This window comes from Blennius ocellaris (genome assembly GCF_963422515.1).
Source record: "Blennius ocellaris genome assembly, chromosome: 18".
Taxonomy (NCBI): Eukaryota; Metazoa; Chordata; class Actinopteri; order Blenniiformes; family Blenniidae; genus Blennius; species Blennius ocellaris.
The window spans coordinates 6,799,734-6,871,084 of NC_137667.1; the positions used below are offsets into that span (position 1 = coordinate 6,799,734).

Sequence of the window (71,351 nt, forward strand, 5' to 3'; positions counted from 1 at the left end):
CAGAAATACCGACCTTCTGGAGAAATAATTCCTCTGTCATTTATAAAACTTTTAAGGACTTTGGATGTTTGTAAGACTCCGTATGATGAAACTCAATTTAACCACACCAACGTTTTGCATAGAGAGAAATACACATTAAAGCACTTAAAAATAGTAAATAATTTATTTCAAATCCTATGTGGTGGTCTATTAAGACAAAATCCTGAAAACTGTCAATGCCTGAATATTTATGGACCTGACGAGGGTCTTCGGCACATTACCGAGCTGCATCTCAGTTAACCCTCTGACCTTGCTTCTGCTTTATGTATTTAGTCTGTTACCTGTGATTGTTCTGTACATACTCAGGATGCCTGCTGGTCCATGTGGTATGCTCAGCTGTTACGACAGACTAGACTGCCTCCTAATCCTAAACTTGCATTAAACACTGTTATATGCCAATCCCGTCACTTCCATTAATCTCTTGCTTGAGGCCTCTTATAAGGAGTTTACAACTTTTGAGTTCAGTTGTATGTTTTTGAAGGATGAATAACACAAAAATCAGCACGCCAAGCAAATGTTTGCTCTAAACTTTTACATCTCAATAATGAAGTTACGTTCACATTCAGTACCTGATTGAGGGCCTCTTTGCTGTAGTGTCGTATCCCCTCTTCATACTCCCACCACCAGTCATCGCCTTTAAGAGAGGAATGAAGTCTATAGGGAGCTTTTCAAATGACCTTACAGCACGAACATTCATGTTCAATTAGCACACACACACACACACACACACACATACATAGTTTGCATGTGTTTCTGTTAGTAGTTAATAATGCGACACATACTTTAGAGTTAGTTTCTGAAAAGGCCCTATTTCAGAGGGTGCTGAAACAATAAATATACACTCACTTGCGCTCTGCCCCCCTGCTTGTTCTAGCACTTACCTTTGACAGAGCAGGACACCAGCACACATGTTGACACTGCGATCCAAAGCCACTCCATAGTACTGCGTATGGACCAGTCAATGGGTCACCCCTACACACTGCACAATGTGTAGTCACTCGCGCTGCCGCTGCTTTGTACCGCCCCCTCCATGGAAAGCTGAGTGACAACCTGCAGCTCCAATAAAAGCTGATCTGACAGGTGATCAGGGAGACCAATGTGGGAAAAGGACTATTTATTTTTAAGCAGTTTGAGTGATTCACGTGCCATGGTATGTGTTTCTGTGGATTCCTGTAAATTGATTCTGGGAACAGGATGCTGAGGACGGAGCACTTCCGCAGCCCTGAATATGAAAATAGTGGGAACTGGAATCAATAGGTTGGATTTCCTTCTACCAATCACTTCTTGCCCGGCGATAACTTGATTTTACTCCTACATTCCCACCACTTTGATTCCATAGCCGTGACGAACATAAACACAACACACCTAAAGCAAGCTGTAAATATCCATATATCATTTATTAATTTCTTTATAAACTCGTATTTGCGATGGTAAAAACGTGAATCCTCCCGATGGTGACGACCATTGTTTGTCCAATTGTGTGAGTATCAACATGTGAATGCAAGAAACACTTCGAATCATCCTGCAAACGACATTTCACTCTCTTTTCTTTTTTTTTTCTGAGATCCTACTCATGCAGATGTATTGGCAGATACATTCCTAATAATTCTTACAACAAGCACATATTGTGGAACTGAACAAACTGACTAGAAAAAAAAAATTGCAGGTGGCAAAAAAAAAAGGGGGGGGGGGATTTAAAGTAGTATTTGGGTGAACACTGTACGGCCGAACTATGGCTTCATTTGTTTCCAGTTTCAGGCTCAGATTTATGGCCATCTTGAGCTGAACAGTGCGGGCAAACCTCCAACTCAGACTTTGGTGAGGGGGTGGATATTCTCACAACAGCTGAAGTTGGAAAAAAATAAGACAAAAGAAAATTCGTCTTCCTCTGATGTTGTACGAACAAAGCAGTGTGAGGTGTTGCTATCTTTGTGGCTGCTCCCATGCCTGCTTCAGCTCACAGTTGGCATTATACACCCCAAAAAAAAAAAAAACTAAACAAAGATGAATTGTACTTTCAAAAAAAAAAAAAAAAAACAACCGGGATCAAATCCAAGCATGTTTCTGGAAAAAAAACATTACATTTTACAACATACAGTAGAGATTAAAAAAAGAAAAAAAAGGTTTTCTTCCCAATTGAATTGTATCGTTCCCGTCTGTTTTTTTTTTTTATCCCTTGCTTGCTCGCTTCTTAAAATAAAATCTCAAAAAGCCTGTGCACTTTGCTTTCACTGTCCTGGAGGGGTGAACGATGCTTTGACGTGCTTTCAGACGGGATCTGCATGAGGGATTCGGGTGACAGCTCAAACTCCACACACATATTTATTCAGGCGGTCCAACTTCTGTCGACTAAAAGAAACTTTACCAACAGTCTCCTTGTTTGTTCACCAACAAGATCACATGGCTTCAGTATATTTTAGCACTGCAGAAGGTACTGACCAGACACCTCGTAAACAAAAGTCATCAAGAAAACGTGGAGGCAACAATTACTTGCTCACTCGCTAAAAGGTCTGAAACGAAGATGAGCGAATACGCTAAATCTGAACTCTTACATTTAGACGAGGGCTGAGAACTTAAAACATATTTAGTTCACATTCCCCAATATGACTCCTGTTTCCTATATACTGTACAAAAACTAGGATTGAATTGAAGCTGTTCAACTAAGTGTAATTTTCTCAGGAGGGAAAAAAAAAAAAGAAAGGAAAAAGGCAGAGAGACAGGAAATGAATGAGTGAATGAATGCATCAGATCCCATCTTGCTAATCAGCAGAGTTCATAAAGCCTTTGATCTGGCAAATGCAAGACTATTTCCACAGTGAGGACATGGGGGTCTTCTGGTAGTGTCCTGAGTCACAGACTAACAAGTCTCAGGTCTGTGTTGTCCTCCCAACACTCTGTAGCTTCGTCTAAAAACACCCCCAAGTGCCTCGGCTCCAGCAGAGGACCAGCATATATTAAAAGGAAGAAGGAAGAGTTGTGAGACTGAACACTTCAGCAGGCTTCGAGTGTTCTTTTTTTTTTTTTTCTTTTTTCTTTTTTTGAAATCATGTGGTGGGGGGAAGCAGGCAGAGTGGGAGACGTGCTTGAAGTCGCAGGTTTTTCAGCTCCTAGCCACCAACTGCTCCACGCAGCGGGCTGGCAGCGTCTGTGGTCTGTCTTTCACTGCCGTCTCCCGTCTCCGTCTGGCTTCCTCTCACTGCTGCTCCTCGTCCTCCTGGTCCGGCCCTCGGGCCTGCATTTCGTCCGGAGGCTGGGGCTCAGCGGCGGTCGGAGGCTGTCTGGGAGGAGGCGCGGGGGTCGCGCCGGCGAGCAGCTCGGCGGCAGCCGGAGGCTGTTCCGGAGGCGGCCTGGGAGGAGGCGCAGGGGTCGTGGCGGGGAGCAGCTCGGCGGCGGCAGGAGGCTGTTCCTGAGGCGGTGTGGGAGGAGGCGCGGGGGCCGGGGCAGGCGGGCGAGGCGGCGCAATGATTTGGTGCTGGCGCTGTCTGTAGGCGATGACTGTGCCAAGCAGCAGTGCGATGACAGTCATGAGGTAGAGGTCCCACTCCGGACCCAGGAGCTGGTCCAGGTCCACCTGAGACATCAACTCCTTCAGCTGCTGGACGGATGCCAGAGAAACGAACAATCAATATTAGCTTCACGTCAAAACGAAGAAGCTTTCAAGTCAGTTGGTTCACAGCCATATTGTCAGTGTTCCAACACAAACATCAAGAAAGAATTTACTTACATTAAGATCCTGCAGGTACTGCAGAGTGTAAATCAGACCCAGCTTGCAGAGAGCCAGGAACACTGGGACCTGAGCATCAGGACTGGCTTCAGCTGCCATGTCGTAGAAACGCTTGGCTAGGTGAATGTCCTGCACAAGACAGAGAGACTCAGCCACAGTCTCTTTTTTTTTTTTTTTTTAAATAAACTGAGCTGTTCTGAGACCACATCTCAAATAATCGGAACAATTAACAGGATGTCAAAATTGTCACAATCTAAGGTCAGAAGAATGCTTTAAAAACATTTGAAATCATCTCATGAGTGTAGAGATAACTGACAAAACAATGAACTTTTCAGATGTTAAAAGATATAGATGTGAGATGTAGTCATGTAGAGACGCCTCTGAACATCATCGCTCACCTGTTTGATACCCAGGCCTTTCTCGTGCATGTACCCGAGATTAAACATGGCCTGAGCACTGTGCTGCTGCTCTGAAGCCAGTCTGTAGTGAATGACTGCCGTCTCGTAGTCCACATCGGTTCCGTAGCCATAGAAATGATAGTCTCCGAGTTTAATCCGTGCCACGGTGTAACCTGAATCAAGAGAACACGCGTTGCATTTAATTATGAGCTGAGGGACATACACCAGAATTCTAGAACTCACATGTGGAGTAATAAAACTGCTTATCACCATTAAAGGACATCTAATTTGTTCCTGTTTCATGAGATGTTGAAGGAACCGTTTTGAGAAAGACTACACCTTTTTATCCAATATATTGATGAACTACATAAAGGGCAAGTACATGATCGATACAGATATTCTGTGATCTGTGAATCATTAACATGTACTCTACTAAAAGCTTTTTTGTCGGTCTCGGAAAATAAATAAAACGGCTATATTAATGCAAAAGTGCACATTGTCAACAACATCTTTTTTTTTTTTTTTTGATGAATCTCAATCTCCAGCCAGGCAGGCCAGCTGTGCTCACAGCCAGAGGCTACCAGCTGTGAGGAGACCCAGGGAAAAAATTCTAATGAGCAGTAAAAGCAGCATGGTAAATGTCACATTATGTCACCTTTGCAGGGGGATTGCAGACTATTTCATAAACTGTGAGTGGCCTGGAACAGAAAACTATCTGCACACATGGATATGGATGGTGCAAAAAAAAAAGAAGAAGAAGAAGAAAAACCCTGTTATATTTGTGTAAAAATGGGCGTAAACCTGAGAGCTCATACGGACTTACCTTGAGCAGCTGCTCTTGTCCAATGAAGTAACGCACGAGGGTACGTCTCATTCTCAGTGAAGATTCTGGCCCCCCCTGCTATTAAGTCCAGAGAACGACAAAACTATTTAAGAATCAATCACTACAAGTGATGTTTTTAAAAACAGCTCGAAACATACTGAAGTTAAAGTGCAATTTAAATGCAGCTTTTCTTACTCTGGTCGAGGATGAAGGCCACGTTGCTCTGAGCCACCTCGTAGCCCTGCTCAGCCAGCAGCAGATACTGCACCAGCGCAGCGTCCGTCTCGCCGTCCTTAAAGCTTCCGTAGGCCGTCATCAGACGCTCCGACCAGCGGCCGCGCTCACACACATTTTTGAAAAGCTGCAAATACGGCAGACACGATAAAAACCTGGATGCGTTACCGAACTGAGCACAATTATTTAATTGTGACGACTTCGGTGCGTTTCAAGTTCTTGGTTTCTTTGATCTCCTCAGATGAGATACAGTTAAAGGAAGCAGTAGTTTGAGGTTGGCTCACCTCCACAGCGGTGTGACAGGAGCGCATCACACCAGTCCCAGTGGCATGCATCTGGGCCAAGTTGTAAAAGGCCAGGATGTGGCCCGCTTGCGAGGCCAGGTTGAAGAATTTCAACGCCTGTTTGTAATCGCGCTTCACGCCAATGCCATCTGGAGAACGAGAAATACAGCCACTTGGAAACAAGGACACACATGAATGTGAAAATGAAAAGAAAATGTGGAACTCTAGAAGCCGAAGCAGATGATGATGAGATATTAAAGAAAAGTATGAGTAGATATTTATCACAGCTGTGCAGACACACTAAAGCCGCTGAAAACTCACTGTAATACATGGTGCCCAGCTGGAGCTGTCCGTCCACCCAGCCCTGCTCCGCTGCCTTCTGGAAGTACTTCAGAGCCAACTCATAGTTCTAAAGACAAGAAAAGATCAGAACATTTTAACAGCTGATCCGATTTTAACATATTATTGCAGGGTGCCTCTCTTTGTCGAGTCTGAATGTTGAGTGCTTGTGTGCTTTTGCCCGAGGACTCCAGTTTCCCCCCCCACTGTTCAAAAATGTGTGTTTGAGGTTGATTTGAGAGCCAATGGGTGCAGGCTGCACGTCTTCACCCATAATTAGTCTCTCTCACCTGAAAGTTAAATATAGAGCAAGGGAAGATAATTTCAATAAGTGTGAAATAAAATGTTCCTCACCACTGGAACACCCCTTCCATATAGATATGCCATGCCCAGGCCGCTCTGTCCCACTGGATTGCCCTGAAAACAACGTACAAAGTGTCAGCGAGTGCATTGACGCGAGTTAACAAAAAGCAAAAGTATAATGAATTCTGTTCCGAATTTGTTATATAACCCGGATCAGAGTTATCTGAAGGTTTTAATACATACGAGGTCTGAAGCCTTCTTGAAGTATTGAAGAGCTGTCTCGTTGTCCTGGGCGAGAAACTCGCTGCCTTCTGAATACATCTGATAAATAGAGACAACCGTAATCTTGAAGCGACTCGATACATACAAAACACAAAGTCATTGGTTTCAGTCAGTGTGGATTCAGTTTAAATTATGTGCTGAGTAACAACAACACAGCGGTCATGATGTTTAACCATCTTTCAGCTAGTTTTTTTTTTTTTTGGAGTCCTCGACAGAAAAAGTTGACTTGAAGCACACCATGTTAAAACAGAGTCAAACTTCCCATACGACGGCTGTTTGCACTCTTGTGTTATCAGAGAAGCTGCTACATTATTGTTATTCCAGTAACAAGCCGGCCACCAGAGGCCCCATTGAATAACTAAAATAAAGTAAGGAGAACAAATAGTGTTTACTAAAAATGTATAAAAAAAAAACAAAAAAAATGTGTCGGAAAAAAGTAGAACTTCATCTCACTCACCTTGCCAAGAAATGCCATAGCATGTGTATTTCCTGCATTCGCAGCCTGGGTAAAATAGTCATACGCCCTCTGTAGGTGAAAAATTAGCACAGCTGCCATTACAACAACAAAAAAAAAAAAACAAGCTCAGAGGTATTTTAATTCAATGTCAAAAGGTTACCTGGTGATTTTGCTCGACTCCCCGTCCTCCGTGCAAATGCAACTGACCGAGCCCCACCTTGAAATTAAAACAAAACACTTAAATAATCCAAGCATCACAATTTATAATTGTAAAGCTTCCAAATTGACAATACCAATCCAAACAACGTTCCTTGTTAGAGTGAAACTGAAATAAAAAAGGACAATATAATTCGAAGACTCTTGATTTTTTACCAAAACTGAGTAATGACCAATCATTATCAAGGAGTGAGATTGATTACTTCCATGTTTGTAGTATTATTTGACGTGACCACATTTCTTTTGATAGTAATAATCTTATTTAAAAAACAAAAACAAAACCAACACTTAATACCTTTATTACATACATTACAAAAAAAATAATTTATGCATCTTCATACATTTGTTTCTGTCAGAAAGTCATATCAGCTCGTAATACTCATAGGGACGTGTTAAAAGCATGCGTCTTTTACCTGAGCCTGGACGTCTCCTTTCTCAGCTAGAAACTGGTAGTACTGGATCAGGTCCTCCTCTAACATCCCACTGGTGGACCCTGGACTCTCCACCTCGTCCAGCAGCCGGACCCTCTGCACCGCTGAGCCGCCGGTCAGAGAGACGTCGTTGGCCACTGGAGACAGCGAAGGAAGAAACGTACCGAGTTAAATACCAAAAATTTCATATTGATTAAGTATTACAAAACTATAGTGAAAGGCTTACCCTGATTTGCCACCAGCCTGTAATGCGTTAGAGCCGACTCACAGCTTTGAGGAACTCCAACACCTCCCCAGTATCGATATCCCTAATAAAGCAGGAGGAAGTGTCAGTTTTTCATTAAAGCCATATGGTCGTGTTTTCTTTGGAACATGAAATAGTGACTCACCAGAATCATGTGAGCCACCAAATTTCCACCGAGAGCACCAAAGGTGTAGTAAACCAAGGCCTGTAAAAACAGAGTGTGTGCATTACATGACCAAGAGAAATATTGTATAAGTACTAAGAAAACACATTCAAGACAAGAGAGAAAAGTACCTTAGCTTGACTCGAGTTAACACCAAGTCCTGCTGCGTACAAAAAACCAAGAGCCTGTAGAAAGTAAACAGAGGGGCAGAGCTTATTCTTCCAACATGAACCTAGTATATAATAAAATAGCGGGTAAAAATATCTTCATAAGTGACATATGAAGCTTTTAGCTACTGTTTTACCATTTGAGCTTTCGGGGAGCCATCTATGGCGAGCTTCTCAAACATTTCTTTGGCCTTGGTGACATTTTGGTTCATGTAGTCTCCGAACAGCATGGCGTACGCCACCTTCTCCAAGGCTTTCTGGTGGCCTTTCTCTGCCACTTTCAGCAGCTTCTCATACAACCTGAGATAGAAGGCACATTTGAGCAACACCCAAAGCAAACAAGGACATGCTGAGCGGAGTCACGAGCGGGAGCTGACGAAGCACGAATCACAGCAACATCAAACAGCATCTGTGAGCTAAAAAGTGGATTTAGGTGACCTAATAAAGAAAATAACTGGAGGCATTTTGGAAAGTGGAACGTCAGCCTTGGAGAACATAGCAGTGGTTCAAAAGTGCAGGGTTGGAAAATCAACAAGAAGAAACTCACTCTTTCTTCTGAGTCTTCCTGGTGGTGGCATTGAGCATGCGCAGGATAGTCTGATACTGCTCCTCGGCCTCCTCGGCCTGAAGCCTCTGCTGAGCCTGCTCCTCCGCTGAGGGAGAGAGGGAAGGAAGCGGAAAGCAACATTTAGAGGGAATAAAAAGGTTTGGAAAAATGGGGAGATTATGGAATAAATCCAGGCATATTTGTTGCGTTTGCTTTAGTAACCTGGCAATAAACAAAAGCTTTTACGATCAATGTGTCTTTTAAGAACAAAATTAATGTTTACTTTTTTGTTTGAAACTGTGACTTAGTTATCAGTTAATAAACTACTGTAGTATAGCTGCTACACCTTGTCGGATTTCTGTATCAATGTCAATTATTGTACAAGTTTATATGCCACTACGACGTGCAACAGGGATTTTATAAACATCGGTACGACAGTAACTTTGACTGCACAATATTCTTTCCATTAAACTATTAGTGACACCTGCTATGATGTTCTAAACAAATTCATTGTAATGTTATCCTTGACATAATCTACGTATGCCATTGATGCCCTCAGGAAATAAACAAAGCGGGCCAAGAAACTGTTTTTCTGGTCCGGTGAGGGATGTTGACATGTGCCAGCATTTATTTGCATACAGTTGTGGCGCAGCACAGAACTTCTATCGGCTGGTAGTAGCTGTCGCTAGTAGCAGCAGCAGTAACGCTGTGCAATGTAGTGAGACAGTCCACTAATTTCAATCCACAACAAAATAAACCATTTTGATTGATTCACTGCACGTCGGCTGTAATGTAATGTAATAACAAAAGGTTGGAAAACGTACTCTCACAAAAGCCCCACTTCTTGTCATTGTCATAGTCGAAGGTTGTTGCACACCACAGCCGTCCGTCCCCCCGTCCATCAGTGGTACAGTCCGAGTACTCCCTCTTCTGGAAGCGGAAGGGAAAGATGCAGGGCTCTCCATGGGCTGTGCCGCCATTCACCACAGGAACTGAAATGAAAAAATAAAGAGAAACATAACAGAGAAATTGAGAGAAAATAATGTCACAGTTTTTTTTATTTTTTATTTAATAGATCAGCACTGGTGGATTCAAAAGATGATCAGTCAAATTAAACTCCAACATCACAAAATGGCATGATTAAAATGGTGCGGACAGCCGGCTGAAACAATACTAAAAATCCCCACATTGAATGATGTAACCGACTGCAAGAGGAGCCACAGGTGCAAAGTGCCGTTAATTTCTCATGGGGTTTCACTGCAGATCCAATCTGTGGCTGCCCTGAAACCACACGCACTTCTTCTAGACGTTAACAAACCAAATACTGGTCTACATTCAGAGACGCCACACAGCTTTCAAAATAAGAAAAAAAAAAGGGGGGGAGAAAACCTCAGGCAAAGCTGCTGACAAATTATTTTTGCTCCAGGGCAGGGCACTGCTGCTCAATGTTTAGAAAAGAGTTTCAGCAAGGAACACTCTAAGTCATTTCAACAAATCAGAACAAGATAATAAACTTTCTGGATTTTCTGAATATCAAAGCATCTTTAAAGTCAGTGACCACATATATACGATGTTGGAAAGTCCGATTTTTTCACTTTCGCCAAAGTTAGAATCAAGTTGAGTTCATTGAGCCTTATTAGCACGGGTATAATCAATGAGCATAGTTATGACGGGAATATTTAGGTGCCACATTTCCTAATGTAAACATGAGATCCAACTCTCCTCTCTCAATTACTGTCTTCAACTACAAGAACAAAAACTCAAAGCCAATCTGCTACCAATGACAGAAAGAGAACCACAGGGCTCAAGAAAGTTTAAAGTCAATTCTTAATATTGATTTTGATGCCTTTTCAGAATTTCAAGCACCTCAATAGACTGAGAAAGACTCCCAAGGTAAGCCAATCTAATCATAATAATGTCTCCATTGCATTAAAATGTAAATGTTGGTGGTTACCTTCTTTTGGTTTCTCCAAAACTGGAGGAGGTTGTTCAGGTAGGTCTTCCTTCTCTTCTCCTTCAAGTCCATCTAAAGACAACTGTTTCTCTTCTTCTGACTGAGACACGTCGGGATCGAGTATCACCGAGGAGCCTGCTGCAAGTTCTGAGGTAGGACGCACATCTTCCTCTTCAGTTTCCGAGTCATGGTATGACTGTAGACAAAAAGATAAGATTAATGCAAAGATATGCCTGAGATGTTCAAAAGGCATATCAAAGAATGTTGAAAATACTTCCTCACTGCCTTGTAATGACATGAACAATGACATTGATAATAATGGTTTATACCGCTCAAGTAGTATCTCCCTTCCATGCAAGAAACACAGTATTTGGTTGGAAGCAGACGAAAGCCACATAAGATCAATCAGGTTTCTACACCACTGTGATTTAAACCAACCGTCATGTAATACATGGGTCCAACAGATCTGTTTCAAAGGGATATTCAGTTTAGAAGATTTATGCTCCTCTTCTTTTGGTTCTCTTTCTAACATTGTTTGTGACACAGCTGGGTGTTCTTCTCTTTTGTAGGTCTGTATTGTAATAATAATACAAATTCTCTCTCTCGCTCTCTCTCTCTCTCTCAACACATTTGTAACTTCTTTACTCTGAACCTGAGTCATGTGTAAAATGTTTGGTTTACTTCGTTAAAAAAAGAAGACATTCCAGAATAAGTGAGCGAATCATGAAAACAAAACGTAATCTTCTAATGTTTGGAGAAAATGTCTTAACATCTTACATGTTACTTGAATACATGTGTGCAAAAAACAAAATCGGTTTATGGTCACTCTATGGAAGCCGATTAGGGTAAATAGCTTAATAGTCTTATATTCTGTCTTCATTGCTGCTGTTTCAGCCTGTAGTGTTGGCAAAGCTCAACATGTGTCAGGCCGACCTGACAGAGGACAGGACACGGGAAACTGACCTCTTTCGTACATAAACTATTCAAACAACACGCTCACCTTCAACTCTGCCCCGTCGTTCTCATGTAGTTCTTCATCTGGGAAGCAGTCACAAGCAGTTGGGACAAAATTACCTTGAGATTGACTTGGACACAAACAGCTGCTTTGCAATACAGCCCCAACAAGCTATTCCTAAGAAACACTGACATACTCACCAGCCGCGAATCCCTGGATGAGCACTATGAGGAGAAGTGCCAAACAATAACGCGTCCTCGCAGTCTTCAAACACCTCATGAAGCCCATTGTTGTTGTTGACAAACTAACAGTCTGCTAGCTGTAGCTGCTACTAGCTCTAACGCCACACATTCAGTAACACTGGAGCCACACTATAATAAGCAATTAATAAACTAACGCACGCCGACAAGCCGAAAGCAATCCTATTCGCTCTGGGTCGCAACTTGGTTAATTTTAGCTGTCAAAACAAGCCGACAAATTTAAATGCAAAAGCTAAGCTAGCAGAGTAATTCCTGCTTAAGTGACGTGAAGCTAACAGGCTAGTTCCATACAAATACAGCCACGACGCAGCGTAATAGTCCTCCAACACTCAGCCCTTCGAACCAACAATGAGATGCCGGGCTGGTGCTTCAAAACATTCGAGTTTCGCGGAGGATATTCGTCAGCTTGATTTCTATTTCAACACATTATTACTTTCCGAAGCTACCCATGTTAAGCCTTTACTACTCCACGACACTTCCTGTTCCCGCGGCTGGACCAATCAGAGCGCGTGTAGTTCACCGACAGCCAATCAGCTGTGGTCAAAGATGTGTCAGCCAATGAGCTGGGTACACAGTTATATTTCCAGCTGGTGGGCGTGAGACCCATAGATATAAAACACTATGGTGACTATGGTGAGACCTGAGAGGTTGAGGGACGTGTGTGTGTGTGTGTGTGTGTTATTAATATTACCTTATAATAGATGATGGGTTATGGCTGTAGTATACCATCTTCAACATTTATTGTTTTTTTGTTTTTTTTATCAAACTCAAAATCTCAATTCATCTTCTAAACCACTATATTCAATCCAATGGGTCTGTCCTGGAGCAGATCCCAGCAAACAAGGTGAATGAGACCCTCACAGAGCAAAAACAATCACAACTTGGCATCAGCTTTATGTTTTTGGACTTATAGAGTAGTGAAAAGCCACACACACACGCACGCACGCACGCACGCACGCACGCACGCACACACACACACACACACACACACACACACACACACACACACACACACACACACACACACACACACAAAGGAGAACATACAAACACCATATAATCAGTTGAAAGTGCATACCACTACATTACCACGTGGCCCATATACCATTTCACTCTGTATTTAATTGAAAAGCAAGGGGAAACACTAACTACTGAGTGTGCAGTCCACCACCACCACCACCACCTGTTTCATTGTATCTTACCTTATTTATTAATTTCTTTATTGCTGCATTTTGATTTCAGATTTTTGAATTCTCCCTCTTTAATGTCTCACCCTTGTATTATAGCATTTACTCAGTTCCATGTTTGTCCTCATACTGTTTTGTATTCTAGTCTATACTACATTGTGCTGCATGCTGTTATATGAGAAAAATATATAAATACAGTTTCATTATTGGAAACTATGGAAATGTAAAACTTGACAAAGAAAGGCAGCTACTATATTCAACATGGTAGGAAGCAAAGTTTGAATGACATATATGAACAGGAGGAGATTTTAAACATCATAAGGCCTAATGCCAAAATGAGCCAACTATGCCAGATCATTTCCAGACAAAGATTACAACCAGCATATTTTAATTAGTAACCGCATGTTTATTTATAGTCTGAGTGGTCATTCCAGAGGCAACAAGGCCTCATCTGAACCAAAAAAAAAGGCATTCACAGTTAGTACAAGACATAACAAAAAAAATCTGAACACTTAAAATATTTCAACAGCATCATTTCAAATCATGAGTACTCCACAGCTTTCCATAAAACAGACATAGTCCAGATATTGTGGTACTCAGGCTGCAGAAACTGAAAAGCCACACAGACTCAGATTAGGGATTTGTTGAAAGCTGAATAAGATACAGACAGAAAACAAAAATTGTATATATTTTTTTTAAATATGTGGGTGGAGAGTGGTGATTCAAATGGAAATATTATACCAGGCTGCAGAGCCAGAAACCAAAACAAGCATTGTTAATTGTTATAATGTTCAGACGCATTAAAAAAAAAACATTTTGTGCAAATGCATCATGTCAAAATGTGTATACAGTCATCCTTTCACTCTATAATGGTGCACTTCAGAGTGATGATCAAGTGTTTGTGAGAATAACCTGACTTTACATAAGCTGGGTGAAGTCGCACACACACATCCAGTATGTATATATAAACAAAAAAGGTATAATTCTGTTTGTTCACATTTGCACACTGACATCCAGCAGTTTTTCAAGATGGATTAACACATTAACACACTCAAACATCTGCAGTTTGAAAGGGCCTAATGCATACAACAATGTACCACATCAACAGTGCCGTCATAGTGTGTCCTGAAAAGTCAGCAACAACATGATTTACACAACAAGTAGTAAAGACATTTTGATCAGCTTTTGCTGGTGCATATCATACTTTACTTATTTTACTTTTCCACCTCCATTCACTGAGTTATGGACGAATAAAAGTGCTCCTCCCAGTGAAGCATTGCAATATATACTGTACAAAATACTATTATTGCCATGTAATGTATTAAAATGTGTAGTTTTAATGGGATATGAAACATATAACTCAAAATAGCAAACAAAAAAGGAGCTTAATTTGCTTACGTGCCTAATTTGTGTTGTTAAAAATGCTTGTTTCTATATTAACACAGTGGAGTGATTAGAAAAATATTACAGTTTATAAACCAAGGAACTGTTTCCACCAGTGCACAAGAACAAAATAAAAAGTGGTATTCCTTTACCTGGACTTCAGACTAGTGGTATTTTCGGCCTATATTTTCAATAACTAGCAGGTCCAAGGCTGATTGTGCTACTTTTGATAGTGTATGACAATGTAGAAAAACTGAGATAATTAACTAAAAAGAAAAAAATCTGTTGTATCTCTCGTTCTTAAAATGACCATTATATTGCGTTTTGTGGAAGATTTCAGGATGAACTAAATTCATGTTTACTGCTACATATGAACGATCCGAGTGAATCCGGAATAAGCAGAAACCAGTGAGCTGGATGTTAACGCGGCGAAGTTCAGAGTATCCAGCCGGGCAACATGGAGGAAAATAGCTTATCGTTGCACAGGTTTGATGACCCACTCTGCTGTTGGGTTCAACTGGGAGAGGTCTTTCATATACGTCTCCCCATCCAGGCATCTCTCCTCTAAGAAGACAAAGCACAGATAGACATTTTACTGCTTGGCACAAGCTGGATTTAGCCTTTTACTCCTATCCTGCTACTGCTGACAAGATTTAGCATGTGTATTTCTCAGAACTTTGGAAAAATCCAAAAGAAATAGAAAGCAGTGAAACAGAGCTTTTGTACAGAACTACAATTGTTTAATCACAGACAAACATGTCACACATTTATAAATAAGCTCTCAGTTTTGTAAAAAAAAATACACAATAATATTCCTTATATTGAACGATTTATGATAATTCTATGGCCCAAAAAGTTCTAAAGTAGTTCTATAAATCTATTTATAAAAAGGGTTAATTACGAGAACTGAAAATGTAAATTGTTTTTCGAAATGGCAGCAGGACTTACTGATGTTTCCACCAATTTCATACAGACACACGTCTTCTTTTTTCATTTCCACTGAACTGAGAGCATTAAGAAAGAGAAGAGAGGGGGGAAAAGTAAAAAAAAAGCATCATGAACATGAAGTCTTGTAGAGGAATGAGAAGTAGTATACATGTGCTTGTCATGCTTAAAGTTTACACATTACCCGTCTTGGCTGAGGAAGCGTGTTAATACATCAGCAGCTTGCAGCTCTTCAGTCAGCTGCAGCGCCATAGAAACTTTACTAAACTGAGGGGCTTGGACTCGAATGAATCCCTGGGAACTCTCCTGGTTGTAAACAGACATGCACATAGTCAGAGAAGAGAAACTTCACAAATCACAAAGCCGTCAACACTTCAGGAGAAATGCGGTGTCCACCTAAAACATGCTCACATATAAAACCTGGATTGAAGACAACTGGAGAATGCCGAACGACATTACTGCTCCTCTGTTTAATAAACTCATGTCAATGTCGACACTCGCGCCTCTCAGTGTAAACGTTCCTTTGGTTACTCATTTACTAATATTTTGTTAAAGAGGAACTAAAGCATCTTTACATGTGCTCTGGGTTAACTGTTCCTTACTGCTATTTAAATAAAAGCTAAATATTAACTCACAATGGGTTCGGGTTACAAAGATTCTATAAGAATTCAGTCAATGTAATTATCAGATATCAGCAAATAGAAGTGAAGCTCATCAGTCAAAAGATGCCCACAATTCACGTGTGAACTGCACAATATCTACCAAGGATGTGTATAATGTTTATTATGACGAAGAACAAATCCCCTCACATATCCACAGATGCAATCTAATAAATCACCACCAGACGTCTCTGTTAATTTATATACGATAACATACAACTGGCAACTTGGAGCTTGTATTCAGTCTGACCGATCACATTTTACCGTTATGTATTTTAAGCTATATTCCTCCTTAAGTTAAAGCTCCTACCTCATGGAGAGCTTTATCGGATGATTTGTCAATGGTAATCTTCTTTAGCAGCTTCCGTACAGCTCTCTCTTTATGTTGTTTGCGCTGACTTTCCATGTTCTGCTGTCTGACTTGGTTCACGATGAACTTGGGTATCTGGAGTGAAGCACAAAAAATAAATGTGACATCATGAGACTCGCACAAGCTAGACAATCCCTCCTGCTTCCTGAATAAAAGGATGACACAGATGCACAATTTCTTTGTGATCATGTTTCCCAAGCCAGTCATTGTGGCCTTACTGTCCATAGAAGATTCTGGTATCTGATCAGCAGCCGGACGATGTTGGCCGTGCTGGTTGCCATGGAGAATTCCTGTTGCTCTGTGACCTTGGATCGAAAGCCTTTGAACATGAAGATGTTGGGAGCCATGACAACAGACACATTGTTCAGAGTCATTTTATTCTTGGCCTGATGGTCAATCACACGCTGGAAAAACTCCACCAGGGCCTGCGAAGAGACGATTGACACACCATGAAAGCAAGTTGAGAGAATAATCGAAAGAGGTGAACATTTCAAAATGAATGCACAACTACCTTCAGAGTGTCCCGACTGGCCTCAGGTAATAAAAGGACCAACAGGTTCAAAGCTTGTAGCTGTTGCTTCTTTGTGGGGAGGTCTGTCAGCACACATAAATAAGACTGCGTCAAGTACTGCCACATAATCAGAGCTGTGATTTGGCATGGAGACGGGGGTAATGCAACACCCCTCTCTAGCCTGTGTAGCACTCCTCTGGCTAAAACATTTTTTATCACACAATGATAAAGGCAAAAAAGGTGAAAATCAGCATTGAAAATTCAAAATGAATCAGATCAACTGGACTTGGTCATAAAAAGACACATGACCAAGTCCAGTTGACCTGATTTAATTTGCATCGAGCTAATGACAAGTGGTCATTTCTCATTGAAGCTGGACGTTCTTAAGTGCTATACAATGAGAACTATCACCACTATTTGGACCCATGGAGAAGGAATACAACCTGCTGTCATGTTCTTAACATACAGCCTGCTCGTACTGCACCCGTTTCACTAATGGCTTCCCAATATAGCTTCAATTATAAAAGTTATGTTTTAATAGACTGAGCATCATAGAAATAGCTATACCTTCGGTTCTATTTGTAGAAAATCTCTGCTGGGAAATATTGAGCCTCCCTTTCAGTTCCTTCACAGATTGAACACCTACCCAAAATGCATCTGTGAAGCTCCTGGAAGAAACAATGCATTTCCTGGAGAGATGGTATACGTACTGTTGACAGCAATAAATGCATTGAGGTACTCCACGGTCAGTAAAGGATGGGGGAGCTCCCTTATAAACAGCTTCAAAAGGCTGGCAGCATCGTGCTGTTTCAACTGTTTCCATGGAAACATCCCATCATAGAAAGAGGACTCGAGTTCCTGGCACAGGGACTGGATTTGAAACGGACACATAAGTAAGCTCATCAACTCCAAAACTGAAAAACAAAGCGAGGCTATAATCATGAGATGAACATGATCACTTCAACCCACCTTCACTCTTGTAGCTGCTCCAGGGATCCGCAGAAGACCCTCTGTGTCTAATCCCTCCTCCTCAATGTGATTAACAAGCTGGAGGATAAGACAGACACTCCACCATTACAAAAAACAACTCAAGTACAGAGTTTAACGTGGACAAACTTGCTGTGAATGGTAGTCTCATGGGCTGGTTGCAGCGTAACAGTGAGGTATAGGAAGTATGGTCCTCTGAGAATCACTTTGATTTTAAAAAGCTGCAGGTTGTCAAGGTGGCTTGTTGGTCTTCTCACCCTTTGCAGTATGAATGGCACTTTGGTCAGAGGAATCCGTCTCTGGTCCTGTTCCAGTAACATGGGCAGCGGAACACCAAAAAGACCACTCTCTGGATACAGGAGCAAAAATAATGAGATACACAGGAAATAGGGAGTGGGACGGGTTGGGGCAAATCAGCTGGCTTGGAAGTAAATGGTGCTTTCTTGTTTATAGTAAAGCCATAGTAAATAATCTATCTATATGATATAGCAATGCAGAGACATATTTCTTTTTCCTTGACTGTGAGTCAACACATAAACTCTAATTACTCGTATTTGTTGTATTTACTTGTATTAACTTTGTGGGCTGATTGGGAATCAATCAGACTGTAACTTTTGTATGTCTGATAAGATTCTGTTTGCGCTTATCCAAGATATTCTGCCTGTGTTCAGATAGCGTTTTTTTACTTTCTAAGTAACAATATGTGCACTTCTAGGGTGTGGCTTGCCTTTGGCGGCCCCACATGCAGGGTCAACCAGCGTGTAAAATGTGTTTGAGGTTCAGGACAGGGCTCCAGGGTGTGGTCTGTTAGAGGTCAAGGTCAGAGGCAATGGACTGCGTTGAATCAGTAGGGACCGCCACAAAGAGATAACGCCACAAGTATGCCTGTGTGTGTGTGGGGGGGGATTATACCTTTAGCTTTAACTCTGACAGCTTTGTGTGCCTTGAGGTCGATCCCAGCCGTGTCAAACAGAGCAGTCATCTCCACGAGCACCAACCTACGCACCTGACAGGGGGAAATTCAAAAAACAGAGACAATATAGACATAAAAATAGATTTGATACTTGATTACCATTGCTACATAGATTTGAATTCAAATTCTTACAAACACATTACCTTTTTCATATCCAGAGGAGACAGATCTCCAACTCTGGTCTGACCTGTTTTATCTCGGAGCAGCTTGAAATTCTACAGAAGGGTACAAAATAACATCCATTACTGTGAGATAAAAGCACAAAATTATAGATTGTTTTGTCTCTTTTTTTCTCTATTTTTACATTCACCTTGACATGAGGAAGCACAGAAATAGCTAAATTATCACTGTTTACTGTTGTTGAACACATGCGGAATTCGAATCAACCTGCAATGCCAAACTAAACCACCAGATGTCCCTACAGCTCTGCACTGAGCCTCCATCATATTAACAACGACTGCTTCAGAAAGCAATGCTGGACAGTGCAGTGGTGAAGCTCTAATTTCACTGTACAGTCACAATGTCTATAACTAACCTAACAATACTATAGAATAAATAACAAGCACTAAACCACAGAAAGCAAACATTGCATGATGATATTCTATTAATTTGCTCCTTTTTAAATTTTTCTTACGTCTTGTCATTGCAACTTGATCTATAGACTTGGCTAGTTTCTATGCTTAATGCCCCTTTATGCTGCAACCACTTAATCTAATGTGCCAAAGGAAAAAAAATCACCTCATCTAATAACTTAATATATTTGATCAAAATATCTAATGTCCACAATCAAAAATGCATAGAAAAAAAAAAGGGAAATAAAAAAGCAGGTGAATAAAATAATCTGCAGTCTCGCATTTATGTGATTACATTCATGCGCACGGTAATTCCAGAGATTTTTGACCCACATAAACTTACAAGCCATATGTTTTAATGAGTTGATTGAGCGACAGTACAGATGAGCTACTCACTGGTAGCTTGTCGTCCGGTGAGTTGGGGCTGGTGGTGACTCTCAACCTTTGATGGTGGTCCTTGTAGGAAAGCGCCTGCTCTGAAAACGCCACTTCCACATCTAGTTCTGTCTCTGTCTCTGCTGAGAAGCACGCGCGCACAAAAAAGGAACGTAAGATAAGGCCACACAAGTAGTGTGAGACACGTGTTTATGCTGGTAAAGTGCGACCGTACAAACAGATGGAGACAGAGAATTAAATGTGTTTTACTGTGGTTTATTCTAGTGAGTGCATTAGTCACTGCGGCGTGTGTGTGTGTGTGTGTGTGTGTGTGTGTGTGTGTGTGTGTGTGTGTGTGTGTGTGTGTGTGTGTGTGTGTGTGTGTGTGTGTGTGTGTGTGTGTGTGTGTGTGTGTGTGTGTGTGTGCATGTTGCCTATACCGGCTGGAGACGTATCCTTTTGTCCATTCTCACTTCCTGGTTTGATTTTGTTGGGCTTCTCACCCTGCTAAGAGAAACATGACAGTATGTTACACACACAGACCTCCATGTGCTTAATAAGTCACAAATTGATGGAACACTTTGTTACACATTATTTGCTCTGTCACTTAGTAGACAAAACGAAGTTATCAGTAAAAAAAAAAAAAAAGTAATAGTAACAAATCCAGTCATGTAACATAACAAGATTGGTCATTGGTTACAGAATATGCTCACACTCTAGCGACAACCACGTCCTTGTGGTTTCATTCAAAAAGGAAATGCTGAATTTCAGTAACTTTGTGAGATGGTAACTGAGTCAATATCAAATCAAGTGTTTATGAAAGTGAGAAGTGTCTAAAGTCTGTGTCCAGGAACAAGGTCCAATTTCATTTGGCCTGTTTTCTAAATTTCTGACATGAGCAGAATGAATAAATGCAACATGACAATCTATTTTTAACTCACGTTGGCCTCGTAAACAAAATAAAATTATGTAATTGGGCGGAGGTGGACCGCGCTTTACTGTCTGGTTCACATTCAATTCTTTGTGATGTACACAGTATAATACATCTGCCCCAAGAGGAAGACAGTGAGTTAGTTAGTTTTTAAAGATGCAACAAGAAAAAACTAACACATTGATTGAGACAATTTGTACTGTTTAAAATAATACTAACAATTGCGCGTGATACAATCTAGCTCTCATTGACAAATGTGTGGCCACATTTATGTAAAATGAAAGCTGGGTTTAGATTCAGAAACTTTTGAGTAAAACAGTTTTCAAAGGGAAAATGAGTATCAACAGAATGATGAGAAATGTTCCATAAATAGATAAATCAATCCCACTCTAACACTACATTCAGTTATTTTTTGACTTTATTTCTTTTTGTATAAACAGGTATGACACAATGTGTTAATAAGTAAGCTTCAGAATTAATGACTGTGGCCTTTGGAAAGAACCACACGACTCACTTCCTGCTCTTGAAGCCGAATGCTGAACAAAACTGATCCAAGTTCTGACTATGGCATTCGTTTCAAATGAGAGTATGAGTAAGTATTTACGAGGAACACGTATCTACGGTGTGATTTCAGGTTTGTGTTTATTTCCAAACCTCTTCGGGAGGTCTGAATATATCCCGAACATCAGGAAGGTGCTGCCGGTTGCGTCGCCGTAGCGTCTGTTGCAGTGACGTTACCCGACGCTCCACAGCTGCTGCCTGAGTTCTGGTCAGCGTGGACAGAAACGCTGCACTGTCTTCTTCCTGTCAGTCAACCAGACATGAGTCAAAATACATGAGTCAAAGTACATGAGTACGTTCATATACGGATCTGACATGAGAACATAAATCTAATCTCGTATACACGAATGATTGACACCTGCTCCTGGTCAGCTGCCAGTGAGTCATTGAAGAGTCGTGCTAGCCCCGCCTCTTTTAGCCACGCCTCTTCATGCTCGCCTTCTGAAAGAGAAACACAGTGACAAAATATCATATGATTGATGAATTTAACTGCAGCATTCAGTTTTGATTGTGAGATTATATACAATCAATAATAAAGAAAATAAAAACCTCAACAAGATTTAAATCTTTTTTTTTTTTTTCATGGAAGACACCTGAATTTGTATTTACAGGAAAGAGAAGGTGTCACCGTGGACAGAACTGAACGCACATGTTTTACAGGAAAACTGTATTTACGCCAGAGAACAATAGCCTCCACAAACAAGTAGAAGGTGACTAAACAACAGCTGCATTCCTTGTTTGACGGGAAACAAAGCGAGTAACTACACGTCAGAGCTGGCAGAGATTTTTGATGGGCGGCTATCAAATTTACTTGTCATAATAATCAAGCACTGATCTCCACAACCCATCTATATTGTAAGAAACTGGAGCCAACACTGGATAGTTAAGAGTAGAGGCAGCATACACCCTGGACAGGTCACCAGTCTTTTACAGGTCAAACACATACGTATAGAGACAGACAACTAATTGAAGGACATCAGTTTTCACATGTTCTTTGTAACATGGTTTTTGTCACAACACCGGTGTTGTAGTCTTTTCTTGTCTGGACCTGAACATGCACATAACCAAACTGGCCTGTGATCAAACTGTATCCTGACTCTAAGTAGATGGCTCTGAATCAAAACAATACAGAAATAAGTTTGTTACATGGTACGTAAGTGAACTGAATAAATGCTGATTAAAATGGCATCATGTAAACACTCCTTTTGGATTAGAATGGCCCTATATGATGTAAATTGCGATCTGATGTGACTTTGTTTATGATCAATTGGTTACTTGTCCCTGTTGGAACTTTAAGTGTCTGTCTGTGACATATCGCATCATATATGAAATGTGATGCCTGACACAAAGCTTTTTGAGATGCAGTTGATGCAAGTGCTTCTAAACATTTTTTGGATGTAGTTTTAAAAAATTGCGTTTAAAAAAAAACCCAAAAAACCACCAGCTTGTTCAATTGAGTGAACAAATCCATCTTCAACAGACGCGTGCTCTATAATTGATGACGTTGTCACCGTTGCTACAGAGTCTCAGATCCAATTAGATTTTCATATTTTAAAAGAACGGGTCAATGAGCAACGCAGACGGGCAGTAAGCAGCAGCTATCTTATTATATAGCAGCTAATGAATCATGCATTATGTGGCTGGAATCAACTTATTGTATTCATTATGAAGGAGTTACCAAATATGGTCACAGGCTTGATGAGCAAACAGAAATGTGAATAGAGTGATTTGTTGCATACAGACGATGGTGAACATGAGGATAAAACAGAAAAGCAATTCAGTTATGCCCTTTTATGGCTGCCCATCGAGACCATGAATCTTACCCTCAGACACTTTCTGATGCTCCTCCTCTTGAACCTCTCCTTCACCGCTTTCTCCCCTGCCTGCAGCTTCTCCTGAGCTGGTGATGTGCTCCACCTCCTTCCAGTAATCGTCCATCTCGAGCTCGTCCAGAGAGTCCTACAAGTTCAGTGGACGCACATAAATGAGACTTTATACTTCACGAGTTGAGGTGGTCTCATTTCAGTGCAGGTCAGCAATTTGGGTAGATTAAATAGTTGGTAAAAAAAAAAAGGTTTTGCATGGGAACTACTTCCGCAGCCTGGATTAAAAAATCTGCATGTCCTGTGTTTAATTGGTGTGGTAACATTTATGTTTGAAGGAATGACAATGGAGAAAGAAAAAAAAGACATATGCTACTTACTAACAATAGCTTATTCAAATTAATGACATGATTTGATAAGTCAAAAAGACCAAAAATAAAAGACTTAATATGCATCATCGTCTTACCTGAGAGGCACAGCGCTGATATTGTGGTCTGGACCTGGATTTTGGGCTGTGTCTGGGGCTGGAGCCAGATTTGGGGCTGTGTCTGGGGCTGGAGCCAGATTTGGGGCTGTGCCTGGGGCTGGAGCCAGATTTGGGGCTGGAGGAGAGTTTAAGCTTGGGCATGGTGGCAGGGCTTGGATAGGTGAGCTGTGAAAGGTCATCGTTGCCGACTTTTGTAGTACTGGCGAGTCCATGTCTGTCTCTATCTGCCGTGCTCTGCTGAATAGTGTAGTGGCCGGTTCTGCTGTTACAAAAAAGACACATAAGGACAGACATTTAAATCTGTAGGGAAGGAAATGATCAAATCTGGTGATCAGCTGGCTTTTCAACAGTATATCTGCTTAAATGCTAAACGCCTACCGGAAACCGGAGCAACCAAATAACAAGATTGATATATAGAAAGTTTAACATTAGCTCTTTGCACTGTGATGTTTTGGGCCCCATCTAACGCAGCTGATTGGTGTTCTCAGTAAGCACCCACTCCTAGTTCCTGGCATGACAAATGCAGTGGCAGATAGCTTATGACACAAGCCTGAGAGTGAGTCAGATGGACACAAGTCGGCCAAAGGCTCCATCTGAAGACGAGCCCACAAAGTGTTGAATTCCCAACCGCCCGACTAATGAGGTCAACATCTGCCAGGCACTAGGAATAACCCTACCCCTTGCACACTTTGGACTTTGCTTTGCTCAATGAGCACAGCTAAAAAGGTTCAGCACACAGTTAAACTAGTGTTGTTAAGCCTCGCCCAGCTGAGACACTGAAACTGGTAATCACAGCCAGGACGGACTTCAATCAGAAAGTGCACGGACTGGCTTCATAATGACCCTCGGAGCAGAAGTTTTAATTGACACAGACACAAGCAAACTTCCATAATTATTCCATCGATTTAGAGAACTTGAAGCTTGCCTCGTGAATACAAACTGCAAGGTTGAAGGAAAGGAAGTCGTTTTTTCACTCTGAGAAAAGCAATGTGACGTCAGCCTGAACAAGACTCATGTTGATTTTTATTGCATTAATCAATTTGGCATTATGAGACGAGCGGTATGCAGAGGCTTCACGCTGGGCCAAAGCCACATACCACCGCATAGTTCTCAACACACACACACACACACACAGCAATGAAAGACTGGTAAATATAGTCACACACACCCACTTTGATGTGCTTTCCACAATGACTGCTTTAACCAACAGTTGACCTGCACTTCTTTCTTTCTCTTTCCCTTCAGCTCCATTTCTATCTCTCTTCCTGTCCTCCATCCTATCTAGTCACCCAGAACATGAGAGATCTGCTCTTTTCCTCCCATCTGACCTCCCTTTATGTTGTTTTCATTCCGCACACTGTCTCGGATTCTTTCCATTGCTTCAAGTCAAGTGTGATCACACCGACTCCTCTTCTCTGTTTTCATAGTTGCAAAACTGCTTCCCTGACTTTCCATGTTGCCTTAAATGTCTCAACCACTGAAGTGTTCTCATTTGTGAGGAATGCAACAATGTCAGAGCTTAATTTATGATACAGCTCATGTCGAAAACTGCAGCGGACACACACTTGAACTCACCTGGTGAGTTAATCAATTATCCTGAGCTCGGCATGGGCAGCAGTCCGACGGTACCATAAATCAAAGATTACCAAACACGTGCTGACGTGTATTAACACCTTGGTGTGCAGTGGAGGTAAATTAATTTATTGTAGATGTGCTTTTCATTTATGGTTCATGTTATTTACAAATGGGTTGTTTTTTCCTTTTGTCATATAACAAACTGATTTGATCTTTGTGTTAAGCACCTGATTCAGCACTACGTAAATAGTAAAGTTTCTGCTTGCTAAACATCAGGAGGTGGCAATTTTTATTTAGGTTTTCTACTTAACCACGGAATCGTACATTTCAGCAACACACACAACAAGAGCAAACAAGATGAAGTAGCTTATGGTTTGAAGCCTCTGATGTAACGGGCACGTGCTCTGAATGATCCGGCTGGCTTGTTTTCCATTCAACTCCTGCCCTGTATGTTTACAACCTTGTTAAAAATTAAGCCTGTGTATTCAACGATGAGAAGCTTTTTTTTTTTTCTTCTGTTGACCACAGTTTTCAAATGACCGATCTGTGGCTTTAACTGAAAATCCCAATTGCAGGCATCCTTTGTATGCGTTTGAGTGGAGTTAGCCCCGTTTATAAAAGGCCACAAGAAACACAACAATGCAAACAATTTGGTCAAAGCTTTACACACACACACACACACACACACGTGTGTGTGTGTGTGTAGCCTGTAAAGTAAAAACACATGTCTCACTGTGAGGCGCAAACAAGAGCAGAAAGAAACCGTATCAGTCTGAAAATAACCAAGTTTAGTCGAGATGAGCTCAATATGAGTCAAACTTTTGAGGAAGTGGGCTTGTGTGACTATTTGAGTCCACATAAACTTTGGTGTGGGTTTACGAAGTGTCAATACACTATGAAGACTAGAGAAAAGCAAACGTGATTTTAAATAGGTTTAACCATGAACTACTCACACCATTCTTTGTTGTCATACGCTTAATGCAGGAGTGTTTTACCCAAGTATACTTGGGCATGATCTTTCAACCTTTTTGATTATTACAAGTCCATCTTATCTTTCACTTACTTTATTTGCCAGTGGAAGCTGCTTTTATAACTATTGTTACGTTTTAACTTCTAATGTATCCTTGAATCCTCTACAACAATGAAAGGCCCATCAGATGTTTTAAAAACTGCTGATATAATACGTGCTTGCTAATCAGTAGAAACACAAGAAGTTGTTTCACTAAAAAGAAAACTGCTACTTTTACTTGAGTTAAATCTGAAATACAGGACATATTCTATTCTCTGGCCATGCCTATATAACTTACACCATTTGTTTGACATGTTTACTTTCTCAGAGTGAAGTAAAACTGATTCAGTTCTGAACATGTTGGAAAGTGAAGACTCAGCTAACAGACAAACAGTTTACTTACCTGCCTTTGACAAATGTTGTGTGTTTGATCCACAATAATGTTTACAATGAACAAAGTGTGGAAATTGTAGCTTTACTTTGAGGCACATGTGGAGATGCGTTATTTGTTTGTTTTTAAGCAATTTTACCCACTTTAAAAAAAAAAAGTTGAATTCTCCCTTGTCCCAGTGCCATCCACAATTCAAACACAATAGGACTAATAGGAAGAATATATATTATAAATACTCCTACAAATAGAGGGGATCACAAAATTACCAAAAAGTGCAAAGGATTCCACTCCTACACTGACAATATGGCAGTTAATCTGAAATGTTTCATTAATTTTGTAACTTTGGCTTAAAAGCGAACAATGGACAGCAATGTGCAGGAAATTGTGGAAAGGGAAAGAGAGCAAGACGTGTGTGTGTGTGTGTGTGTGTGTGTGTGTGTGTGTGTGTGTGTGTGTGTGTGTGTGTGTGTGTGTGTGTGTGTGTGTGTGTGTGTGTGTGTGTGTGTGTGTGTGTGTGTCGTATTGCCATTCAGATCAACAGATGCCAGCTGTTCTCTCTGAAGACAGAGACTGCCTCTGTTCCCTCCAACACAGTTGCTGGTCTCAGCAGTGACACACAAGGTTGAATAAATCATCTGTCCTCAGTGACAATAATTAAACTTTTTCTCTCACTCATTTTCTTTTTATAAAACTGTTGCTTTGTTCTTTTATAAGCTCTTTTATTTTTACTCATTCAAGCTCATTTACTGGACTCAATTATGTCTTCCTCACTCACTCCTGTAGTTTGTGATGAACAACTATACTTTGTGTGTCTGTGGTGTTTGGCATTAGTTGCTTTTCACCATGTAGTGAGTTGGTCAAGCAGGTTGACGTCCAATTTCAAGGTTGGTAGTTCAATGTCACATATCACCCAGTCAATGGGGGCTACATGGCATACATCCCCATTGACAAGTGTGATTTAATATGACTAACAGTATAAAACCTCCTGAAGGGGTGAAAATATGATATGTAAGTTCCTCTAACATCACCACTATTTGATAAATTCAAAAACTGTACAATACTGTATCTCTGTCTGGTATATCAGAACAAATTCATTAGATATGGTTATCTTCTCCCACAAGAAAACAGTTTGTGTTTCCATTGTTGTGCTTAAACCAAACACCCCACTGCACCTCTCCTTCCTTCCCCAAGCATCTGAACCTCCTCTCATTTCAAACACAATAAATAACAACGCCGGCGTGCAAAACTCCAGTGGCACGTAACCAAAGGCTCCTTAGGTCGGATGTCCCCTGCTGGTGCAAGGCCAAGCAACATTGGGTCTGTTTGTACGTCTATGTCTGTCTGTCTGTCTCCCATTTCCTGAAGGAAACAATGACCACAAAACTAAGCCTCAACAAGTCAACCTAGACAGGACACGCACACTCTGTCGTGGGAGGTGAGACAAAAGCGGGCTGTAATGTGATGCTGTTTTTTCCCCCCTCCTACTGAGCTGGACAAGCCATCTGGAACACACACACACACACACACACACATATGCATTAATTGCATCTGCACATGCACACACTGGAGCAGGTTTGTCCATCTGTACGCTGGGTGGACTGTCTTGTTTACTTTTACCACGCCACGGTTGTTGACAGCAGTTTGGTGATGTAAACATGTACAGGACTCACAGAAAGTTTAGCCTGGATGAATAAGCACACCTGCTGCATTATAAATAAGAGAGTGAATCTGTAAAGGTGCCATATACGCTCAAAATATGCTCTTTTTAAAAATGATTTCTTAACGAAGTGACAAGGAGACTTGTCAAGCCAAAACAGTAAGTCTCACCAAAAGCAGTAATATTGCACAAAGATTCCTTCCAAAAGTTTTCATAATCTACTCTTCTTGATCCCACTTCTTTACATATGTCTGTTAATGATTTGATTCCAAATCTTTCAATGAACTAAAGATGAGTGAAAGAGTGTCTACAAGCCTGAACTACATACACAGTAAGTATAAATACACTCATTTTTATTTCAATCATCATTTCTCAATAACCACTGGTAGACTAGTCAGTACCCGCATGTAACCTGGAATATAATGTCCAGGTCTCGTCTCTGTGCTGTATAATTACCGTCTGTGAAAAACTAGGCAGTGCTGGAAATTCCCAAATGTGTCTAGAAATGCAACAATCCACAGCTTTATTATGTCACAATTATACACTCATCTAATCTGTTTCAATTAGTCCTGACAAACTATGAGACTGAGGAAACCTGTGATTAGTCAGAAAACACTAAAAAAAAAAAACAACTCCAAAAACTGTAAAAGCAGGTGTGGATTACCGGATACAGGATGATGATCTTGCTTCATCATTTAAGTACTTTTATTAATGACAGAACAAATTGGAAGGCTGTCTCGTTTTGACCGATTACTCAGGACAGATCACTGGCAGTAATTGTGTGCCAAAACAACAAGAATGTCAACATTTGACTTCAGCTTGGTGAATGACACTGAGTGTGTCGGCTCTCAGTGGTGCAACAGGTCACCAGCACTATCAACCACTGCCACCAAAACATCAGCCATTCTTAATGATTGGAGTAGAAATCCAGACCGAAGGAATTTGTGCTGCGTCCTATGACACGCTTTAAAACACCTTATATAATTTGACTAATTGGCACATTAAATGACGTCACAGACTATTACATTTCAAACTTAGTATCGACGGTGCCTAATACCGGAGACTTTACTTGCTGTGTAAGATAGTTATTCATTGAAAACTAGAACCGCAAACACTGACTGTTACTCTGGTAAATGATCAGGTTTACTTCAGGGAAAAAATTTAAGAAAGCAGAATTAGAACTCCTAGGACCTTTTTTCTCCTAATTCCTGACTTTTGCCGTTGACCAATTAATCATCTGTGTTAGCGTTTCACCATTTCTCCCCATGAAAATACAAATAGTGAAAAAATTTCATTAATGCTGGTTATATATAGAGATAGATAGATAGATAGATAGATAGATAGATAGATAGATAAAATTAGGATGAAGCTGTAGATATGATTATGAATGTGGTGACGGGAAAACATTACCCAAGGCCAAAGGTAGTATATAAGGCCCTCACCAAAAACAAAGCTGTGCGTCATCGTGTGCTTGTGCGTGCGTGCGTGCGTGCGTGCGTGTGTGCGTGTGTGTGTGTGTGTGTGTGTGTGTGTGTGTGTCTCCCAGTTACTGCTGGGTTCAAGTTTTCCAGCAGGATGCATTTAACGCAGCGAGGAAGTGGTTTTATTCAACGTTGTGCCGAGTCAACACATTCTGCACTGCTCAAGTTCAGAGGAGGAATAAGAGGCGCCGTCACTGTCACCTTTGCGCTCGTGCGTAAAAGGCGCACACACACGCACGCACACACACGAACACACCCGCACGCACGCACGCACACGTCTTCCCACCTGGGCAGAGAGGACTGGTGGTCCCGGGCGGGCGGACAGCTCTGGGCGCGCGGTCCGGTGGTCGGTAACAGCTCCGCGTTGCTGTGGTAACCCGTTAAAACCACTCCCTGAGACTGTTGCTGCTGCCGACTCATGTTTCTCCTCCTTTTCTTCTCGTCTCTTCTGCTCCACACGCGGCTGACATCCGATCTCGGATCGATAGGTAACCCGTCAGCCCCTCTATGTGTGAACGCCTCCCCGTGCCGGACGGTGCGGCCCCGGACTCATTGTGACATCAAACTCCTTCTCTTCCTCCGGCTCTTCTCGTCTTCCTCCACAACTTGTCCCTCTGTGTTTGGTGAGAGAGGCGCAGCAGGACAGGGGCTGGATGACACGCACATCGCGCAGCTCGGGGATTGGACGAAACTCCAGGTCAAAGTTTTACTGGTGACAGCGCCCCCAGGTGCCCACACAGGGATCTGACCATTTCCTGTTTGTTTTATTGGCCCAAATAATATTCGTCAATATCCAGGCCAGCAATGACTCGGATCTAGATGAAGTGAAACGCATGTGTTTCTCTTTACTATGAGAGGGCCTGTTTAGTTTTCCTTTCTCGTGGTGCCATATTTGTCAGGCTCGTGCATTTGTGGAATGAGCAGCAGAGCTGAATATATGAGTCGCATCCATAAAATATTTGCTCTTCCTGTCAGGCATTTGCACTGGTGTTGGCAACACACGTACTCGAGCCTTTAACGTGCCGAACAATGGTAATGGCTGGAAGTAGACAAACATGGAAACCCTGCCACATTTCTTATCTTAAAAGTTAATCGGAGCGGATTCAGCAAAACAAATAACATGTATGAATGTATACATTGAACCACAAAGTCTCAGTTCTATCCTCCTCCTCCTCCTCCTCCTCCTCCTCACCTGAGATGAAGGTAGTATGCCATCCGAGAAACCATTGAGTCCGCCTGTGTGTGTGTGTCCAGTCAGACGAGCTTTCGCAGACCATGACCCACTGGGAGATGAGCTGGGAGAGGATGGTAAATCACTTTACACATCCGATACAAGTGGATTATTCAGAGGGCTTGTCCTGCTCCACCCCACCTTTGATCCCTCGCCATTCCACCTCCTCCCTTCCTTCAGACCCTCTGCTACCTTTCAACCTTTATATCCCTCCCTGTCATCAGCCCACTGCCTTCCTGTTTTCTTTAATCCGTGTGCACAAATTGGAGCAAAGCATAAGAATGCTTTATAGTAGCGAGACGACAACATGAGAATAACGAATGCCTGAAAAATATCAAAGGAGAAAAGATTATCTAAGTTTTTTTATATACTTATTACTGTAGTCTGACATTCTTTTAGTCGGGACTTTCTCTCTGTGGAATTGTAGACTAAAGGTTGCTTACTTGTCATCACTGTATTAATCTAGATAAATATTTAATAAAGACAGAATAGGAGTAGGGCTGGATAAGGACAATTCTTCTCACTACTTTTTGGACAACAAATAAACATTATTGTTATTGGTATTATCATTATGATGGATATTTTCTCATTATTAGTAGTACTAGCATTGCTTTTGTCCATTTTTGAAAATGTTCAAAATAAGGGTATGTCAAACAACCTTGTATCAGGTGGTACACTTTTGATATCATGTGCCCCCTACTGTCAAATTAGCAACACTGCATTTCTAATCTCAAAATTTGGGCTTTTATCGGTTTAAACATGAGGTTCATCTGCAGTAGTAATGCTCTACCATGTACATTTTAACTTCAACTACAAATAAAAGAAAAAATCTGAATGTAAAAATGATTTTTATCCTGTAACCCTTGAAATAAAAACTGCAGTCAATGTGACAAGTTGTTCCAGTGTGTTCAATGCATGGACTATAAATAAAAAAGCCCAAACTGGTGTTCACTTGGTGAATATTTCTTTTATTATTGTTAACTGCTCATGACTCAAATTTGCAAGGTACAGAACAACTTTAAATAACAAATATTGACAGAGTAAACATATCCACTTGTCATGAGACAAAATGTGTCAGGAGCGACGAAAAGTGCTTCTGAATCAGCGATGGACACCTCACAGGAGAGCCCCATGCAAATACTGAATTCTTTAACAAATGACTTATTTTCAAACAAAATATTAAAGAGGGTGATAAGCACCTGTGCTATCGTGTCAACTCGCAATGAAAAACAAGGCAAATTTCTTCAAACGAATGCCTTTGAAACAGTTTGAAAGAAAATAACATCTTAATCCAACATAAGAAATAGGAAATAAAGATACGGGGCTGCACCTTGAAACCTGCAACATATACACATTAGTCGACTACAAAAGTGACACTGAGGGTTTCTCTTCACAACAACAGTAGGAAATTAATTCTTTGTAGTGGGCAAACTGAGGATGAACATGAAGTATACCCATTTCTGCTCAGGATGACAAAAAAAAGTTTTACTATTTTGTTTCTATGCATGTTTTGACTGACAATGGTGATTAAAATCATAAGTTTCCAACAATTAAATGTGCATCCACATGAAAATATAAGCATCATGTTTTATGTAGAATACTTTTTCATTGTGTTCCAGATTCCCTGAGCAGAAAGAGATGCGAGTAGCTATTAAGACACATTCGGGATATATTTCTTACCATTTTGTCTCGATCACTGAATGATGGCAGGACTCTACAGGTGTTTGAACATCTTCAGGCACATGTCCTTCTCTTTGTCCAAGCCGTCTTTGTAGCACCTAAAACATTAAGATGGTAAAAAAAGAATGTCTTTGAAAAGCCTTTACTTTGGAATTACGTTTTTCGCGCCCGCTTGTAAATACAAAAAAACGCTGCTCTTGTATTTGAGCAGACGGCTTCTAGAGATTTGGATTCCCAGCAGCTACAGCAGACACAATAAAAAAAAGGAAACTCGACCATGTTTTTGCCCTCTTCTGAACTCATGAAAACATCTTACATCGCCACTTTTTTCAGGAGGTTGTTGATGTCTCTGTCAAACGGTTTCTTTGCTTGAGCAGCGATGAGCCAGCTCTGAGCGCTCTCGTACTCCCCCAGCTCCATGTAAGCCTGAGAGAGAGAGATGGCACAACACGTAGCTGATTAACCGTGCACATTTCTTTTTCACCAAATCCTTGCTTTTAAATCGCTTCCAAGCAAAAGATTTACTCTCATGTGCTTTCAGACACCGCAAGGATTTTCATCCATCGGGTGTGAAGAAAAAAAATACAAAAGCCTCGCCTGACCTGTCCGCAGCGATAGAGAGCCTTTGTGTTGGCTGCGTCTATCTCCAAGGCTTTGTTGGAGTATTTCAGGGCTTTGTGCGGACTATCCAGACGGAGCTCGGTGAGGGAAAGGTTCAGGTAGACCACAAGCAAAGCCGCCGTGATCCTCTCCTTCTCCGCATCATCCTGGGTTTCCCGGTTTCCCAGCAGGGCCAGTGCCTGTTGACAAAAGACAGAATTCATCATCGGTGTGCGTTAACTGTAATAAAAAAAAGATGTAGCGTGTTTTTAACATGCTCCAACTTGTACCTGTTTATAGTGGCCTTTGGCGTTGTCATATCGGCTCTTGGCGAAGCAACGATTGCCAATACTGCGCAAAGTGCCAGTGACCTCAAGAAATGTGGCCAGAGGAACGCCGTTCTGCTCCACCTGAGGGCAAAGTGATACGGTTGGGAACCAACAAGACAGGAACATGCTGAAAAAGGCAACTTTTGACTTACCTTAATACATACAGAAGAGTATTAGTACCACTGAAGAAAATTAATTTGGAAGAATTATTTTTTTTTTGTTTGTTTGTTTAATCATCATGCACATGCAAAAAAAAATCGAAAATCAATATCCAAATGTACCTCCCAATACAAACTGATGAAGTCTATTTTTGACCGTGCAATGAGCAATTGCAATTAATTGCTTATGGACATCTGATTTCACGCAGGATTTCCTTGTTTAACGATAATACATTTTAAAAGCACCCTGGGATCCGTGCCTATGTCTGGTAGTTTTTGTTAAATAATTTTGTTTCTCCGTGCAAAGCAACAAAGAAAAAATAATAATCACTGATCTGAACTTGGGAATTATTTGAAATAAATGTTAAATTTCATAGGGGGGGGATAAAACTGTTGACCTCAAATGTAAATCATGGTTAATTAGACAGTCAGCTCTAACTTTATTTTTTGTTTTTAACTTAATATGGATAATACTGATAATGTCTTTATCAGGAGAATCTGTAAAGAAGGGTGTCTATATACGCAAGGCAACAATATTTAAATGTATAGACTGGTCATAATGGTATGGCTGACTGCTGTTTCAACAAGTTTCGCTCTCAGGCTGTGACAGCAATAGAAAACCTGCAGGAAAACCTACTGGAGACATTGCATTAAAGTCATCAACTTGTCCAGAGTCAAAGTAGTCGAGGATGTGGATTTCGAAGAGAACAACGGCAGAAGCAGGAATCATGGGAGGACAGCCGATGGCTCCGTACGCGTACTCGGGCTGGAGGAGGAAACGGGAGAACTCCCCTTTCTGCATGGTCAACACACCCAGCTCCATCCCAGCCAGACTCACTTCTGTGTGCATAATCAGTACAAGAATGTGCCTTAAGTCACAGAGGGAAGGGAAGTCACAGCTCAACCTGAACAGAGAAGTTCCTACTGTACCTCTGCCCAACTTCATCATCGGAGGGTGTTTAAAGTTCTTGGTGGTTTCAAAGGGTTGGTTGCAATATTCCAGATAACCAGAATAATGCACTGTGGGAGAAAACAAAGGGGCAGAAATTGAGCAGAATACATTATGAGAGTTAAGATTTCGGGGCAATATTTAAACTTTTTGATACTTATTAGTGAAGCATTTCGGGGCACAGGTGGACCCTCTCCAGGGCGGACCACCTCCTTCAGGATCCCGCCATCTCCAAAGATGTCATGCATCCCCTGGCGAAGCCGGTCAAAAGGCCTCTGCAAAAGCGTCTTGTTAGAGAAGTACAAGTTGTGCAAAAAGCACTTACACATTGAACAGTTGGACATGTGTGTTAAAAGTTTTATAGAGCATTTTAGGTTTATCCCCCCAGCGAACTATCCTAAACTTCTTGTGAATAGCAGTGCATATGTTGATGACAATTTGTCACATAGATTTAATATTTGAAAGATAAATTCGTAAAACAAATGGGATTAACACTGATACTTATATCTGGAAAGGTCACATATTTATGTTCTTATAAGAAACACTTAAGATAAAAACCTCTCGTTAGAAGCCATCATCCTGGAAGTTGATCATTTTTATTTATTTTGCAGTTTTCTCAAATTCGGCATCATAAGGGTTTTTTTGGTGTCTTGCTGAAACAATCACTTAAAATAAATGTTTTATCATCTGACTCCTTAAATGGCATTCTTCACTAAATTAATATGTGAATGAACATGAATGATGTCAGCGCTGTAGAACCATGGAACTGCAAATGCACTTTTAAAGGTTTTCATCTTTTTCACTGCCAGTATGGAACTGACGAGAAAACGAGGAATTAAGAGCGCGTGCAACTTGCACCACGTTTTCCTGATCACTGAACAAACCATCTGTTCACAAGGTCCTGCATTTTTTCCCCCCACTCTGATGGCAGATGCACGTACGTGATCTTCTCAGCCTTGAACACGTGGACTCACCTGAGTTCCTGCAACCTCGGCCTTTATTATGTCCAGAATATTCGACGCAATGCCGTTTCCCGGCTTCATCCTGCTGCAACTGGAGGATAAACGCTGCTGGACGGGTGACTGAGATTTAAAAAAAACCCGTTGTTTCCAGTTGTATTTTGCAGCGAGGAGAGAACGACGATAGACTCACTGTAAAAGTTCCTGCAGGCTTGTTCAGTCACGTGGTCATTATAATGACCGTCCACCAATTAAAGTGCGCGTCCAATATTAACCCATAATCCTGCTTTCTGATTCAGATTCCTGGGGTTAATCATGAAAAACATCCCGAATGTCTCTTCCATAAAACCATGCAGATGTTATTTGTAGTAGTATTGCTTCTGTCCAGATGTCACATTATTGTTGATGCAGTATGTTAACAATTTTTACAGCATCAACAATGGTCGAATGCTTACCAATCAAAAGGAGAAATTTCGCTGAAAAGCTCCAGGCCAGGTTCAACTTTCAGGATGGAGAGCAGATCTGGGTTTTATTGTATTTTATTCTCTAAACAAGAAAAAAAAACAGTGGAAAACGGACAGGAGCAAAACACACACATAAAAGTTAACTTAAGAAGTGTCCAAGAAATAGTATTTACAGTGTAAAACCCAGATCTGCTGACATACAGCTGATATTAATGTGTATTTTCAGAAGGTGTGAATGTTAATCACACTACCTGGTAATGTTTGTTCACATATATTGAGCTGCTGACTGCAGGTATAATGCAGAATAGAAAATGGATGGATGTACTGTAGCAAAGTTGAATTGATAGGACCCCTAGGAATAAAATATAGAAAATATTCTTCTGTTTCTTGCTGCTCTGGCTACAGATAGAGTGTCTAAACATCCCAACTTAGACATAATCAACACACTAGAATTAATTATAAGAATGGATAAATGCATACACAGACAACACTTTCATCATTGCACATTTGACATTTACTTCAAGTTTCTAATAGAGTTTGAATGAAATACATGACCAACAAAAAAAAGAAATCTAGTTTGTTGTGTGTACATAAACTTTACATCTTTTGTGGTATTTCTAACTTAAAAACTGCCCTACACAAATATCATCCAACGTGTTTTAATACTCAGCAGACAGAAGAAATATCAGTCAGTAAATTGCTGGAACATTCCTTTTCTACTCAATCTGCATCAGTTTACAGTGTGATGTGCGTAAAGAAACAATACAAAAGAATATTTAAACTGTACAGATTATGTAAAAAAAAACTGAAATTCGGTAATTTGTACAAAGTGAAATCTAGAGAATGAATTCATTTGAAATACAGTGTGTCCACGTGTTGAAGTATAGAAAAATATAGAGCTGCTTTAGTTGTTTAGTTGTTTAAATGCTAACCTACTTACTGGCATTTATCGGATATAAGATTAACCAGTAAGCCAGTTAACAGCTTTACTAATTTTCATTAGAAGTTCTGCAGTTCAGCAGGATAGACAAAGTTGCTCCTGAAGAGTTTGTATGCCAAGAGCTGTCCTCCAAATATCATCATCACCAGGCCTGAACCTGCAGAGAAAGACAGATTTAATCATTGAGACAATCAAAAGGAGACTTCAAGGCTTACAGTCGCTCAGGTATAAGTCGACCAGGGAAAGAAGTGATATCTTGATTGAGAAAAAGACATGTAGGAGAACATATTATTTTGTGTGTTTATGGTCAGAAAAGCAATGCAGACATGCAGAAGAAAGAAAGAAAGAAAGAAAAAAAAGTACGACTCTTACCTAGAGCTATCCACCAGTGTTCTCCTGAGGGGAAATCTGACATCACTGCAAAAATACACCAACAGACTCTGTTCAAAATGTGCACAGCACTTTTTTTTTTACTGTCCCTCAAACCAATTCACACTAAAGTACATCACAGTTTCATGATGAACACAGAAAATATCAATGCATGAGCACTTCTTCATACATCACATTGCTGCAGCCACGGTATCCAGTTACATAAGCAGGTCTCCAATCCTATCAATTGTTCCACTCTCATCGACTTGCATGTGCGTGTGTGTTTGTTTACCTGCCACCGTCATGGCGACGTGCAGCAGTGTGACAGTTATGGCGTAGTCCCAAACCCACTCCTCCACAATCCAGGCGAACACGAGTCCTCCTAAAACATAGGTCACCTCGGTGGATATCACTCCAACTGGAAGGTGGAAGAAATAAAACAAAAAACCAACAGTTAAAAGTTGCCAGATCCTTGTATCTTTATCAAACTGTCATCAAATACTGGATATTGACTCTGAGGTCTCTTTAATTCTGTTTATGTGCAGATGTGTCATATTCTAAGAAATCCTTTTTTCAGTGTTTCCAAAATATTTACTTTCTTTTACCCAAGTACAAATGCAGGAACTGAATTACATATGTGCTAAAAATGTGCATTTATGTTCATTTTCTTCCTGCAAATAAAACATATTTTACCGATACAGATACACTGATTTTTTTTTTTTTTTTTTTTTTACTAAAAAGAGCTGCACCATTGAAGTTATACTATCTACACACTTAAAGAAACCATGTAAAGAAAATATCTGGGTCACACAATATCAAAAAAGACATAGTAATTAATATGTTTTCATTCAAACAATATTCATTAAGTGAGCTCTCTATGTATAGGAAAGTCTTTGATATAATCCACTTTCTTAACTAATTTATTTGTTTATTTATTTATTTTATTTTTAATTTGTATTATCTTTTATTAGTTTTGAGCCACTTTTTTGCATAATTGTTAAGAGAACAGCATTTATCTGGCTGCAAAATGTTTCCACACCGCTTTTTCTTATCTCAGTGCCCTTATAATTGCAAGAATAAAATACACATGTTATTAAAAAAAATGTATCCTACCAACAATATACATTTCGGATAAAACAAGTAAAGAACTGTGAAAAAGTAAAGATAATACCTATGAAAGGACTTTTATTGACAATATAAAGTAGATGAAGTAAAGGCCCATCCCTGTCCAATACACTTATGAAAAGTAAAAAAAAGCCTTTGGTACAAATGAAAATAACACTGTTGCATATTGACCCCTCTGTTTTATGGATATATATACTATTCTTGTTATGTAGTACGGTATATCTGTTATTACTGGTTGAGTAAAGGTCTTTTAGTTTTCTGAACATTAAATGCAGTTTATAGTTTAAGTAAAACATTTCTGAAGTGATTGCAGATTTTACAAAATTAATGAGAGACCGTAGATCCACATGCTTCTGAATCACTTTTCTTTTCTTTTCTTTTTTTTGTCTGCTTATTCTTGATTATATTACACTCACCCAGATACTTGGGGTTGTGCCATGATGGTTGTGTCGTGTAGTCGAACGGAGCCAACAAGCTGTTGATCTCGTGAACCCTGAAGACACAAGAAAAAAAGAAAAAAAGAAATATGCAGTGTCCACAAACAATAAACACTGCAGATTTGATGCCCAGCAGGTGTCATTAGTGTGTGTTTGCCTGTGTATACCTGAGCAGTCCAATGCATACACTGACTACAATGTAGTAGAGAGAGTAGAAGCACAGCGTGCACATCAGCAGGTTCTGCAGAACAACCTGAGGCGAGAACCGAGATGAGGATGAGAAAACAACACTCCTGATATTTTTCCACACTGACAATGGATAATAAAATATAGAGAAAGTTTATGTACACATACAAAATAAATAGAGAACAAAACAAAACAAGATAAACATAAATAAATGCAAATTATACAAGTGGAAAGGATTGACAGTAAAATAACTATACAGTTTGATGAGCAGAGAAAGAAAGGATATCCTGTGGCGAGGGGATGAAAACTTCATTATATCTTTGAGTTTCCTGTCCACTAAAGCTAAAACTATTCCCAATCCAGGAGCTAAAACACAAATGATTGTGACATATATGAGGGTGATTTTTCAATAACTGAATGAAATCCTCAACTCTCGGCTGTCTGATCCATCAACCATTGACCTTTTGCTTCAAATAAGGTGATAACCGAGACAACAGAACAGCGAAAATCCACTGAGCCATAACAAGTATAGCAGCATTTTTAATCAGAGGATATTTATTTAGAAATATTTACTGGAAAAGAGGGCATTATGGGATGTGTTTTGCTCATCCCAGGCCAGTGCAAACACGTCTCTCCTTCATTTTCTGCGGCGTGACCCAGAAAACAAACCCTCCTGACAGCAGACAGTCAGAACCCGCCGGCTAAAGCCTCCTTTCATAGACGAGTGACTGCAGCCTTTGCAGGAAATAAGCTATGTGACACCCCGGAGGAGAGATAGGAGACCTTTTCTTGCGGCTGACATTTCAGTTTGTTAAACAAGAGCCTCTAATTACACTGATAATGGGCTCCAGTCCAGTCGGGTGTGTGGGAGCTTTGCCGCTGCACGCTCACCCGGGATGGCCCCTGGCTTACAGGCCACACCTTCCCCAAACAGGGTCACTGTTATCTGATTAGTTACACCTGTGCTTCTCCTGCAGCAAAAAGTCAACGGAGAACCGAGTGAACTTTCACTACATCCTGGTTAGCGGGATATAGTCACTTTTCAGGTTCAGGTTGCAGCTAATTATTTTCTATCGTCAATTTGCTGGGGACGGTATGAGAAAACCAGATTCCCCCCAAAAAATCCCCCACAAGCAAGGATACTCTGCAAACTCTGCAAAGAAAAGCCCCCTGAAGTCTGAACTTGAACCTGGGATGTTCTTGTAATGAGACAAGTGAGCTAAAATCCACACCACTGTGTAGGAATCCATTAATTTGTGAAGTGCTTTGGGACTGTTTGTGCGTAAAATATCTTTAAATAACAAATGGTTTCAGTATAGTAGCAGACAAACATTTTACAGTCGAAGTCCTGTGCAAGTTTCTATAAATGCACATGAATGGGGTCAGTGTGCAGACGAGCATGAAATGTCTGAATGTGATAAGAAAATAAAACAACAGCAGGTGAAATTATTTGAAGTTAAAGGCTTGCTCCAATTTGGGCTTTGAAACGTGGCCCATGAACTTGATCCGCAATTAAGTTTATGGAGACCACGTGGAACCTTTTTTTTTTTCTTTTTTCCAATCCGTACAGCTTTAAGCATGCAGGTGTGAAGGGAGGCAGCAGAGGAAGTTGAGCTCATGCTAATACCTTGGCTCACTGTGCGGTTTGTTTGTCATCTTCAGGCTACATGGACTTAAAATCCTGCCCTAGAAACCTGTTTCGACACGCTGCACTCCACCCTCAATGTTGATGTTGTCTTCAGACAAGCTAAACCACCCAACTGCGTAATAGTCAACCACGATTGTTGTTCTTTTCACACAGTACAATACAAAGCCAATTTAAGGGACTATGTTGTTAATAGTACTCGTGCTTAAGAGATCTTTGATTTTCTTCCACTTACTGCATGAACAACACAATAAATCTTGCTTAATGAAGACCCATAATGCACTTGACTATGAGTACCAATCTATTCTATTCACTACTTGTACACAAACTTTTACAGTCAGCTCAAGCTCTATCCTACGATTCCTACATGCTTACCCAGGTATCGCTGGGTGTGCCCTTGAGGGTGATGGGTCCATGGCGTTTTATGAGTGTGAATCCACAGCAGCGACAGCAATAGTCCAACAACATGAATGACTGCTGGTCTCGATGAGAGAATGCAGGCTACATGTGTACATCTGAATGTGTTGAGAGCATGTTGCAGGGAGGCTTGGAGGGCTGGATTAGAACAAATGGGATTACTCCTAAGAAGTCTGAGTAGATCCCCAAAGGGATAAAGGCCAACAAACAGTAGTATTGATGTCCACAAATGCACATAACCCAGAACACTTAATGGTTGAGGAAGACAAATGCAGTACAGATTAGTGTTTGGCCTGGAAATGAAACCACATGCTGTAAAACCAATTTTATTAATTTAATGTTGTAAATGGATGATTTCATTTTACAGTTTCTTGTCCTATTAATTTTCTTTTCTTACTTTTGCCTCCTCCTTATTCTCACTTTTATTGATCAATTTGCAATTAATTAAAATAACTTCAATCATTTAGAAGGCATTCTCCCCACACTGAGAAAAATGATTCATGGGGTTAGTTTGTAAAGCTTGAAATCAAGAGCCTTTTTTACAGAAAAATTTTAAGTTTGTTACATACACATGTTTTAATCAGTTAATAACTTCCTGTTATAAGTTTGTCAAACTGAGAATATAGAAATCTGTCTTGACTCCATAATTTAATGATTTTGAATGGACATTTCTGCTTCCACTCAGCAAGAGACAATATTTAGTTGGTGCAACTTGAATTTCTGTTAAGCATCCTTCAAAAGCTGAGTAAGACTGGACTTGCCCGCACATGTTTTACCCAAAGGCCACGCCTGCAAGAAAGTGGAGGGAAAAGAACGGACATTGCATATTTTCAATCCAATTGAATGTTACTGGGTGAGTAGTACTTTTTGCTTTCTTTAATTTGCAACACTCAATGAGTGTTTTAACATAGTGCAAGGAATAGTTTTTTTTTTACACAATCCTAAAAGCAGGTTTTCAGTTAACTGTTCATTAAGCTATTGTATGTAATGTGATACACTTTAGTTGAGTCTTTCTGCTGCTGCTGCTTAACATTAGGTCTTACATTACATTTCCCTGCACAGCTAAGAGATTATATGTGTCATTTTCTCCCAATTTAAACACAAGGATGATGTGGGTTAATGTTTAAGCTTTGTACATAGGTTAATTTTATTTTGTTCAGTGTTTTTAACCACAGTTTATTGATCGTTTTTTGTCCAAGACCAACGTAAAAACGTAGGCTGGAGAGCTGATACGACACCGTTGCTGAGAGGAAGAGGCCTAAAAAAGTAAGTCTATTATCACTTTACTTAACATTAAACATATGAAAATATTGGCCTGCTAATATTGCCATTGAGTGTGCACTATTTTTATTTCCTTTGGTGTGTTACAACATTAATGAGAAGGCTTTTTGGGTTGTTTTTTTTAGGCCCCGTTGTATAAAGTTTGAGAGGTTGGCTGCTAGTTGTTGTTAATGACTTCAAAGTCCGATGGCCTGCTCTTTTTGATGCAGCTCAGGTAAATATTTGATCATTAAATGGTTTGCAGTATGTACTATGTTGATGGAAATTTCCTGCATTTTAAAAAATTGTCCCTGTTGTTTGTCTTTACACTCACAGATAAACCAAGAGTTCAGAAGAATCACAACTCTCAATCTGGAGACAACATTCATGGCAAAACTGGACCAGTACATCCCGAAGATAATGTCCTTGCTGTCAGCAAGAGGAGGAGCTGCAAAGATGAGTATTCAGCGCATAAAGAACCTGCTGCTTGAGGTATGAATAAACCTTGTCTTACAGTATACGTGGTGCTATAATGGTTCCAGTATCACCGCAAAGGTGGTCAGAAATAGAATTTCAAATAACTGCTTACATTGCTGATTGTCTCCTTTATGCGTTAAAGTCAACTGTTCTGAGTCCAAATACTTACAAGGACAAATATCAGATCAGGTGTTTTTTATGGCTTAGTTATTTGCTCCCAATTGGACATGGAAAAAATCTTCAGTTAGTACATAACCAGGGTTCGAATTACAACGTGGCTTTCGGGGGAGCCCTATTTTCCGATCAGACCTCTCAAGTTTGTAGAATAGGTATGCCGCATGTTTTTAGAGCTCCCCCTAAATTTTTCAAATTAGGCTTTCAGGGGAGCTCAGGTCCCTTTCAGGGGAGCCCAGCTCCCCTTAGCTCCCCCGTAATTCGAACTCTGTACATAACTATAAATGCTTAAGCAGAGCACAACTTAATTGTAAAAGGATTTTTCTGTTGTTTCATTATTGCAATCTTTAAAATGATAAATTTAACATACACAATTGAGATCGGTAATTGGTATAGGCCAGGCATTGGAAACATCATCCTTCACTCTCTTTCCTAGTGATGTTATTACAAAAAGCTCATCTTCATTGAGGTTAAATTAAAAAACATTATAAAACACTTTTTTATTTTTCTTATTCACAGGATGATTCTGTGGAAAGAAGGAGAGAGATGGCTATCCGTGGCTTAGTGGTGTATCTCAGAGAAAAGGAGGAAGATCTCTTTAAAGATCAGTTGGTAGGTAAATTGAAAACTTAATTTGATTGTATATTCTTTGTTTTACTGCTATTTTTAAATTGTATTGCGGATAAATACTAACTTTTTTTTCTTACCTATTTATGCCAGGATGGTGGAGGAGATGAAACGGATGAAGTGATGAAGATTGTCGTTACCAGAGGTGCCACAACATCTGATCCAGCCAATGCAAAGATTGTGCTTGAGGGAACAACAGTCCTTGAAGACCTGGACGTACCCAGAGCATGTGCCATGCTAATGGGGCTAATCTACGCTCTCAACCTCAGCTACCCAAAAGAACTGAAAAACACTTTTGAAGTATTTCAAAAGATACTCCTTGAGCTGGATAGTCTGAAAGCCAGTCCGAAAGTACTGTCTCTCAAAAATAGACTGCTTTTTGTGATGTTCTACTGTTTTAACCTATTGAGATGTCGTCAATCGCTGCCCTTACCTTAATAACAGGGGTAGGCTAACCAGAAGCAGATCAGAAAATGTGAGTTTGAGTGTTTTATAGTTGTGTTTATTACAGTATTACATTTCAATTTTTTTGGTTTTGATATGAATCAGATATGTAGCAAGTTACTTGGAAGAAAAGCTTTGACATTCAAGAATAGATGAAGAAATTTGATGTGCCTTACCGATACTGACAACAAAAAATATATACACTTTATTTTCTACTCTGTTGTTGTGAAATGGAGTACTGCATTCAGTTCAGGGGATGAGTAATCCAAAATCCACAGTAATAATTACAACATGTTAATCTTGTTTTACATTGTTCAAGGGCAATAACCTGGTAAAAGCCTTCAGATGTGAAGCTTCACACTCATTTGGGTGTGGTTATTTTTTGATTTTTGTTTAATTATTGCTAGAAGTGGGCATGTTTTTTTGTTTAAAATGAGGAAAATCATTCATTGTTTCAAAACATTTGTTAATACTAGTTTTCTAAGAAACATTTTGCTCAATGAAGAGGACTTTCAGCGTGTAATTTATTTTAACTTATGTACATTAGGTTACTAGAACTTAAAAAAAGGGATAACATACAGACTTTTATAAGCTGAATCAAGGCAAAATAAATGAGTTGGATGAACCTAAATAGACTTAATTGACGACTTAAAAACGCCAAAATGTTTTAATCAGAATTCAGTTGGTTTAACTTATTTAACCTTGTTGAGGACAAGAAATGTCATTTTGGTTGTACTAGACTACCTCTTGTGGGATTAACTCAATAATGAGTTGAGTTGAGAGTACTTAAAAAAATCTATGCAAATTGTTACCTTAATTTTATTAAGTTTAGCCAATGTATTATTTTTTAGAGTGCACAAATGAACACAGCGACTACTGGAAGAAAAAGAAAACATATCTTAAGGTGCAACTTCTAAAATATTTCTTTATGACCATGAATCCTCCTTGAAGCCCAATGTTTTTAATATAAAAAAAACAACCATAATCATTTCAACAAACCTTTACAAATGACACGATTGCAATTTGGAAAGCAGTTTTCAATATGAACACGAGGGGGAAGCATTGCCTTGAACTTAATGCAACAACTTAATCACCTCTCGTCAAGGAAACCCAATAAGCACAGAATTACACAAGACTGACAGCAACAGATGAAACACTGACCATTTCTATGCAGATATTTCTGATATCTGTCGCAAACCATTTTTCTCCGTATTTATTTTAAACTCAGATTAACAAAAGGAGAGGAGCATAACAGGTGTTCAGTTTGTTCATGTAAGTGAAGAACTCGGTGGAGATATTGAACGTCAGGCACAGTTGAATACATGGAATGATAATATTTCCATATCGCTATCTCCCTCCATCCAGAAATAGCTTACATTCAACTCCACAGCGTCACAGCCTGCGTATGCCTGTGCGAGAGCTGAGGACGCACGTGCACACGGGCCTTTTGTGTGAGGGTGAGACTGACTTGGCTGCCACGGTAACCTGCATCATTGTAACCATGGTGACGGAAATCAAGGGAGTACGTGGGCTTCGGTGTGTGTGTGTGTGTGTGTGTGTGTGTGTGTGCGTGTGTGTGTGTGTGTTCCGGTACATTTTATTACTCTGAAGCTCACGGGAAACTAATCACACTAACCTCTGCTGTAACAATTTGATGTAATTCTCAGCTGAAGAATGAAAAAACACAAAATAAAGACACTAATAAACCTGAATTTTAACTTGATACTTTTGAGGTTGTTATATCTTGCATATGAGGGAATATTTGGAATAATGGCCCGCAACCTTGCATGTATGACATTTTGTCCGATCCATCCACCACCCAGACGTTTAAGACAAATGGAAAAATGAAATAACTGCTACACCCTGGTTTTTATTTTTACATTAAAAACCGGCAGCAGGAGGAAACAGCTGGTCTGACTGGCTGCGTCTAAAACTACCAAAATGCACCGACCAGCAAAATTATCCATTCGTGCATTTTACTATGACTGATTTATCCAGGGGACGTTTGGTGTGGGCTGGAGTCCATCCCAGCTGACGTTGCACTGGAGGCACGTTAGACCCTGGAGAGGTTGTCAGTCCAATGTACTGCTAACACAGAGAGACAGACAACCACCCACACACACTCGGATATGTACGTCCACAGTCCATTTTACAAAACCATTAGCCTAAAATACATTTTGGATTGTAGGAGGAAACCCGTAGATGCCAAAGCAAGATAATGCAAACAGAATGTAAAAAGACTAGATTGAAATTAAAGCTTTTCGCTTCGAGGCAACACTATAAATCACTTCATCAGCTGCCCAAAGAAAAGCAAAACCTTTTTTATTAATGTTACTTGAACAGTGGTTTGCAAAATTATTTACACCCTTGAGCTTTTCCACATTTTGTAAACATTAGGTCCACAAATTAAAAAAAAAAAAATTTTATTTGAAAGATTGCTGCACAATTGGGGAGAAAATGTTTTTATTTGAAAAGTGTGATATGGAAAAGTATTCATTCCTTCTGAGGTAATACTTTGATACTTTGTAGAGCCACCTTTTTCTCCAATGAGCTACAAGCCTTTTGGTGCGTTTGTGTTCATTCTCTACCTCTTGAAGAAAAGCATTCTCACAGCATGATGCTGCCACCACCGTGTTTCACGGTGTTGATGTTGTGGGGTGGGAGCAATTTTAGGATTTAAAATTAGGATTTTAGGATTTAAAATTAACCCCAAATGCATGTCTTTGGACTGTGGAAGGAAACTGGTAAAAAAACAACAACAAAACCCCCCCCCAAAAAACATGCACACTCTCACAGAATGTCCCTTAAGCTCAGACTCACTGGTCTTATCCTTGCTGTGAGGTGAGTGCACTAACCAATTTACCTTCATGAGCACTAAAAGCCAAAGTACCAGTTAACAATCCACACAAAGGAGCTAAAGGATTTATAGCTCTTTTCTTCATTTCAACAGTGTCAACCACTGAGCCACTGAGCCACACTGTGGTCATTAACATGCCTTTGCTTTGATTAACACAAATACCTATACAGAAAAGATGAAAACAGAAGCCATACTGAAACAGAGGTGTAATGGTCGGCTTCACAGTTTAGCTCACTTTGGAAATGTTTATATGTTGTTTTGTTTAAAAAAAATTGAACAAATTGGAAATTACCAGTGCCCGCAAACGTACGCATATTCTACTTGGGTGAAAGTGCAAAAAGAATAGATATGGTCTTTTCAAACACTTTTCTGAAGTGAAAGTAAAACTGGTTCTCTGAAAGGAGGAAGTGGAATTCCCTGCAGGCTGCTTCTGTGCTTTGAATTCGCAACTTCAACTTTCTCTCTTTAAAAAAAGAGGATGGATGGAGGATGTGTTGCTGCTCTGGATCTTCCCCCTCAATCAAATCAACTGGTTCACATGTGGCTGCAGTCCTACTTTGTCCTACGCATTGAATTGACTGATGGCACGAGTTGATTGACTCACATTGTCTCATTTATTTGAGGTAGAATCAGTCTCAATCTTTCACAGAACTAACCATATTGAGTAAAAAGCACCAGCGTTTGCCTTGAAATGTAAAAGCTAATAAAAAATGTAATGAGTAGAAATGTATCTACGATGACATTCATTTCAAACCATTCAGATACAATTAACCATTTATTTTACCATTCATAATATCATTAATGTGACCTGAACTCACTTCAGCTTAACCTCGCTGAAATTCAGCAGCAGGAGAAAAAAATCACAGGAACTGTAAAACCTTTGAAGCTTTAAAGGCATTTCAGATGCATTTCAAGGCAGTTATGAATTATTAAGCCCGCACTAAAACTCCAACCAAACCTCAAAGCTGATGACGGGATTTGTTTTCTCTCTCCTCTTTTAGAGGCAGAGCGAAAATAAACTCTTTCTTATAGCCTGCTGTTGTTAATCAAGACATAAAAACTGAAACAGCTGCAGCTCATTTTGTGTAACAATCTGAAGCGTGGCACAGGTTCCAGGCCTGATGTGGCCTGGGTCTGAACAATATTGGAGCGATGGAGGGGTCCTGTTTCCAGCTGGAGTCTGAACAACGAATTACAGAGTTTAGTTAGTCTGTACGGAGACATGAACATGCCACTATCCGATTCAGTTTATTAAATAGAAAACAATACCAACGCATGCTGAGAAAGGAAAGATATGAAAACATTGAGGCTTGTTGGCATGTCAGAGCAGGAAAACTCACATTCCAGCCAGTGTGTTGTGTGTGAATGTGCATGTGCAAGAAACAATAGCGCTGTAAGGCAGACATGAGCACTATAAGGCCCACCAATTATGGTTAATTTTTACTTTACATGATGCATGCAATGCAACTGTTTTAGTGGCTGTTTCATTATATTTTTATTTTTTATGTGCTCATTTGTCTCTTTAACCCATTTTCAATGAGTAACTCTAACTTGCCCATAGGTGTGACTGTGAGTGCATGTGTCTGTCTCTTTTTGTTTCCCCCTGTGATTTACTGATGACCTTTTCACAATGGATGACACCTTCATCCGCAGTCAGCTGGGATTAACACCTGCATCCCACAATACTGAATTGGATAACGGGGAATAGAAGGTGGATAGGTAGTACTCCACATGATGCATGCAATGATATGCAACTGATTTGCTTAAATCTTTCCTGGATTTTTCTCTGTGCATGTAGGTAAACCTTATGGATGTATTTTTTTTACTAAATCTATTTTCACTGTTTGGCAAGTGAAGGAATCACATGGTGGAATAACCCTGGTTCAGTTCCAGTTCAGAGCTTATCTGTGTGGATGTTGCATATTCTCCACGTGCGTGAGTGGGTTTTCGCCGGGTACTTCAATTTTCTCAATGTCAAAACACATTCAAGGATGAACCCAGAGCTCTGCAGCAGACAACGAAGTACAAAAGATAGATTTGTAATGAAGCTAACAATTGTAATTATCCCAAAACCATAAGCTCACAATGGAAAAAATGTTTTTAATAAAATTATGAAATACAAGTACCTATAACATAGTTTATTTTTTATTTTTTATAAGAGATACACTAATATCAAGCAGTACTGGGTTCAGTTTATAGGCTTCTGAAAAATTGCGGGGAAAAATATACGTGAATAATGTGACATTATTTGTGACCAAATTAATTTGTCTGCATCTCTTCATCCTCTTACAAACTCACCAAAGTGTGAACTGACCCTCCGCATTCTCCTTATGACTTCCACCCCTCCCTCTCTGGATCACACTTCAATCCAAGAAAAACATTTTCTTTCACTGTGTCCTCTTCTTTTTCCTTCCCACTTTTACTCACCCAATATTTTCTTCCCAACACTTTCCCCCCCAAATGTGCTCTCCTCTCAGTTATACTCCACCTTTAATTATTTAGCTTCAGACTCCCGTGCACAGCTGCTTACAATAAGAACTACACAAAAAGTCCACACATTTTCGTGGACGTCGTAATTCAGAGCGGGCTTGTAAACAAGAAATGCAACAGTCAACAATGAAAGGCTTTGTTTTTCCTCTCCCTTCTTTCTCCCACACTCTCTGCACGTCGTGCTGGAGTTTTGTTTTTCCGCTGGCCCTCACGCAGTCTGTATTCATTTTGCTGCTTTATGGAATGTAAATACAGCAGCTGACGGAGGTTTGACTTCTGCACCGAGCCGCTATCAGTGACGTTTGAGCTCCAGAGCATGCGCTAGAGTGTGACTCGTGTCGGGCTTGGTTTGGTGTCTTCTAAATTGTGGATGTCACCACGAAAGAACATTTTAAAAAAGGATAAAAGTGTGAAGTGTTAACTTTGGTGTTATTTTTAATTTCTAAAGTTGGCATTTATGTATGTGGTACAATAATGGTGCTGGGAATAGAGTTTAGGTCACAGGTCAGCAACCTTAACTAAAAGAGGAATTTGTTGCCATATTTGTAAAAGTTAAAACTCAAAGAGGTAACATCGTTTATACATTTGTATGACATTTCTTTAATTGGAAGCTGTAGCTACTTTTTATTTATCAAATTTAAGAACTATAGTTACTAATGTGTCAATGCGTATTCTTATTCATCCAGATAGGAAAATGTTTCGCCGTTATTTTTCTAAGTCGATTCATCAGTTCATGAAGTTCATCTGCTGGATTGTCTAACTAAATGATGGAGCACGGGTGTATAAACCATTCTGCGGTCACCGAGGGCTTTCTATGCTACAATGACCTCAGTGCGGATCATTCATACTCTGCTGTGTCTTTTTTAACTTCTTCCAACCTTAAAATAGTGCAGAAGGTAGCGCAAAATGACTACAGGAATTGTTTATATATTGTATATATTATATATTGTTTATAACAACTTCAGTAGTGAGATGTCGTCCGTGACTTGGGTCAGTCTGATAGTGGTGAGGAAAAAGGACTTGAGGTCAGAAATTCAACCGTGATCACCTGCACTGAAAGACATCTGCTGTATATTTTATTTGCAAAAACTACCTAACTATTCTTTGAATGTAGTGCTCCTTTGAAACATTCTGCTCTCCAACGAAAGTGTTTTTTAATATCTTATAAATGGAGCCTCTGGAAAAGGGGATTAAAAACCTATAGGTGATGGTTATGCATGACATAATCACATTTAAAGTGGTTGATGGCACCTATAGACCAGAATAAAGCACCTTTCAGATGGTTTCTCAATGTGCAGTCATCAGATGTCTATGTACATGTTCAGCTGCATTCAGGCTGTTTTATTTCTCAGCGATTTAATCTCAGCCATCTGAGCAAATAACGGGCTTTCCATCTCTCCCTCTTACACACAATTACAGCTTATTATTGGAAATATCTGCACGGATGTCTGCATTGCATTCTCTTCACGTCACCCCAGCTGGAGTATTTTTTTTTTTTCATCGAATCACTTCCAGCATGTAAACACCGGAAATGATATGCATGCCAACATCTGCAACGTTTTTGCTGCCTTCTCCTCCCTCAATGTATGCAGAGGCAGAAAAGTTACACAAAAACACCAACCCCGTTACATTTCGTGCCGCAAAGCACAAGGGGAGCCCTACATTCCAACAGTGCAGCCAGAATATTTAAAAGCAGTCTTGCCCAACAATGCATTTGTTCCTGCATGAATGTTGTATATCTCCTCGTGCTTTGTTTGTTCATGTAGTCTCCACAGTGCCTCTGCTTGCTGCTCCTCGGATACATTATTAACTTTACAAGCTGATCCATTATCCTCCTTGCTGTGCATCATCGAGACTTTCCCCTTCTGTCTCCCCTCAGAGCCAGCCAGTCCTCCCCTTATCATCTGCGCCCCACACACACGCGGGAGAAGCGTGTGGCACAGTGCCGCGTGCGCACGCACTGGAAAGCACAAGCACGCACTCACACTCCCCCCTCCTCTCTCTCTCTCTCTCTCTCTCTCTCTCTCTCTCTCTCTCTCTCTCTCTCTCTCTCTCTCTCTCATTCTCTCAGCGCGCGTTAGAGAAACAGGATGGAGCTGCCCCCTCTCTCCTTTTCCGACATTGAGGAATAAAAGCACACTTTACTTGCGTGTTTACAGAGTCTACCGTTTTTTTTAACCCCATACAGCGAATCAGCTTTCCTTTCTCTCAGCATTTCTTCCTGTTTTCGCATGTAAAAAACAACTTTGGAGCGCTTATGCCAGGATAACGTGAGTTTTACGCATTTGCATTTGGACCACCAGGGAGGACCTCAAAACCAGCTTCTTCTTCCTCTTTTTTTTTTCTTTTTGAACAGGATATGTTTTCCATGAGGAGTTAAACGCAGTTTCGGTGTTAAAGGGGGTTCCCTTCCAGTTGAGCTTGTCGCGCAGAGCTCGTTGTGCTGGGTGCGCGTACTCTCCACACGTGAAATGGACACTTTGAACGCGTAAAGTCCCGGTCTGATCCCGACTAACGTCGCTCTGACGTCTCCTCATCTCCATTCAAAGAGCTCGGATGTTAATAAAGACCGCTGTTCCCTCCTAAAGCTTGCATGGAATCTAAACCGCTTTCTGTCATCCTCGTTCTTTTCTCCGGCAAAGCATTTTGACAGGAAGTAGCCTCCAAAGTGGAAGATGGCTTTTTACCTCCCCTCAGGATACAGCCTCATCCCCCTGCATGCCTGATGGCACTGTGACAGTGGAAGATCGACTTTTGTGAAGGTAAGGAAGGGAGCTAAGCTTGACTATTGCAAATGAAAACAATTCACACTGACAGCTCTGTATAGTCTATCTTTAATTTGCATTCATATTTAATGATAGGTTGCTAAATATTTAAAGAAGAGGAAAGTTTGACAGGCTGACACACTGATGGCGAGGATTATTAGTCATTTTATTACTGTAATATTCTGGAAAGCATAACATTTTCTTGGAATAAGTTTCCTTTGTGTCTTGCCTGCTTGTCTGTTTTAATAGCTTGCATGGTTGGTCAAAGGTCAATGTTAAAGTCTGAGTTTTTATTGTGGAGCTTCATACAATGCGAGCTTCAGTCCTGAAATATATTGAAAAACTCTTTATAATACAAATAATACCACTTTTCTGCAATTAAGTTACTTCCTGTAAGGACCTCCCTTCTCACTACCAATAATAAATCCTGAGCTTGTCATTGTTTTCAAACCACAGTTGGTTTCCACTTGTGGTGTCACAGAATGATCTCATTTATCTCAGTTGCTGAATGTACAGCAGCCTTGTGGCATAGAAATGGTACGCACCTCTCTGCACAGTGAAGGGCAAACATCCAAATAAAGGAAGAATCTGTAGTGCAGCTCAAATAATGCTGATTTTAGAGTAGTTCTTCATGTGTTGTTTAAAGGAGTGTGTAGCGTCACACCCAGCCAAATGACTGATAATGAGACACATTTATCGGCCATATATTTAATGGATGTTTGTCTAATTTGAGATTTAGCTAATCCCCCTTCACAGCTATCACCCTAACTAGATAATCCTGTTTTAATACCCCACTGGAAGGTCAACAGCTCCTTCACTCTATTGCTCTCGAGATCCCCTCAAATTAGATTAAGTGAAAGTTCATCTATGAGACATAGATTGCATGCAAACAAACTTTTGGCTGATTCGGCTCAGTACTGCTCAGTACTCAAGGACGACAAAACATCACAATTGAATTGCTGCTCATGATGTTATGAATCCGTCTCCAAACTCTCTGAATGCGTTTCATAAAAGCTCTGGAGTTCAGTTTGGAGTTAGGCTGCATAATCATGTTAACTAAACAATAGTTAAATATATGATGTTTATGTCTTTGTACGTGGGGATTTCTACTTCCAAATTGCGCTGCTCTTCTTTTTCTTTTACCCAATTTTATCCAGATGCTACTGGGCGGTATTTTTTTCCCTCTTTTTTTGATCACATATTTGTCTGCAGCTCCAAGTAACAGTGTTTCAGAATTGGAGTAGTTTGTTGACTTTGTTATTTTGAGTAATTTCTCTTTGGTTTTTGTACATTTGTGCTCCTGACCCCTGGTTTGTTTCCACCATCAACACAGTGCAGCAGGACTCCGTCTGAAGGGCCTGATTTGTTGACCTGCACAGCATGAAGGCATACTGCATGTTTTGCTCTTCGGTCTTTTGCTATGAGTATTTAGCAAATGTTGATGTTGTGATGATGATGATGATAAATCTGAGATATGTTTGTGCAGCCTGAGTTTGGACACAACAACTGCTTGAGGGCAGATGCCGACAGCTCATGATTGTGTGTGACTGACGATCAGAGACTGTGAGGAAGACAGAATGAGTCATTTTACTGGAATCAACAGGGGGCTCACTCCAGTACACACACACACACACACACACACACACACACACACACACACACACACACACACACACACACACACACACACACACACACACACACACACACACACACACACACACACACACACACACGCCTGGCAGAAGCATCCGATGATTCAATTCAAAACTTAATTCGATCGAGTAGAGCCGAATTTATCTCTGGAGGCAATGACACTGATTCAGTGTGAGGCGTGCGAGACTCGAACCGCAGGGGAAAAAAAAAAAAAGCAGCCTGCATCATCAAAATAATGAGGAGAAAATAAACAAGATGGTGAAGACGGTGCGGGATGTGACACTCGCATCAGAAAATGTGCTGGAGAGAGGTCAGTGAGAAAACACAAAGTGACATATTCTCCAGACAGATGACTCACCCTTGACCGCGAGTCTGAAGTGGAAGCACTGTACGCACGCGCACGCACGCATGCTTGCATGCATGCACACATGCACACACGCACGCACGCACAGGCATACACTCTTCTGACCTGCTCTTTTTTTCTACTGATATTTTGTCGTCCTTGAGGAATTTCAAACCAGAGTCAATCAAATGGCAGAGAAATATTTTTCAAATCCCATGAAACAATGTTAGTAGAAACATTACTAAACCCTGTGAGGCAACACTGGAAGAAAAGTGCAGGTTTTGTCTGGATTAAAAAAAAAAGAAGTACCGGTACCTCGGACAGCAGGTTCACTTATGAGGCCTGATCAGGTCACATTTTTTTCTCTGTTTATGGCCTGAATTTTAACACTACATCAATGAATCCACATGTTGAGCTTCACCAGGAGCCTCTTATGTCATGTCACTGTAGTTAGATCTGTAACTTCATTACTGACTTGCACACAATGTTCAGATTCACCGCCATGTAATTATAATTACAAATATGTATTTTTACTCAATCTACAATATATTCATGTTTACTCTTACGGGCATTTCCATTTTACAAGTTTATAAAAATTGAGACCAAAACCTATTTAACGCTATCAACCTTATGAGGGCAGCTTTTCTCTGTGTTTGTCTGAGTTTTGTCCTGCAGCTCGTGGCCATCATTGCCAGCTCTGTTAAATTGGAGACTGTAATGGGAATTATTTCATGGGGAAAACATCTACTTGGAGTTTTCTCTCATTACCACAGCGTTTTTATTTGACAATAACAAAAAGACAGAGCGAGCCAGGCCCTGAATACAAATAAACCGCCCATCTGACATTGAGATTTTAAGGAAAACAAAACTACACTTGTAGACATCTGTTCATCTTTTATAACTGATGTGTTCAGAGTTGGATAACAGGGGTTGGAGGATTCAACCATGGACAGGTCAGCAGTCTGTCACAGGTTCACATATGAGAACCATAGATAGACAAATACACAAAAAAAAGACTCAGTGTGAAGTCATTACCTCTGTAGAACAGCATTGCTGTTTCCACAGGTGTTGATCTGGTCAGGGTTCACATCCTTCTCACAGCTTTTACTCCAAGCTCCAGAAAAGGTGGAGCAACATGGAGTTCTCAGCGTAGACTGTCAGAGAAGCTCTTCAGTGGCAGGTGGAAAGTTGCTTTAAGTGTTGCCAAATGCAGCTGGAGCTGACCCAGACCAGAATAAAAGGAGGGGAACACAAAAAGAAGAAATGTCCAGCAGTATTCAGACCAGATTTTAAAGGATCAACCAGCAGCTGTGTGGTGTTTCTCTGCAGCAGAGTGTGACCTCTGAGCCAATCTGAAGAAATATCAACAAATTAATTAGTGAAAAGTTGTAACATGATAAAAAAAAAACATTTAAAAAAGAGTTTTATAAACAAATGTAGATACTTAGCAGGAATTTAGTGAAAGAGTAAAGTTATTGCCAATAGAAATGCAGATCAATTATGTGAAATTGTGTTATACTCTGGCATATGATATTTTTTTAGATGATGAAATATAAACAAAAAATACACATTTGAAGATGAATGCTCAGATAATACCTGCAACACTATTGCAGTCACAAGAATACACAACCAAGTGCTGCACTGTGACATATAACACAATGCTACAATGTATTTGTCTCCTGTACTGTTATATAATAACTGATATATGACACAGTGAGTCTGAACCTTAATACCATCTACAAAGTTTGACAAACATCTATGACAAAGAATCATTTTCTTTTAAGGACAAGACATGACAAATGTCTGGTGTAGATAATCTGCCATCATTGTGACCGATGTTAAACAAATGTGCTGAAAAGATGCCAGTGATGTTTTTATTGATGCTTCATCTCAGTCCACAGACCGGCAACTGGATGATGAACTGGATTAAATCTGATCCACATCCCTCCCCTCATAGAGTTTCAAGGTCTTGGAGACCACAGATATAACAGAGGCGGAGCTGTTTGGGTGTCACATGAAGGACAACCAACATATTAGGCGGAGATGACTTTATTGATTCATTTTTACTGCACTCCAGCTGAGGGTTAGCTTTTAGCTTGCGAGTCAAAACACGGATAGACGGCAATGCTTTGTTATTCTTTAAGCCTCTATAGGGGGGCTTTCTTGGAACAGACTGTTTTTAAATCTTTTTATTGTGGGGGAGTCGTCTCCCGAGAGCATATCCCCCTGAACCTAAAGCTTATGTCGCCGGTTGAAGTCTGTATTCACACAGATAATTGGTAAACTGAAAAAAGAAAGAACACCAAAGGCTCATCAATATGTTTCTGAATGCTTTCTTTTGTTTAAGTTGAAGTCACACATAATGTTACGTGGACACATGAAGACTTCTGCTGTTTCCTGGTTAATGCTACATTTTCCCTGGTGTAGTGGAGTATATATGTCACATGCATATAAAGGCTGTTCAGTTGACACTGTTTGTATGAGTAGATTGACCAGATTTTTCTTGACTTTATGGCTATGACAATGTGAAGAAGTCTGCAATGAGTGAGTTTTTTTTGACAGTTCATCAATATTATGCTGCATTCACACATAGGCACGACGCGTTACAAATATAATTTTACCATAATTTGTGGCACATTCCTAACATTCTTAATGTGACAATACACATCTGAACATCACAGTATGAATGTTGGGAATCAACCACGAATGACAGAAAAACGATATTTGTAAAGCATCTTGCCGATGTGTAAACGCAGTATTGCTATACTTAAAAGATCATGTTACAGTCGCCTGAAATGCTGTTAAATTTTGCCTGTGATTGTTTTGTGAAAGTCCCAAAATGACTAGTGCATGAGTGGAAAGATCAAATTCTCTGCATAGAAATTGCTAGGAGAAGTTCTTCAAATGCCAGATCCTCTTAGCGGAGAGACGATAGGAATAAATGGTTGAAGATTATTTCCCAGGCTCCACTGGTGTGTATGACCAATCACTGTCACCACAGTTACGCTTCAGGGAGCAGTAACAAGCCACAAGGATGACCTTAAAGACGTCCCTCCAAATGTAGTTTCTTAGAATAAAGAGCCTCTGGATTTCCCCCGGTGCCGACAGCTACGAAAACATGAATGGCCCCACGTTTTTTGAACGATAAAACAAACCACCTTTGTTGTGAACGTGGACTGTGGAGAACACTGCAGTACATAAACAACCCAGGAGAAACAGTTACAACTAATTAGATGTGCAGCCTATCTTTGCTGTTTACTTGTATAATCTCAAATACTATTTTATATACCCTACATTCAATTGAGCTTTGAGCGGTGGCTTGACTTGTTGTGGCAGTTATATCACTGAACATGTTTGATTAATCTATGGGACTTTTACTTCACTTTACAAAAGAATTTCCACACATAAAATAAAAATCTGATGGAAAACAAGCACTTTTCTGTGATTACTGTACCCGGCAGTGGCGTAGGTGTACTTTCCAAACGAAGTACTTAAGTTTGACTGGAGCACAATAAAGCCTGACAGCGTCTCCATTTTAACATTGCGAGTTCAAAAGCGTTGTCAAGAACAGGTTGTGCAAAGTTCAGCTGTTGTTCCCTGCGTTTGTCCTCTCGAACCAGGCAAGTTAATTACCACGGAACCTTGCGACAGAGCAGAAAGTAAACTCTCTTTTAATACGCTGAACGCTTGCCCACAATTCAAATTCAGCCTTAATATACGCAGAAGAAAACAACGCAGAGGGGCGGTTTACTGGGGCTCCTTTAAGGGTAGCCGTGTGTGCATGTCTCCTGCCCTGTGATGTTATTGCAGGCGACCTTAACGTCAGCAGCAGGTGGTGGGGTTGTCTGTCTGCCCATTTAAATCTATTTCAGGTAGAATGCTTCAGACTGTGTTTGTTAGCCTCACTTAACCTCACCAGAGCAGTTTATGACAGAAACAAAAAACTAATGGCCGGCAGGAGCTATGACAAGAAGCACACCGAACGGGATTAGATTTTTCTCTACATTTCTTACATTCTGGCTTGTTCCTCTCTCATTACAACTCCTTCATACGTTCTCTGTCTGTGTCCGTATTCCATGGCTTTCCTTGTGATTTGTTAGCATTTAGTTCAATGAAGTGATTCTTTTTCCCAGCATGCTTCTTGACAGCCCGTTGGAGTTCGTTACACTTTGATCAAAGCTCCACCTGTATTCCCCTTTTCTTCTTTTTTTTTTTTGGCCCACAGGACTTTCCCCCAATGGTTTTATATCTTTAACCCAGTGATGTTCAAAGTCGGGGCGTGCTGCTCCTGCAGAGTACACAGAGAACTTTTGGTGGATGCAGCAACAGTGAAATTATACCAGAGATAACATATAAATATTAGGACGCCCTGTGTTGGGAGCACTCTCTCACAGCGAGAATATTTCCAGTTTGAGTCCAGGCATCTTTCTGTGGGTTTGCATTTGAGTTTGTAAATTGCTTGTTGGTGTGATTATGTGAAGGTTGTGTATCTGTCTCTGTGTTTGTCCTCTTTATTGTGAACCCTACCCTCACTTATTTTGAGCTCTGATTGGCTCCAACAGGAAATTAAATGATCAGAAATAAACAAAAAAGAGGGCAGCACAATATTACTGAGATTTCTCATTATGCCATGCTCTTCAAATTCAAAAAACAATTAAAAAGTGAAAGTAAAGTGTGACAAAATCGCATGTGATTAACTGATAAAAAAGATTTTATTCAATTGACAGCTGTAATTATTTTATTACCGATGGCGATGGGCAGAAATCAGAAGCACAAAAGCAAGCAAAAATAACAACAACAAAAAACAAGATCTGAAGAAAATCATGACTCAAGCACAATATTGTAAATTAGGGACAAGAAATAGTGCGACAGAACAAAACTCAAAAGAAAAAGATGTTAGCATCAACTATTTATGTATTTGTATTTCTAGGAAATAATAAGGTTATTTACATCATTGCATGTCCACCTGATATTGTGCAGGTTTAGTAAACGCTCTAGCATTGTTGAGATTTCCTTCCGGCTGTTAAAGATATGCACAATGCTTGAGGCCACACAATGTTAGAAAAACACGCAATGATGTTCAATGTTTTGGCGATGATATGACTTGTGACAAAGAAGCAATACTATATGATGTTAATGTCTTTCTGTTCTTGTCTTCATAGTTGCAAATAACAAAAAAAGTATTTTTAGTAATGTTGATATTGTATCTATGGGTAATCAAATAATCATATAGTGTGCAACTCTGATAATTCTGTCTCTACTTAGGTACATCCCACTGTCTGGCAGTACCATCCAGAAATAGACTGGTACCCTGTAACGTATCAGCTGAGATCTGATTCAGTCACCCAAAACTATACATTTGATAAAGGAGTATAGAAGATGGGAGGATGGATAGTAGTAACAGCGAGAAGAGGGTAAAACTTTTCCTTCTTGTAAACTCTCCCTTCTTTCCTCCATGATGCTTGGAGTGACGAGACCCGAGTTTTGGAACTCTACATTCCGAATCCCATAAACAAAATGTGATTACCAGCCTGCATGCAAGTGATATATTAAAAGAACAAGCTGCTCTTCATCCCTGCCTGGAGTCTCCTTTTCAGCGTCTCCTCCACTAATTTCAACCCACGTGCCAATCCCCCTGCGTCCTCATACAGCTGCTCAATTCCACTTCAGCATCCTCTCTGGTCCTCCCCCTCTCAATCTCCTGTCTTTGAAAAACGATGCGCACTTATATCCTCCCAAACCGAACCCCTTCACACAGACGTCTGTTTTTATTCATAATCTGCACACATGAAAAAAATAATTAAAGAAATTTAAAGAATCCATCCCGGGGGGAATCCTCTTTGCTGACAGGAGGAATTGTCAATGACACACCTGTCACTTATGTGCACACAGCTGGTAGTTGCTATAGAAACATTTCACCTAGTAGCAGTTGCTATAGGGACAATGGATTGTGTGACGTCTCCTATAGAGAAGGCAACTTGCAGTAATCTCGCCACAGAAGGCATCTCCTCGCACAGGCAGGAATGTCAGAGGAGGTGTTACAATGCTGTGGGGGAACTCTCTGCGCTGAGAAGTGGCATGAATTTATTTCAAATGTTTAAATGACCACAGACTGAGTGAGTCAGCTCCTCGGAAGCCAAAAAAACAAAAAAACAAAACATGGCATACAAAATTGCCGTTAGAGTATTTCTTGCTTTACTGTGAACAGATTAATAGCAATTTAGTCCTTACTAAGGCGATCACACGAGGGCTAATTCATTATTCATTAAACACTAATTTATAGAAGCGCTTATTAAAGCAGTGGAATGTAAAAGTGAGCGGTGGAAATTATTTATGAGGTTTTTCCGAAGGAAGGTGGAACATTAATAGTCAATTGTGTTGATTTCACATGTGAAAATGCAACATTGTAGAAGAAAACACGGTTGTTTGTTTGTTTTTTGTTTTTTTTGTTTGTTTAATCAGTTTAATCCTTTTAAAGGACACTTGTTAGAATACTTGAAAGTGTAAAAATTGTAATCCGAAGAACGTCTTAAAAGGTATTTTGAAGGGCATAATACAACTACTTGATGAAAGTCAGTTATCATACAATCTTTGGGGAAAGAGTAAAATTTTACATAGTTGTTAATTTTTCATAATCTATATCTTAAAATGCTGAATACAATTTTTTTCGCAGGGTTTTTGTAAGAGCTTCAAAAATCCTGTCATCCCATTCATGACTGTTGTCCTACAATGCAATGCATTGTTTATAACTGATGTGTCTATTGTCACTTATGTATGAGTACTGTGATTAAATATGATGTTACAATTTTCCACACTTCCATATTATTTTGAAAATGTGAAGTGAGAGGAGCTTTCCCATCGTATGGGATTTATTTGGGTTTATTATCCAGCACGGATGAGCTGATTGCATGTTAGGTGTTGAGCTTGTTTACTGATTAAATCATTGTTTCATTTGGCCACCGCATGCTCCTCACAGCGGCGAGCCCAATTCCGTCAGAGCGGCTGAGTGGCTTCTCATTAGGCCGGCGGTGTTTCTCCGCTTCTTACTCCCGTCTTGTTAAAAACTGCAGATGCACTTTGGCTTCTTTTCCGCCACGAGGCTTTCATCACTCGTCTCGAGCTTGTTTTCAGGGCTTCCTATCCTCGTTCTTGCACTCATCACCCCCTCCTGATCTGTTTTGGGTTTGTTTTTTTTCTACACGCTTGCAACATTCAGTCATGACTCACTGTTGCACCTTGGAAGATGCACTGATGGAAATAAATCCTCCTTTATTCCCTCTCCTCATTTGTCTGGTTGCGCATTCCTGTTGTCGCGTATCGTTTTTATCCCTCTTAACCCGTGTGTCCCCGCCGACATGCTCAGCTCCAAGCAGAGCGAAGGAAATCTCTCCCTGTCTCGAGGCATTGTGCGGGTTCCCGATTGACGTTCACAGGGGAGCGAATCGAGTAGAGAGACCACAGAGTGGAAGGGAGCAGAGACATCCTGAGAAGAAGTGGCGGGTTGTGTTTGTCCTTGTGTGATTCACCATCTGTGGTGAAGCACTTTCCTTCAGCAGCATTACCAATCAGATGATTGACGTGAAAAATACATCAAAAAAATGTGAGAGGCAGAAAGAGAGGGTAGGTGGAGAGAATGCCTGGTTTTGTGGGTGACTCACAGTTGCTTTGATTACTTTAAAGCTTTTGTCTGATTAAAACTCAGATGAGAGACATGGGAGGGAAGTCAAGAACAGCAGAAACAAGCAGGGCAAAGTGACCAAATAGGATTGAATTAAAAGTAGTGGCAAATTAAAAATAGATTCAAAAGGATGGAGGGTGTGTGTGTGTGTGTGTGTGTGTGTGTGTGCGTGCGTGCGTGCGTGCGTGCGTGCGTGTGAGGGAAGGAAGAAATTATTTAAGGTCACAAAAATGCATTAGCACATAGAGCGAGGGTGAGAGTGGAAGAGAGAGAGAGAGATTTACAGATAGTGCGGTCAGGAAGGAAGAAAAAAAGACAAGAGGCAGACGTGGAGGCCAATAAAAAAAGAAAGGGAGAGCAAGATGGAAATGAAAAGAAAAATAGGCAAGGGAAGGTCATGGGTGTGTTTTCATTCCTATGCTAAATTAGTTTGATCCTTTGTACACAGACATGCAAACAAACAGGCACTTGAGTTGAAAGTTTTCCAGCGTCACATCAATTTGGATTTGCTTCACTGGATTTACAAATCAAGTCAAGCTGCCTGTTTTCAGGTCACATGGTGTCGTGGTGGTTTGTGCTTGGGCTTCATGGGTGGAGTGGGCGTGTCACTGCGCATGCTTGAGTTTTCTCCTCCGACTGTCCGTACATGATTGATGATTGATGACTCTATATGTGGTTTGTGTATCTGATTGTGTGTGTGTCTCTCTGTGTGTGTGTTGTCTAATGGACTGAAGTCCTGGGCCATGGTACAAACTGAATTCACCCTGCCACCAAATCTACACTCGCTTCCCTCCTCTTTTACAAAAAATACTCATCTCAACATGCCAGCCCGATTCAATCTGCCTCTGAAAGAAACTTTTCTTGATAATTTTTTTTCTGATCTTGGCTTCTATTTATTCTTGATCTTAATGTCTGTTTCATCTTCTGTATCTTTCATCTCTGTCATATAACCAGTGTCTTTTTGCTGTGTGTCATAATGTGTTCTCAGTTTTATGAACTTTATGACCACACACTAAATAATACTAATAATAATAATGATAAGCCTTCAGCCGCCAACAAATGTTATTTATTGCCTGTGCATAAGTGATTTAAAATTATATCAGTCAATATAGAATATCCAAAAAATACTGCTTGGTGTTCAATATGTGACTGTGGAGTTAATCCTATGAGCTTCACAGACATTTATTTGATGTTCTTTTGGTCTATTTTGCTGGTAAAGTCATTTTAATCTCAGTGCACGTGAGAGATCTTTATCAATCCATGAAGGGGGGATGTGTAGAACAGATGAGTTTCTAAAAGCTCCCAGCACATCACACACTCAATTCTTCACAATATTCTGCCATATACAACCTTAAACTCATGCACTCTATATTTATTTGAATAAAATAATGACTGCGGGGTAAAATAGTCAAAATCACAGTTTCTTCCATGTGGAAAATAATTATTGTAATGAGTTTTAATTAAAAAACCTAAGGTACTTTTCAATTCAGTATTACATAAGTTATTAAGTACCACTTATCCACTTAAGAGTTATTAGTTACACTTCTTGTATAAGTTTAATATTTCGCCAGTGGCCTTAATTTGTTAAATATATAGTCGGTTGTTCATTGGTTCAATCCTTGGGCGAATCTGAATGGAAACCACCTGTGTGAATTATTATTATTATTATTTTTTTTTTTTATTAAATTTGTGTGCATTAAATTTTTTATTTAATCTTTAACTAAGGTCGTACAGCTGAGGTAACAAACAGAAACACTCTGTAAAGTGGTGAACTCAATGAAATGACTTTCAACATAGCCTGTTTTATCCTCTTAGGGCAAAACGGACAATACTAATGTCATGTCAGTCCAGATTAACAGGCATTTAAACCCAAATGAAGGCTCTGGAAATACGCCTGTGTTTGTTTTAAGCTCTCTTCCTTTAATAACTATTAATAGACATCAGAGCAGCTGGTGAGCAAAGCGACTGATTCATTTGAATATTACGACAGAATTGCACCGCTGTACTTCCAATTTTATAATAGCATAAGCAATGTAGATAATGTCAGCAAGAACAGCAATAAACATGCAAATGGAATAAGTATGGCAACGTGTGCATTTCTGTGTCTATCTGTGATGATCCACTTTCCTCTGTAATCAAGTCCTTTTGTCGTACTCTCAGGAAGAACCCTGCATATATACATATACACACACACACACACACACACACACATATATATATATATATATATATATATATATAAAACTATGAATAACACACGCACTGCCCATGTTGTGCTGAAAGCTGACAACCACCAAGCAACAACACATCAGCAGTAAACAGAGAAGATTGTTGTGCAGGGTGTGTGCTGTCTTGTGTGCTCATCTGTATCATCAACAGACTGTAAACAGCATCTTCCAGCACTTGTAAAGAACTGTAACACACTTTCGAGATGACACACTTTCATGGTAAAAAGGAAAATCTGTCTCAGTGACATGCAAGCTTGAAATCAAACAAATGGAGCTGCGATGGTTGGAACATGTTCGGTCAGCATGAAGAATATTAATATATGCAGATTACGCCTCATTCGCTTATAAAACACTAAGAAGAGTCTGATTATGCTGTTTAACATATGGTCACTTTGTAGTTTTTTTTATTTGTTTTTTTTTACTAGATATGAATATACTGCACCATTTAAAAACAAATTACAGCTTCACTTTAGTGGCCAGATATGCTGGATGTGAAAAGTAAGACTTCCTATGTGTCTCTGCAGGTTAAGTATGACTGCAGCAGCAGGTGTGCTGACAGGCTTGGCTAAGCTAAAGCGCCAAGACTCTGCCCGCTCTCAGCATCGGCCCTTCCCACCAGGATCTCCAGGGGTTGGAAACACCAGCACCGAGCCTGCACCGAGGTAATCCTTAATAGCCTTAATTTGATCTATTTAATTTCAAATCCAATGACAGTTCAGCACAATAGAACTATTTCCATTCAACTGCAAATTAGCCAGTACAATAGAAAAAAGACTGTGAAGTAAATTCATTTAATCAGTGGGAAGAAGGGGTACCTGGTAATTAATAATGTGGCTTATATTAAACTTATATAAAAACCAGTATAAATTCAACATATTGAGTGCAAGCTCTGAAAGCAACAAACTGGCTTTACATAGACATATGTGCATCAAACATACCATATAACCCAATAAACATTACAAAAAATACATTAACTTTGGATTTACAAAAAGATTGACTGCTGCTTCAAGTTCGTTTATTTGGTATTGTACATTTTCATTAAGAGTAATGGACAGAAACAATGACACTTGAGCCAAGAGATCTTTGAAAAGGATCAGCATCAAAGTCGTACTGCGAGATTCGTGAAAACATACAGAAGCAACAGGCTTTTGCTAGATTCATTTTGGCTGAAACACCGTGGATCCCCGGATTTCAGATCTTTCATCAAATTTGCCAAATGTTGCAGAAAGTCCAGTCATTTGTCTTTTTTTTTTGGATTGAGCAAAACTGTGAGGAAAATGTCTGCCACAAATGGAGCACACAATGTACTTTTTGGACACATTGCACCAATTATCAATTAAAAAAATGAGGATGAAATTGCAAATGTTCTTTAAAAAAATGTATCTTATTTACGTTTGTCAATAGACATGTAATGAAATTCAAGGTTTTCCATAATACCATTATCTTACCGTTGCAGCCCAATCACGACCAAATCAGATGTATATATGCTGTTAAGTAAGTCTGTCGTTTCTTCTTATCTGTATTGTGTTGTGAAGGAAGCGGAAGCGGCGGACGGATGTCGTCGTTGTGCGAGGCAGGCTCCGCCTCTACTCGGCCTCCGGGTTTTTCCTGCTGTTTGGATTAGTCGTGCTGTCCATAGGAATTGGCATGGCGACGCTGGGTTATTGGCCTCACAGCGAAACCAAATTGAAGACTGATACAGCTACGGCTAACTCCAACGCAAGCCAGGAAGTGCAAGGTGAGAATGCTGCACAAACCCACGGTTAAAATCCGTTCTTCAATCCTCGTGACCCGTCGTCGTCCTTGCGTTTGTAATTTTAGGTGGGCCTTCAAAGCAGACCGACGGGCCTGTGACGCGCTTCCTGGAGCAGCACCTTCACTCTGAGAGGATGAAGATGCTCGGGCCGTTCACCATGGGCATCGGGATTTTTATCTTCATTTGTGCAAATGCCATTCTCCATGAAAACAGAGATAGAGAAACTAAGGTAGGGCTGAAGTGCACAGATCCTCTAATATGCATACGCGTACACAAGTCTCATGCACAGTCTGATATTGAAACACACATCAAAGTCTGGCTAAAACAACAAAAGTTTGATCAAAATTGGAGTATCCAATTAATTTTCTAGGTCAGACAGTGCTGGTTCTCAAATAAAGGATCTAAAGGAATATTTGAGGAATATATTTTAATCAAAAAGTTGACCTTATATGGAGTTCTGTATCTGTGACCCTCTTTTCTATTCTTCCTCCATTCTGTACAAAATGAAGGGGATCCAGGCTGCAGTCATCCATATTTATCATAACGAGCATGCAGATGAGATTTCTCCAGTCCTCCTTCAGCATTCATCTCAGTAATTTTCCCCTGATCACATTTCCTGTGCTCTTGTGCCCTTTCCTCTCCTCCCTTGATTCAATTAAGCCCCTCACTCCTCCCCCCCTTCAGGTAATCCATATTAGAGACATGCAGTCTATCCAACAAGCATGAACCTGGGGTGTAATTATCTGCCAAAAAGATTTTCCAAGTCATCCTGAAATCCATCTACTACTAACTAATACAACTCTTCATCCACCAGATAATCCATATGAGAGACATGTACTCCACAGTCATCGACATCCATCGCCTGAGGCAGAAGGAGCAGAAGCAGCACCATCACCGTAACAGCACCTGCGCAAGAGAAGCAGGGGACCTCCGATGCTTCGGAGGAGACACCGCGGCACGATTAGCCAGCAACTCCCTCCTGGCGTTCTCGTCTCGGGCGGGAAGTGTTGCCGCAGAAGAGGAGGAGGTGCTATTAGGCGACGAGGAGGCTCACAGAGGTAAAGAGCAGGCTAAGTTGGATTGTAGCTTTGCGGGGCTGCTGGCGCCGCTCTACAGGGATCGTTCCTTCTATGGGCCCGGGCTAAGCATGACTCACTCGGATTCGGTTCGCCACCAGTGGTCGGTGGACGGAGACGTGGAAAGAGGCGGGCATCACGCGCGCTCCATAGTCTCCTCGTCTATCTCTGCTTTCACGCTACCGGTTATAAAACTCAACAACTGTGTGATCGACGAACCGGAGATGGAGGCGATCACAGAGGAGGACAGAACAGGTGAGAGGAGGGAAGGAGAGCGGGCACAGCCTCTCAGCTCCATGGAGTCTTTGGTGGTGCCTGTAGCCACTGTTGCCAAGGCCTCCAAGCCACCCGGTTTACACCGCAGCAACTCCGCCTCCTCGTCCTCCCGCTGCTCCTCCTTCTCCTCTTCCTCTCTCTCGCCTGCTCCCTCCTCTACCTCAGGCTGCTGGCTTTCTCCCGGAGCAGCCAGGAGCGACTTTGGCTCCAACTCCTCACTGCACATGCTCAACAGCCATTCCAAATCTCTGGACCTGGAGCGAGGACCGAGCATGCTCAGTGTGCGCCCGGAGCAGAGGAAGCACCCCAGCTGGCCTCGACTCGACCGGAGCAACAGCACCCGCAGCAGCGGCAGCGGCAACCGGGGGAGCAGTAAAGGCTACATGAGGCTGGAGGACCGGGAGGAACAGGGGGAGCGGCTCCTTGACGTGTCTCAGTCCCTGACAGTGAGGCGCGACTACAGTAAGCGGGAGAAGCTGCTAATGATATCCCGGTCGCATAATAACTTGAGCTTCGAGCATGACGAGTTTCACAGCAGCACACTGAAGAGAGGCAGCTCTGAGACTCGATTCTGAAGCCGACGCTGAGCCGACGGGTGACGGCGCCTCTTTGCGGATCTGTAAAAATTGCTCTCTGCACTGTGCAGAGTGCACAGTTTGTGCCGGAACAAACTGACAAGTTTAACAGATACTCTGTGGAGAGCGAAAACTAAAGTGTGGTTTCAGACACTTCTATCAGCTGTAGGTTGAGGATTAGTGGGTGTTGGACCAACTCGGGCAGTTACAGGTCCAGGCCTGGTGTCAGCGGAACAGGAAGTGACTCTTGTGACGGGTCAGAGGTGGAAGTGTGTGACTGACCCGGACCTTTGACGTCTGTGGAAGAAAGCAATTGAAAGGAGGAACTCCATCCAGGCATCAATAAACCACATCATTAGTCGACTTCACAAAGAAATACTTCTTGCTTGGCTTTCGAAGGATCACAATGCAAGGTGATGAACGCAGGTTTTAGGATCTGTTCTTCTTAAAGCATTGCAGGGTTTTATGCTGCTGAAATCCAGGACAGATACTGAAAGTCTGAGATATCTTTTACAGTACGAAATTGTAAAAGGCAGCTGTCAAAATATGTCAGACAATACTTTTTCTTGTGTAGCACTTTGCCGAACTAATTACAAAGCGCTTAACACTGCTGAATTCACAGCATTGACATGGCAATGGATACAAAACCCAAACCGATTCACAACCAGCTTGTAACTTAAAGGGTACAGTTTGGAATCTGTTTTCATCTTCAAACCTTAGAAAATAGGTTTAGGACAGAAAATGCCCGTCACAATGTCGTTGCATTGTTTGTTGTGCTGTACGTATGACTAATGAAGTTAGCACGCAAGTTTGAAAAATCTAGCATCTAATTCAATTACTGATCGAGTTCTTATCATGACAGACTCAAGCTTTTAGAGAGGACTTACTAAAAAAACACACTGCCAAAACTGAAACTTAGACCAACTGAGTACTAGTTTACACAAAAGTGGCTTTACTGAATATTATAGAAGCCAGGTGTGACATTGTGTAAATTTGTATAGTTGATATATCGTCACAATGAGGCTCACACAGGACATGGTAGATAGTAATAGATTGGATCCACGTGGTGGTTTGGTATATGTTTGTATCTGTTTGATCAGACCGTCAAAGCTTTCTCCACCATGCAAAGGTTCACAGTCTCGCAAAGCCAGTTACTACAACGTCAATGCAACTCCGCTTGTTTTCATCCAGATGGTGGCCTGCAAAAAAAAAAAAAAAAAAGCCCACACAGAAGCCCATGCTACCCTGCAGTCACAGCCACGCTGCTCATTCCCAAGAGCCATAGTACATTCTTAAAACAACAAATAACTGATGGATTCAGGACCCCTCAGCCAGTGTCTGCCATCAACACATGGGCCCCTCTATAAACCAGAGAGAACAGTCTCTGTCCAGTTCTTAGCCTCATGCACTTTAAAGTTCTTTCTTACCAGATTAAACTGTAATTAGAGTTCTCTCAGGATATGCAATCTGTTTTTCATAAAGTGTGCTTTCACAAATGTATTCAGTGTATGAGAAAACCGGTGTTCATCAGTAAGTGTTCTTTTGGATTAACGATCGATGTTTTAAATCCATCAATTATTAACTTCAATCTCACAATGCAATTCAGTTAAGTGAGGGTTGGAACCTGATGTGCCCCCAAAAGCAGGAGCAACACAATGACAAAATAATGTATAGATAGGTTCTAGTAGTAGCATTGATTTTAATTGGTGTATTTTCATACCAACAAATGTTCCATTCTGCAGATAAGTGCTGATCTCTTCAACCAATTTACTATTTACGTGTTCTACTAGTTCTGTCTGTATGAATCCAGGATGTTGCATCAATGACCTACGAGTCAGGTTGTTTTATTTTTGTTAACCACTTTTCTCATTTGATACAAGCACTTCCAAACTGAATTTGAGCGTTTCCTGTTACATTTGGAGGACTTTGCCCTTGGCTGTCTGAATGGGTTGAATCTGATGCCTTCATATTTCTTAATTTGTCAGTTTCATGCTCTGTTCTACGTTCACTCCCAGCACTTCTGTAAATGAAGGTGAGAGTATCTGTGCTTATCTTTAGTGCAACATGTGAGGAGTTAATACTAGAACAAGCGATGGGGTCGGGGAGGATGGTGGGGTTCTCCACTCGACACCACATGTTTGCTGAACAGTGCAGAGGAGTCCTGCCAGAAAGGTTCACTGATTCCCAGCAGTCTGTGGGTCACTGTCCAATTTTATCCTTTCCCGAAAATAAACTGTATTTTCACTGAAATTAGTTTTTTTAATTTTTTAATTTATTTATTTTTGTCGTTATTGGTGCATCTAACAACACTGAGTCCAGGTGGATTCACTTGGAGGAACTCTTTTCGTGCATTCACAGGTTGTGGGAGCAACATCTCGTGAGCACGAACACACACTCTTGTATGGGTCTCAACAGATCAGCGATGTCCACACACATCCCAGATACACCACTAATTCCTGTCCTCCTTTCCTCTCATTCTTTCTCTCTCACTTTTCTTCACCTGCATGTAAAATAACAGACAAAGGCCTGGATGAGTCATCACCAATTATCATATACTCCAGTGCACTGTGGGATGACACACACGCGTAAACATGCGTGAATTTCCCGTACATGAAAGCATGAATGCATTATTAATCCCAAAATGCAAATATGTGTGCACAAAAGCGCAGACACACGCAAACATAATGAACTCACTTCTAATGTGATTCGAAAGCAGAAGGTTGATGAGGCTCTCTCATCCCTGTCTGTGTTTGGGAGGGAGCAGATGATAATCCTAACCCATTCTGAAGGCTGGAAACATATTTAGGCAGCAGAGATGGATGATGTCGCATCAGATTAACATTTAAGCAAGTAAACTAAAACAGCCTCCTCCTGTTGGAGGATTTCAGACCTTTAGTGTTCTAAAAATGACAAGAAAACAAGAGTTTGGTGATTTGAAAGGGAAAAATAAAAGCCAGTTCAGCAGTTTGACACCGTTGTGGATGTAATCACATAATAGTATCTTTTTACAGTGATATATTTAAATAACATTTCTGACCTTGTCTTTTTTCTCGTCCATTCAATATAAAAAAAAACCTACTATGTAGTTTGAGATAACGTTGTGTTTTTTTTTAAACTGGTGTTTGCATTCGTTAGACTGAAAGTGAGAACAATAGTAGACATGAAACAGAAGTTTCATCTGTGGTTTAGCTGCAAAGAGCATCACGCTGCTCACCCCTTCAAAACAGATGGCTGTTTGATGACACCAATTCACCAAATTGTTGCAAACATTTTACTGTAACTGCTGAAATAAATCCAGTCAAAGTCGAAGTGCCTTTACCCAGTTAATCCTTACTTTTTGTTGACAGGTGGTGTGGCCACATTTTACATTCCTAACGCTGACCAACCACTGCAGCACGAACGCACATGTGCTTTATTGCTCTCCATCATTTGGGTTTTCTGACGTTAGAGCTCATGACAGCTCGTCACTCCTCGTGCCTCCTC

General features: G+C 40.5%; 5 protein-coding genes and 1 long non-coding RNA gene across 11 annotated transcripts; 2 read left to right on the forward strand and 4 right to left on the reverse strand.

Moving 5' to 3' along the window:
* Positions 1 to 1,438: 1,438 nt before the first annotated feature.
* Positions 1,439 to 12,265, reverse strand: sel1l (SEL1L adaptor subunit of SYVN1 ubiquitin ligase). Of its 2 annotated transcripts, none has more exons than XM_080514546.1 (21): positions 11,761 to 12,265; positions 11,606 to 11,643; positions 10,606 to 10,801; positions 9,476 to 9,643; positions 8,652 to 8,757; positions 8,242 to 8,404; positions 8,069 to 8,122; positions 7,920 to 7,979; positions 7,757 to 7,838; positions 7,513 to 7,667; positions 7,044 to 7,100; positions 6,884 to 6,952; positions 6,388 to 6,465; positions 6,196 to 6,258; positions 5,824 to 5,911; positions 5,503 to 5,651; positions 5,180 to 5,345; positions 4,985 to 5,062; positions 4,162 to 4,334; positions 3,764 to 3,892; positions 1,439 to 3,631 (listed from the first exon to the last, which is right to left on the reverse strand). In XM_080514546.1, exons 1-21 carry the CDS (start codon positions 11,846 to 11,848, stop codon positions 3,233 to 3,235), a joined length of 2,559 nt encoding a protein of 852 aa, XP_080370672.1. In that variant the 5' UTR covers positions 11,849 to 12,265; the 3' UTR covers positions 1,439 to 3,232. The 2 variants fall into 2 exon arrangements, with proteins under 2 accessions (XP_080370672.1, XP_080370671.1); XM_080514545.1 differs by having other exon boundaries at positions 1,439 to 3,634.
* Positions 12,266 to 13,398: 1,133 nt separating this feature from the next.
* On the reverse strand, positions 13,399 to 30,279 carry arhgap18 (Rho GTPase activating protein 18). Of its 5 annotated transcripts, none has more exons than XM_080514468.1 (18): positions 29,984 to 30,279; positions 23,564 to 23,843; positions 23,098 to 23,233; positions 21,633 to 21,715; positions 21,368 to 21,517; positions 20,223 to 20,289; positions 19,804 to 19,925; positions 18,979 to 19,050; positions 18,775 to 18,868; positions 18,120 to 18,211; positions 17,845 to 17,922; positions 17,586 to 17,745; positions 16,876 to 16,958; positions 16,583 to 16,789; positions 16,305 to 16,439; positions 15,520 to 15,641; positions 15,339 to 15,394; positions 13,399 to 14,954 (listed from the first exon to the last, which is right to left on the reverse strand). In XM_080514468.1, exons 1-18 carry the CDS (start codon positions 30,115 to 30,117, stop codon positions 14,863 to 14,865), a joined length of 2,163 nt encoding a protein of 720 aa, XP_080370594.1. In that variant the 5' UTR covers positions 30,118 to 30,279; the 3' UTR covers positions 13,399 to 14,862. The 5 variants fall into 5 exon arrangements, with proteins under 5 accessions (XP_080370594.1, XP_080370597.1, XP_080370595.1 ...); XM_080514471.1 differs by having other exon boundaries at positions 19,804 to 19,922; positions 20,223 to 20,286; positions 23,564 to 23,846; XM_080514469.1 differs by having other exon boundaries at positions 20,223 to 20,286; positions 23,564 to 23,846.
* Positions 30,280 to 32,642: 2,363 nt separating this feature from the next.
* Positions 32,643 to 35,687, reverse strand: fkbp6 (FKBP prolyl isomerase 6; the record flags this gene model as incomplete). Its single annotated transcript, XM_080514001.1, has 8 exons — positions 32,643 to 32,706; positions 32,925 to 33,034; positions 33,211 to 33,408; positions 33,499 to 33,618; positions 34,333 to 34,535; positions 34,626 to 34,715; positions 34,802 to 34,931; positions 35,619 to 35,687. 8 exons carry the CDS (start codon positions 35,685 to 35,687, stop codon positions 32,643 to 32,645), a joined length of 984 nt encoding a protein of 327 aa, XP_080370127.1.
* A 1,379-nt stretch (positions 35,688 to 37,066) lies between these two features.
* On the reverse strand, positions 37,067 to 41,284 carry tmem244 (transmembrane protein 244; the record flags this gene model as incomplete). Its single annotated transcript, XM_080513684.1, is given in 7 exon segments — positions 37,067 to 37,164; positions 37,380 to 37,424; positions 37,669 to 37,794; positions 38,918 to 38,994; positions 39,106 to 39,191; positions 41,145 to 41,270; positions 41,276 to 41,284. Coding segments are annotated over 7 exon segments (567 nt in total).
* Positions 41,285 to 42,330: 1,046 nt separating this feature from the next.
* Positions 42,331 to 42,919, forward strand: LOC308143552. Its single transcript, XR_013937026.1, has 3 exons — positions 42,331 to 42,452; positions 42,593 to 42,681; positions 42,783 to 42,919. It is a non-coding gene; the product is annotated as an uncharacterized lncRNA (long non-coding RNA).
* A 21,797-nt stretch (positions 42,920 to 64,716) lies between these two features.
* tmem200a (transmembrane protein 200A) lies at positions 64,717 to 70,030 on the forward strand (the record flags this gene model as incomplete). The annotated part of the gene is made up of 4 exons (XM_080513550.1): positions 64,717 to 64,847; positions 65,721 to 65,923; positions 66,007 to 66,170; positions 66,756 to 70,030. The coding sequence occupies 4 exons, from the start codon at positions 64,717 to 64,719 to the stop codon at positions 67,866 to 67,868; spliced, it is 1,611 nt and encodes a 536-aa protein (XP_080369676.1). The 3' UTR covers positions 67,869 to 70,030.
* Between the last annotated feature and the right edge of the window lie 1,321 nt (positions 70,031 to 71,351).

Excerpts from the sequence above, each read along its gene's own strand:
- sel1l (XM_080514545.1), bottom strand. The coding sequence starts at position 11,848 with ATGGGCTTCATGAGGTGTTTGAAGACTGCGAGGACGCGTTATTGTTTG. Across the intron at positions 9,644-10,605 it reads TTTGGAGAAACCAAAAGAAG|TTCCTGTGGTGAATGGCGGC; the intron begins GTAACCACCAAC and ends TTTTCATTTCAG. Across the intron at positions 6,259-6,387 it reads TCAAGAAGGCTTCAGACCTC|GGCAATCCAGTGGGACAGAG; the intron begins GTATGTATTAAA and ends CGTTGTTTTCAG.
- arhgap18 (XM_080514467.1), bottom strand. The coding sequence starts at position 30,117 with ATGAGTCGGCAGCAGCAACAGTCTCAGGGAGTGGTTTTAACGGGTTAC. Across the intron at positions 23,234-23,563 it reads ATCAGCGCTGTGCCTCTCAG|GACTCTCTGGACGAGCTCGA; the intron begins GTAAGACGATGA and ends CTGAACTTGTAG. Across the intron at positions 16,959-17,585 it reads TGCATTTATTGCTGTCAACA|ACCTCCCCACAAAGAAGCAA; the intron begins GTACGTATACCA and ends GTGTGCTGACAG.